Source organism: Hyperoodon ampullatus (assembly GCF_949752795.1).
Source record: "Hyperoodon ampullatus genome assembly, chromosome: 7".
In the NCBI taxonomy this organism is placed as follows: domain Eukaryota; kingdom Metazoa; phylum Chordata; class Mammalia; order Artiodactyla; family Ziphiidae; genus Hyperoodon; species Hyperoodon ampullatus.
In genome coordinates, this window is record NC_136920.1 from 13628478 (window position 1) to 13699899 (window position 71422).

Below are 71422 nucleotides of genomic sequence, written 5' to 3' on the forward strand. Positions count from 1 at the left end.
GTAAATGTTAAGACAGTGATGAGTCCTTCGCTTTTTTCTAACGTCTTGCGGGAGAGAAGGGGGCTAGAGACGCGGCGTAATGTAGTGAATTGTAAGGAACCAACTTACCATATGAACCCAGGCTTTCTCAGCATGGTACTTCGCGGAGAGAACTCCCCGCCCTGCCACCCTCATCTCCGGAGAGACCCCAGAAAGCACGCGAGAAGGGACCCGCACACACCAGGCCGGAACCCAGGTTCCGAGGCTCCGGTTTCTTCCGCTTCCACCCGCCCTCACTGCAGGGGGGACCGGTGTGAACGCAACTTCCGGCCCGACCAGGTCGGGGCCGGAGCCGGTTCCGGCGTGGCTCGAGAGTGCCGCGTTCCCTTCCCGCGTCGAAGTGTTCGCTGCGGTCGCCGTGGGGAGCCCGACGCGACCGCACGCGCGTGACCATGTGGCGGCTGCTGGCTCGCGCCCGCGCGCCCGTCCTGCGGGCGCCTTTGTTAGGTCAGAAGTCCCCTGTTCCCTCCAGGCCTTGCCTTTCTCCACACCCCTACCCCGCATCGGGTATCTCGCACAGTCCCAAGACTCTGCGCACGGTTGCGGAAGCACGGGGGAGGGGCTGCGCTTTGCTGCCGCCCCTCCCGCCATAAGATTCGTGCAAAAGGGTCAACAGCGTTCGTGCAACCTGGGGATCGGCGCCCAGAGTCCCCGGCTTGTCATTTGGGGGCGGGGGGCAGTGCCTGTGAGCCCCTTTAGTGGAACCCATGTCCCAAACCCACAGGACACCTCTGTCAGGAGCATATTTGGCCCAAAGTATACCAAGCCCTGGCCTTCTGGCCTTCGTCGTTTAACTTGATCTGTCTTTGTAGATTCTTGGTCAGCGCCGCCCGCCAGCGCTGGCCTAAAGACGCTGCTCCCCGTGCCAGCTTTTGAAGGTGAGAGCTTATCCGTTTTCCTGTTTGTAAGCCTTTTCTGTGATGGAACCCAGCAGAGGATAGGTAAAGAGTAGGAGTGTTCTTGTGCTCCCTGTCCCCACTCACCCATTCAGTAAATATGTGTTGAAGGCATACTGTATGTCAGGCAGTGTTCTAAACGCTAGAGAAAAATCGAAGAACAAGAGACTCAAAAAGGCTCCTGCTTTTAGGAAGCCAACCTGTCATGGAATATCTCCCCTATGGCCTACCACGGGTGCGTGGCCCACAGCTACCCACTCAGCTAAACCTAACTGGCCTCAATTTAGACTTTTGATGTTTTCTCCAAATGAGGTTACGCATGTGCAGTCAGTACCAATATTATGTGAAAAGCATTAATTTGTTAATATAAACAATTACGGTAAGCCACAATTTGGTATATCTAACTTACCTTTTTTTAAAAATATATTGGAAATCTCAAAAAAATGAAAGGGGCCTTGACTTCTGAAGGCCTTATCTTCTACACATAATTGTGAAACTACTACATGCACTGGAGTACATATGGCCATGGAGGCAAGAGAAAGCATTACTAAGTTTCTCTGTAGCTACATACAGAAATGGCAGGGGGCAGTTTCTGTAGCCCTTAAAGTCTCCTGTTTTATATTGGACTCCATCACAGAGCCATGCTTGTTTTACTATAGAAATACTTTAGATGACTTACACGTTAATTTTTTTTTCCATATTGTCAAAACGTCAGACGTGGTAAAGACGTAGTATGTCTGGCCCTCACCCAGCAACCACATTGCAGTACAGGCCTCAGCATGAAAAGCCCCTGTATATATAAAGGAAAGAGCACTGATCAAAGGAGTACTAGGTTGTAAGTTTCCCAACAAGCATGTGGCAGAGCAGGAGAACTTAGGTATTTTGATGTACAATGTAGTATCCCTTCCACTACCTCTGTTATCAGAGAGGCAGTGTGGTATTTTTTCTTAAGTGACATAGTGTCTAGCTTTGCTGTTTTGACTGGATGACCCGAACCAAATTATAAAATGTCTCTGGGCCTGAAGTTCCTCTTCTATAAAATGGAGATTAAAAATACTACCTGCCTAATGTTCTGTTTCTTGATGTGGATGATAGTTACGTGGGTATGTTTGTGGGTTCACTTTGTGATAATTCACATTTTTTTATGGGGCCCTTTGATAGTGTGTTAAACTTTTAAAGGTTTAAAAATATTAAAAAGGAAGCCCTAAAAGATACCAAGGCTATCAAGTTGTTTTAAAGATTAAATGAGATAATGCATGTAAAGCATTCAGCTCAATTCCAGCACTTAGTAAACATTCACACACACACAAAAATGTTACCTCGTGTTATTTTGTGACATTCTCCTAGCTTTATACCTTTTCTAACAGTCCCTTTTTCAGTGTTAGGTACAGAGTCGGCATTTTAAAAAAGCATTTGGGTTTGAATGTTAAAACTCTGCTCTCTTAAAAGGTTCAAAAACATTTGCATCAACCACTGTTGTAATCAGAAGATTCCAGTGTCAGTGAAAGCATCCACAAGATAAACCTAACACACTTTTGGAATTGTTGTTGAGTGGTAACTTTAAGACTTTGACCTGATTGTTATAAATCTTTCTAGGAAGAAAATGAGTCCTTTGAGATGTGTGGTTTGACTTATTCTTGGTTGTCTGTGCTCCTTTTAGATGTTTCCATTCCTGAAAGGCCCAAGCTTAGATTTGTTGAAAGGGTACCACTTGTGCCAAAAGTGAGAAGAGAGCCTAAAAATCTGAGTGACATAAGGGGACCTTCCACTGAAGCCACTGAGTTCACTGAAGGCAGTTTTGCGATCTTGGTGAGTCCAGCGTCAAGCGGCTACAGGATGGAAGCCAGGGATTAAAATAGACTCCTTGAGTGCATTCTCGTCTCTTCCTCCACAGATTTTACTAGAACTGCCACTAGTTGCTCTTTAAACTGATGAGCAGGACCCAGTAAGCATTAAGTCATAAATGTTTTTTGTTTTACGTAGAGTGAAAATAATGTAAAAGCAGAAGGAAGAGGGTACCTAATTTACCCCTTAATTAGACCATGAGATTTTCTCAAGCCTCTGGTCAAAATAAAACTATCCATGTTTTAGTACATGGGACAGACGTTTCCTTACTCATCAAGTAGCTTCCGTGAAGACGACGTCAGTACCTACACAAATGGCTATGGACAAGGATTTAGTTCCCATCAGGCAGCCAGAGTGATGTTTTAACGTCCGATTCCCACAGCCTGCATGATCAGCCCCTGCCAGCCTTTCAGAACTCAGTCTGTTCCTCATTCCTCTCTCTACCCCGGCCACACTGGCTTCTGCCCAGACTCACCAAGCCATTTGCTGCGCCAAAGCCTTCGCCTGTGCCATTCCTCTGCCTGGAACACTCATCTGTTTCCCCTTGGCTGGTTCGTTCCATTCTGGCCTCAGCTATAAAGGTCACCTCCTCAAAGAGGTCTTCCCTGGTTATCCATTGAAGAGGGTCCACCCTTGTTCCCATTTATTACTGTACCCTAGGCTTTTCCTCCATGGTACTTACTAGAACTTATATTTTTACTTTCATGTGTATCATTGAAGCCACAGTTAACATAAAAGAAGAGACATAATAGATCCCATGAAGGATATCTAAATCCCCATATGTTTCTAATTCTTCCATTTACTTTTAGGCACTGGGTGGCGGTTACCTCCATTGGGGGCATTTTGAAATGATGCGCCTCACAATCAACCGGTCTATGGACCCCAAGAACATGTTTGCCTTATGGCGGGTGCCAGCCCCTTTCAAGCCCATCACCCGCAAGGGTATGGGACAGCGCATGGGGGGCGGCAAAGGTGCCATCGATCACTATGTGACCCCCGTGAAGGCTGGCCGCCTTATAGTAGAGATGGGCGGGCGTTGCGAATTCCAAGAGGTACAGGGTTTCCTCGACCAGGTTGCCCACAAGTTGCCCTTCCCCGCAAAGGCCGTGAGCCGTGAGACTCTAGAGAAGATGTGGAAAGATCAAGAAGAACGAGAACGGAACAACCAAAACCCCTGGACCTTTGAGCGCATTGTCACTGCCAACATGCTGGGGATACTGAAGGTGCTGAGCCCCTACGACCTGACCCATAAGGGGCGATACTGGGGCAAGTTCTACCTGCCCGAGCGTGTGTAGTGAGGATTGTCAGCAGGAAACGGACACAGGCCGTTTATTCCCCTCAGCCAGTCCTTCAAGTCTTTGGGTAGCTCCGATGTCATAACCAAGGAGCAGCATATGAGTAGATGCTTTCTGAAAAGCTGTGCATTATCTGTCACATTTTTTTAAGTGCATTATATTTATATTAAATAAAGTTTGAGCATCACCTCAAGATGATGTAACTTCTCATTGGTCGCTAATTCCCTTAAATGATTAAGAACCAGACCTGATTGACTGTTTGTTTGGAGCTCTGATTCTCCCAGGCTATAAGATAAATGTCTTCAAGGCTGAAGCAAATGTTTGCATCTCCGACCTCTGATTCAAGTCAGACTTAATGTCTGTACTGCCTTTTATATATATGTACACTTAAGGAGCTAGTTTCTATGACATTTTACTAGTTACAGACTTTTAATGTTTTTGGAAAAGCAAAGAAAACAACAGTACATAGGTTAATTGATTCAACATATTTATTTATGCCCAGCTACCCATCTTCTCTCAATCTTAGAAGGGGGGATATTGGACAATACGGCAACAGACATACCCTCGCCTTTTACCAAAAGGAACTGATAGAAACAAAACCTGAATTGTGTGGTCTTTCCTAGGCCTGAAACCCTCTGGGGATGGTGGGTATTTGGCTCTATATCTGTGTCCCTACAGGCCCTAGCACAGTGCAGGGTGCCACACAGCACTCAAATCATTACTGTTGAATGAACAAGGGCCCTGGGTGATTCAAAGCCACATGGTTCCAGCTCCCTGTTTGCCTTTAACAAAATTGATCTATTTTTTCAGAGCTAGCCAGCAATGGTTTCTATCCTGTATTCAAACCAAAGGAAATACAGATTGATAGGAAAAATATTAAACCATTTGCTTTGAAAGTGGGCAGAAAACAGCACACTGACTAAAATGTCAATTTTTTAAATCCCACTTTCTTAAAAAGTAAGACCTCCGGCAAATAATTTACTTTGAAAAGTACAAATTTAAGCAGTTGTGTGGTCCTCGAGAATTGTATACCGTGATTTTTTAATATATTTTTAGTGAACCTCTTGTACTATAACTAATCACTAAATTGCATTAGAACACACCTGAACCTTGAATTGGGGACAGTGTTTGGAACAGTTTCTTGTACACAAGTTGCTGGCCAACAAAGCCAGTTTCAGCTGGCAACGTGAGTCAGTGACAAGGGGTGTGAGTGACAGCCTCGTTTTTCTGACCTTTGTCACCTCTTCTTTGTTAGGGTTCACAGCATGGTATTCGTGACTGTTAGGCGTTCAATCACAGCATAACGTGTTTCTTTTGGGGTCCACATTTAATTACTGAACCACAATCCTGGGGCCAGCCATCTCTGCAAAGAGGCTGTTGACAACTCTCTCACCACCTCCCATAAAAAAAAGGACTTTAAAGTGTATGTTGTGAAAGTGGGGCCTGCTGTGCTTCTGCGTGGGTGGATCGACCATTCCCAGGCATTTCTACACAGCCTGTGACAGAGACCATTTCCCACTGATGCCTTAAAGCGTTTAAGAGGCAAGTCCAAGGACTGGGCCATAGCAGAAATCAGAGCTTAATATCAGATAAAGTCAACAGACTCGAGCAGCTATAAGCGGCAGGCACTGTGCTAAGCACTGGGGACACACAGCAGTGAGGGAGATGTGCCTGGGGCCTACCATTAGACAATCACCTTGGAGAATGTTGGACCCTGAAGAAGGAAGGAGACAGAGCGTTGGTCAAAGGTGAGACCTAGAACTGGAAGAGCAGAAGTAACAAGTGCCCTGATCCTGACTGACTCCCAGCAGTTAAAATCAGATCCTGATGAGGGGGTGTGCTTCAGCCATAACGTCAGCGTGGGCTCTGGCTCCAAGTTTATTTCCTAAACAGGTACGTATGCTTTCTCCTCTACCCTGCAGTCTCCTCCTTTAACCATCCTCCTAACCTGCTACACAGTGCTGTACTCCCTGTTCCGAATTCACCCCTGCCTGCCACCCAAGTCCATATTTTTGTAAATCTCCCTTTGCGTAACTTTTAACTGGTAGGTGGTTGAGGTCCTGTGTCCTAAGAGGTTTCATAATGGAAAGAAGAGCTTTTGAGGAATCTGCAGCGGAGAAGGGATGGCACCACAGAGGTGGAAGAAGAATCGAAAATGCCAAGTGAGCATCCATCTGTGAGGACTGAAGGGGATAACAAAAACGGAGAGAAAAAAATCATAGATTATACAGCAAAACGTGTGGGGCTAGGATCACCAAGCCTGTCTACAGGGGTAAGGAACTACTCACAAGGCTGCAAAACCTGTCCTAACCTCATAAGGGGAAAATTTTATTGATATTTACTTTGGGCTCCCTGTGTGGCCCTCTTCCAAAGAGTTCAGGGTGCTTCTAATGTAATAATGAATTCTTTCTCCTCTGCCGTTCCCACATGCCAATGCCCAGATTTCACGACAGGAAATCAACACCCTTATGCAAAGCATTCTGAACAAAACACTCTGCTACCAGACCTGCTTACGGGACAGACTGCCACCTTCTGTCTCCCCGTCTACCTATTCCCTACCAACTCCCTCTTCACTCGTTTTTCTTGGTTTTCTCCAACCTTTATTCCAGCACCCAATCCCACACAGATTAAGGCACCTGGTGACAACCAAAGCCCTCAGGACACAAGCATCTCGAGCGAAAACAGGCCTGACCCTCCCCACAGATGGCTCACCTGTTTTGTTTTGGGTTTTTTTTTTCAGGCAAATATGCCCCCAATAGTAGAAGCTAAGATGATCGCAAGGATAACACAGCAGATCATGATCATTATCTTCTTCTGCTCATCCAGACAAGGAAAGAAAGAGCACGTGAGAAACAGTGTCACTGCAGAGGGGGTTCCAGAGGAAGGGAGACAAGGGTGGGTCTGGGCATGGAAGCAGATGTGAAGGTAAAGGGAGATGGATCTGGCTTCTAGAACCCAGGGTACTAAGAGAAATGTTACTTCTCGGTGAGAGACGCAAAAATCAGGTCAACAGCAAGCTCAGAGGATGTTTCGTATGTTGTTCTGCCTTCCAGCTGCCATCATATCAGATTTACCCCACTTCCCCCCAGAGCCAGATACTCTCAGTGAGTCAGCTGAAGTCTTCTGGGGGGGGGGGAATTCCTTGAAATCTAAGACTCAAATACAGTTACACTGCACTCTATGAGAGTTAAACCATTTTCAAAAATTAGAACTTCTGATCCATCTGATCTAGCACATGGTTAAAAAAAATTTAACCCCTTTCCGAAACCTAAATGAAAGTCACCACATGGTGGCAGCCACCAAGTGTTTTACAGGGACATCGAGCCAGAACTGTTTCACAATCAAAGTAATTTATTTTTAAATTAGCAATAAAATAATCAAGTTTACATTTTTTTTAAAAAAGTACAAAGAAAGAACAAAAATCCCTTCACTTGTATTCCAAACTATAAGCCCCAGGCCTCAATCTCAGGAGAGCAAAGATCTGTCTGTGATTGAAGCTTGTCTGCCTCGTTGCGGGGGCCAGGCCTGTTGGACATCACAGCCATAGGCAAGAGGGCGTTCCCTTGGCTCTGTCCAAGTGCTGGGCAATGATTAGGAGTAATCATTCCTTTGCAGAGGAAGCCAATGGACCATGCCTGGGTTAGGGTGCTTACCCTGTCCTAGAAGGCATTAAAGTCAAAGCTGAAATATCAATCCGGGAGGCTGGCAGAGACCAGCAGGGAATCTAAGGGGCTCACACTGGCTCAGCACGGTCACTACACTTAAAAATTTCCTGGCTTCTGTTTGCTCCATGACAAGTGGGGGCGACAAAGCATCTATGAAGCTCATTAATGTGGGAGCAGGAACAGCTGCTGAGTAGACCCTGGCCTCCCCGAGCTGACTCCGCCCTGGAGACAGGACGTCCCAAAAGTCACATGAACGGTACCAAATTGCTGTGGGACGTTCTCAGGACAAGCCTAGCCCAGGCAGCAAGTGGGGAGAGGTGTCGAGCTTGTCCCACCTTCTGTCTGCTAAAAACCTAATGGGGATCAAGTTAGTCCTCACCCCAACCATCTGTGATTCTCCGAGCGCTTGTGAAGAAAACAGCAGGTTTCCCGATGATGTGGGAAGATCACATTTCTACTATGATTCATTTGCAGGTAAGCAAATGTCTCTTACCTAATTTTTAGCCTAGCTCAAGTTATTTTTTTGAGGTTATAATATTCTCATTTCCAGTTTCCTACTTCCTGAGAGACACATACATATATGTACATACATCTCACACACACGATTATAAAAATACACTTGGAACACATGAAATGACTGAATACTCATACTCGCCCCAGTCTGAAACATTCCCAGAGCCTGAGACTCAAGCACCTCGTCCCTGGCCTAATTTTAGTGCCTGGTTATTCTGGGCCTCAAGGCAATGGCTTCACAAAGCATCAGTCTAACAGTAAACAGCCAGTTCCCAAGACTGAGACACGGAAACAGTTACTCCATACCCCCAGCCTTTACAGACGGTAACCTCAGACGACTGTCTCATGGCAGCGCCTCCTTGAGTCAACATGAGGGAGTACAACATAGACAGAGATCGAGTTGGCCATCGAGCTGAACACACTAAGAGCTTAATTTGAGGCTGAATTTCAAACAAGAAGTCAGCTTCCAAGACCAGAACGACCTCTGCCCAGTCTCTCCTACTTTCAGGACAGGGACAACGAGCCATGAGGACTGGGATCCTGCCAGGTAGAAGACTCGAGTCCAAGCCTTATTGTTGCCAAACTTGGAAGAATCCCCTTGCTTTGTTAAAGATAGCCCCCACCACCACCACCAAAAAAAATACACCGCGACTCTGGGGAGGAGAACACTCCATGAGGTAGGAAATACAGCACCTTGGGGAGGTCTCAGGTAGGCTCTCCAAGGCGCGGGGCATAATGTGACACATCAGAGGGGAGAAGGAGAAGCTGGGGCAGTTCCTACGGTCCAGGGGGAGGTGCTTCAGAGTTGGTGGGGCAGGAGAAGGTTCTGAGGGCTGCATCAGTAGTTTAGATTTCTCCTGGGCTAGATTGCTTGCTGGGTCAGGTCCAAGGTTGGTTACATGAAAACAAGGGAACAGGTCCCACTCTCTCAGGAAGGCCATTCACACTCCGTTCCCATCTGAAGACAAGGGCGGCCACACCAGGCTGGGGTGAAATGGGCTCTACAAGAGGCAGGGGGAGGAGGAGCTGGTCAGCGCCCAGGGTGGCGGCGAAGAGCAACAGTAAGGCTCGGCCACAAGCCACACACCTAGAAGGTGGAGAGGAGAGATCAGAAACAGCTGCAGAAAGAGAACAATGGAAAACTCAGCACAAACCCAAGAAGTCCAACAAGCATACCCACGACAGGGCCTGGAATTAAATACTCCCCCGTACAAGAAACAAAAAGCCCTGTTACGAGAGGCAAAAAAATAGGAAAATCCCTGGGCCTTTTACAGCCCTTCCCAGGGGCTGTTGCGTTACTGTGGAAGGACTTATGGGAAGAGAGGCACCATTGCTGGTGGAAAACACCTGTTCTGCCTGTGGGGCTCCCATCAGCACCTTTCGAATACAAGTTTCAGAAGCTTGCTGGCACTAGAATCATCTTCTCCTTAGTCCCCCTATCCCCCACTAACCTTAGAAGGCAGAAAGGCACAGTGAAAAAAGATGCAGAAAAGTTCAGGCGTCACACCTGCTCTGCCTTGCAAGCTGTGTAGGCTTTGGGCAAGTTCCTAATTTCACTGAGCTTCACAAAGCTTCCCCAATGAAGATGGGGTGATGATGTTATCCTAGAACACAACTGGGGAGCATAAACATATTCAGAAAAATAATACTTAAGAAGTCAAGGAAGTCTTCACAGTGCCAATAACTAGATGATTCTTGTCATGCTGCTGCTGTACACATGAAACCCTGATTCAGTGGTCAGCTCTATTCTTTTTACCAGATTTTAAAGAAATTAATATCCTGAATTTTAAAGTTGCTATTGGGACTTCCCTGGTGATCCAGTGGTTAAGAATCCACCTTCCAATGCAGGGGACATGGGTTCAATCCCTGGTCAGGGAACTAAGATCCCACATGCCACAGGGCGACTAAGCCCACACACTCTAGAGCCCATGCGCCGCAACTACTGAGCCCGCGCGCCACAACGGAAGTTCCCACATGCCACAACAAAGATCCCACATGCCACAACTAAGACCTGACACAGCCAAATAAATATTTTTTTTTAAGTTGCTATCCTCTAAGGTTCTCTAGGCTTTGTAGATGATGATAAATGGCCACCTTGTTTTACAAAGAGAAGCTAGGTCCACTATTAGCTATGTGTTCAAACATGCCCCTGTTACCTAACTTCCCTAAGCCTGAGCATCTTCATCTGTAAAATAGGGATGATAATAGCACCTGTCTCATGCGGGTGACGTGAGGACTCAGTGATGCATATGTAAGGTGTTTAGTACATTGTCTGATACAACCCCGCCCTCAAAAATGTTAGCTACTCTGGGCCTCCCTGGTGGCGCAGTGGTTGAGAGTCCGCCTGCCGATGCAGGGGATACGGGTTCGTGCCCCGGTCTGGGAGGATCCCATATGCCGCGGAGCGGCTGGGCCCGTGAGCCATGGCTGCTGAGCCTGCGCATCCGGAGCCTGTGCTCCGCAACGGGAGAGGCCACAACAGTGAGAGGCCCGCGTACCACAAAAAAAAAAAAAAAAAAAAAAAATGTTAGCTACTCTTATCATTCGAGATCCAACCAGTCAACCACAAACAAAACCCTACAGACCCAAATCCCGATTCAAAGCTTCATTTACACTGAAAAGGATACGGAAGGCAAAGCCCAAGATACCTGAAAGCCAGTAGTAACTCACAAGACAAACCCCAGATCCCAGACATAGACTGCACCGAACTGAGAGGAACAGGCTTGCTGGGGAAGGGGAGTGAAAATGAGGTGCTCGGAAAATGAGGGACGGTGTTGAAACAGGACAAGAGCGGGGACAGAACCCACAGAATAGGAACAAACAGGAAACCCAACCCCTGTATGCAGCCAGGACCCAAGAATAGGAAGTTACATAGATGAAAGAACACACAGGTACTGAAGTCTTAGAGCGCTCGGCATGTCCAAGGACAACCTCAGGGGGAAGAAGCAGAATTTTAAATCACAGGCTCATTTCTCAAGAGGGAGCCAATCCAGAGTCCCCGAGTACCTTCCATTTACTTACATTTCAGGGCAGCAGCCTCCCGGGCCACCCTTACTTCAGCCCAACGGAAAGTCCAATAACCAACGCTAAAATGCCCAGCAACACAACCACTACCACAATGATAATTATCAATTTCTGGAGAGAGGGATAAGAGAAATAAAAACAAGTCATTATTACAAACAACCAGAAAGCCACAGTAAGTCATCCAAAACCCAACCCCTCTGCCTCTACATAGGAGGCATCTTATCAATCCAAATAAATGAAATAAAAAGCCAACATCTCTACATAAAGACACTCTATTAAGATATTTTGTTTCTTAAATTACTTCTGCACTAGCAATGCCAGCAGATGGAAATAAGGAGTTTCCATCAGCTCTCAGCTCACACGGCAGCCTTCCTATGTGCACAGATATAAGGGCAACCATCATGGGTCTCCAAGCAGCAACAGGCCAAGATATAAGTGACTAATTTGTTCCTTTTCAAGAAGGAGTATAAAGACATTTTTGACACAGTCCTAATTACAAACGTCTGTCCATCTCTCCCCCAAAGTACATTCCCACCTGTCAAACCCAGTACAGTGACTGGGGATCAGGAAGTATGGTTACGGTCCTGTTGCAAACCAGCCTGGATTCATCATGTAAAATAACTTCCCAGCTTCCCAGATACCTGCCCAAGCAGTAGGTAAAGTTGGAAGAAAAAGAAAGAATTGAAGAACAAACATATCAGAGCCCAAGAGAAATAGAAAAGAGCAGGCTAAAAAGCAAAAACCACCGGAGCTAGCCACCACAGTCACTAGGTAGAGAAGCTTAGAAGTCCTCAGGTGACAGGGGCACCAGAACTAGAGGTGGGGGGCGGGCAGTGGAGACAGGATGGAAAGAGCTTGATTGAAAGCTGAATTTGAATCCTGGTTCCTATGCTTCCTAGGTGGCCCGAAGCCAATTACTTAACCTCTGATTCTCAACTGTTTCATCTATAAAGGAGAAATAACAGGTGCTCCCAAGATACAAGGTAATGTTCACATAGCCATCAGCACACCACTGGGTTCATGACAGAGAAAAAGAGACCAAGTGGGGCAGGGCTTGGGCTACCGGTGTGGAAGGCAATGAAGGGAAGGTTTCTGAAGAGCAGGAGTCAAGTGTAACAGCTGAAGGGACCGTGAGCTCTGTCCAGGGGATTAGCAACACCTGGGCAGTGATACAGAGCTGCCTGCAAATGTGGGTTCTGGGTAGAGAGCACGTGAGCCAGATCCATGCAAGGCACACCTGGCAAGGAGGGGCAGCTATTCTCTAGGGAAAGCTGAGGTAGGCTTTTGGATGGGGCCAAGACGGAGGGAAGGCACGGGCTCAAGGACACGGGTGGGGGCAGCCAGAGAGAGGAGAAGCCGGTCGGTCCAGCTGGGACTAAGGGCTCACCCTCCGAGCTTCACTCTGATACTTGACAGCCTTTTTGGTATCTGCCACGGCCCGCTCCACGAAGCCCACTGACTGGTCCATGTTGTTCTCAATACGATCAATCATGGCTCCCTTTCCGCGGATGCAAGAGGTGGGTCCAGCAGAAAGAGGGACGGGGAGAGGGAGGAGAGAAAGAGCGAGAGACGGCGCGCACGGTGGACTCTCTTCTCCGAAGGCAGCAGGAGAGGCTCACCTTCCGGGCCTGACCCTGGTACTTCACGGCTCTTTTTGTTTCCTCCCGAGCCTTCTCCACATGGTCCACCGTGTGCATGACATTCAACTCTATGTTATCTAACATCTCACCCTGCAAAGGACAGACACTAGTCACACCCAGGAAACCCACCCCAGGACAGTCCTAGCTCACATGAGAAAGGGGTTCTCTTTCTTTTCAGCACCAAGAAGAGCATCTGGAAACTTTAACATGCAGCCTTCTGTGGGGCAAACTTGCACAACTTCCCCGTGATTACCTGTGGTTCCCCAGGCCTTGGTGGCTGTCACTCATTCCAGAAACATTCACTCAGTTACTCCTCTGTGACAAGCACTGCACTGGGCACCTGGAGCACACTGTCTAGATGGCTGGAATATTCTGAAGGATCCTGCCACTTTTTTTTTTTAAGTATGTGAAGAGAGAAGCCAAGGTATTGGGTTGGCCAAAGAGTTCATTTGGGTTTTTCTATAACATCTCACGGAAAAACCCAAACCAACTTTTTGGCCAACCCAATACATCTATCTCATGTTCTTAGGGCATTGCCAGGATGCTGGCTTCTTCCTGGTGATTCAGACATGAACCAAGTTCATTCGGCCTGAACTGAGTTCATTCACTACTATAGAACAGTGCCCAGCACACAGCAGGTGCTCAATAAACAGCTGAGGTGGGAACAGTTGCTTTCTCTAAGGCACTCCCAGGTCCCATAAGTGACAGACATTGGTTTTACCTGAGTTATCTGGTTAAGAGACAGCAGCCTCTTAATAAGATTCCCAACCTTTGCCCAACTATTACTTCCTGACCAGAAGTTTGGTCTCTCCAATTGATTTCTGTGCATCTTAGGACAGGAATCCCCTTCACCCACCTAGACCTTCCTCAACCCAACCCATGGCGTTACGGCAGTCTCTACACAGAGAACAGAACTTACCATCACTTGAATCTCAAACCAGTTCCTCGGCAAGGCAGTGTGGGGAGAAAAAAGAAGAGTAGGGATGGAGGGGCAGGAGAAATGGTCTCAAAGGCCGCCAAGGGGGTGGAAGAAAGGCACCCGAGCCCAGAGCAGGGAACTGATGTCAAAACCAGCCAAGTGGTGCTCGGGCTTCAGTTAGGTTTCCTTCTACAAAGGAAGCAGTTTTCAATCCTCTCCAGGTGGCAGAGCCACTGGGAGTTCATGGTAATAGTGGCACCAAACCATGACACAGTGGGGAATTTAACTGCATCATAAGAACCAGGAGACATGTGACTATGTGACACTGATACCATATGCTGGGAACAGAGCCATCCATCCCTGAGCAGGCTTACCCGGGACAAAACAGACTGTCAAGCTAAGCACTGTGAGAGTTTCAAGTTTTTCTGTAAATATCACTTTGCTGTCCCTTCAATCCTCTTGTTGTCTGCTCTTGTTCCTTAGCAAAAACTGTCACCATTTGTGGAAAAACACACATACAGAAGAAAAATACAAAAACCTCTGTTAAATCTAACTTTTCACCATAAACTGGGGAAAAGGCCCCATGTTTTCAATGTCACCAGTGAAACAGTTCCTATCAGGAGATGGTTTTAAGGCATCACCATTAAGAACCCATATCTCTAATTTTAAAAAGACAACGATCCTGAGGCTGGAGGGAACCAGGTACTTGACAGAGCACATCAAGCCCCATATTAATTAGAAATGACTTCCAGGCCAAAGTAACAGGCATGAATGATGAGGCTGCAATTGCCCAAAACGTCAGCATCTACTACGCAAGTTCCCAGTGATTCTCCCACCCCACCCGGCTTTCCAGGAGTCCAGTCTCGCCCTTCTCAGGAAGCCCCGGGCTTCCTCTCCTCCCTGCCCACGCGGTACCCACTGTTACCTGGTTCTCCACCAGCATGGCGATGTCCACGAACATGTCATGAAGCTCCTTGATGCTGCTCTCCAGCCTCACGATGTCCTTGTGCCGTCCCTCGATCTCACTGAGGGCTTGCTTGGAAATCTGAGAGTCGATGATCTAGGCCAGGCCGCACAGAGACCAACCATGTGCCATCACGCCCGCCGCAGCCTCACCACACCCCGCCCGCCGCCCCGCCCTCCCTGCCTCTGCAGCCCAGCCCGCCCCCACCAGCACTCACCCCCGAGGTGAAGATGGCAGGGTTCCCACTCTCCAGCATCTCTTCCAGCTCCTCATCTGTTGTCTTTCTGCCGGCTTTATAACAAAAGGAGGAGAGCATCAAAGGTAAGACCAAAGCTCACCATTTCAAAAGTTCCCTGAAAATGGGAATACAGTAAGTCTACTCTAAAGACCATGGCCTTACGAGCCTCCTGACTCTCCTTTCTCTGCATTTCTCCCCTAATCCAGTCCATCCTCAACATTATCAGCAGTTACCTTCCTGAAGCCCACGTCTGATTACATTCCTTTCCAGCTCAGAATGTCTCCTGGCCCCCTTCACTGCACCAGGGAGTCCAAGGTCCTCAGGACGAGGGGCCGGTTCCCGGGTGAGCCCTCCATCTGCCTTAACCTCGCCCTGCTCCACCCAAACGCGCCCTGTTCCCAGGCCCTGGGCGGCCTCTCCCCGCTGAACACGAGTGCTTTGTTCCGCCTGTGCCCTTGTTCATTCGGTTCCTGCACTCAAAGCACTTTCCGCCCTGTGGGGCCCTGCAGTCCGGTTTCTGATTCCTAAAGGGCGTGGCTGTAGTAACTTCTTTATTCCTCATGGCAACTAGCACCATTCTCTGCTGTCAAACAGGCAGCAAAAGATGTCCTGAGCCCCAAGGAGTGCAGCTGTGTAGCAAGTGCTTCCTTCCATGGATGCAGAAATGCTGGTTCCCACGGCAATCAAACGACTCGGGCCTGGTAACTCCGAGCCATCTTTCAGCCTAAGACGCAACGTCCAGGATGCACCAGTGCTGTGAGGCCTGTCCTCAGCTTGGGCACCGAAGAGAAGGCAGAAGCCACCAGCGGGGCTGCTGCTCCCTCTCCCCGGGCCTCACGACGGGGGACGGACAAGCCCGTGGCAGGAAGGGTGAAGGGGCACAGGCCAAACTTCAAACACGCACTGATCTCGAGCTGCCGCTGGATTCGCCCTTTGCTGCGTTCACGGAAGTCCACCTGAGCCTCGTTGTATTTGGTCATCACCTCCACAAACTTCCGGGAGAGGACGGAGTGCTGTGGGAGCAAGGTCAGATGCTGTGAGCCCCCAGGAGGCGAGGGAGGGGAAGGTCCACAACTCTCATAGAACCCCAGCCCCGATGCAGCCTCATCTACAGCAGCACTGGTCCTGGAACAGAAGACCAGGGACAGCTCATGGTGGGAATGTAAACGGGTGCAGTCACTGGAAAACAGGATGGAGGTTTCTCAAAAAACTAAAAACAGAACTACCATATGACCCAACAATTCCACTCCTGGGTATATGTCAAAAAACTCCAAAACATTAATTTGCAAAGATACATGCACCCCAATGTTCACAGCAGCATTATTTACAACTGCCAAGCAACCTAAGTGTCCATCAACAGATGAATAGATAAAGAAAATGTGGTATAGATATCTTCAATGGAATACTACTCAGACATTAAAAAAAAGAATGAAATTTTGCCATTTGTAGCAACATGGATGGACTTAGGAGGCATAAGTGAAATAAGTCAGAGAAAGACAAATACTGTATGATATCACTTATATGTGGAATCTAAAAAATACAGCAAACTAGTGAATATAACAGAAAAGCAGCAGGCTCACAGATAAGGAGAATGAACTAGTGGTTACCAGTGGGGTGGGGAGGGCAATATAGGGGTGAGGGAGTGAGAAGTACAAACTATTGGGTGTAAGGCAGGCTCAAGGATGTACTGTACAACACGGGGAATACAGCCAACATTTGGTCATAACTGTAAATGGAAAGTAACCTTTCAAAATTGTATAAAAACGAAAACAGAACAAAACAAAAAACAAAGACCAGGTACAAGACTAGTTTTTTGGTTTCCTAACTTTACACCGTTGGAAAAGTCGGCTGACCTTTCCAAAGCATGTTTTCAGTACCTATTAACCTGTCTTGCTGAACTCCTATAGTAATTGTGAGGCCAAAGGAGATACCTTGTGAATCTCAGAGACCCTGTTTTCTAAAGCTGCCAGACTCCCTCCTACATCCAAAGATCCTAGGGTTGTTACTCAAACTGACCTCCCCAACTTTTCTTGCTTCTAACTCAGTGCCTTCAGTCAATGGCCCTGGTGCCTAAACTCCAATCTTTATCATTTGTTTTCCTTACCCACCTCTCAGCATCAAGCCCTACTGGTTTTTCCTTTGCAAAATTACCAATATCTATGCTTTTTTCAAACCAACTACCACCAGGCAAATTCAGACCGAAATCATTGCAAAACCCAACTAGAGACCCACCTGCCTCTTGCCTCTTTCCCACTCTGATCCAGTTTTCAAATGGTTCCCATATTATCCTCCTAACAAACTGCAACCCAAAGTAAATGCATACAGGCTACTCAGTCAGATCCAAACTCCCTGGACTGTAGCCAAAGGCCTCTGGAATATGGTGCTATGTTCTCTACCAAAAACTCAACGTCCACTATCCCATGACAAACTTTTTTCTCTAGACAGGCTGCTCTCTTCACGTCTGCCCCCTCACACCCACACCCACCCCCGCTGCTACCAACCCACCCAGGCACACACACACACCACTCCTGCCCCCATGCCTCTAAGGAGAACCTCTCCCCGAGCCTGTCCATGCTGGCATCTTGCCCACCAAGGCCCAGCCTCCTCTGGCCACCCCAGTTTTTCCCGAGATCGTCTGATGCTGGGAGCACATGCATTTGATCCGGTCTTCATACACGTTCTCCCATGGGTCTTATATCATAGTTTCCTTGTGCTACTTGAACATCGTGCCAGTTCAAGGACAAGGATCATATCTTTGATGACCACCAAACAGCCTGACTCCAAACTGGACAACTAATGACCAACAGTCTTCAGAGAGAAGACTTCAGTTTCCTCACCTATAAACCAAGGAGGCTCACTAAACCCTCAGCAGTGCGCTGGGAGCCTCAGGCACCTCCTTAGAGGACAGCGTGAGAGGGGCCACCAGTTGGACTCGGCCCTGTCCCCCACCTCAACCTGAGCAGCTCCCCTCCATCAGTTCCTCAAATTGAGTTCCAATCAGTGGTTGTTGGTTTTTTGTTTGTTTTTTGTTTTAAAGGCTCCACAGCTAGAAAAGGGAACCCCCCTACACTGTTGGTGGGAATGTATAAATTGGTGCAGCCACTATGGAGAACAGTATGAAGGTTCCTTAAAAAACTAAAAATAGGGTTACCATATGATCCAGCAATCCCACTCCCCAGCATATATCTGGAAAAGACAAAAACTCTAATTCGAAAAGATACATGCACCCCAACATTCATAGCAGCACTATTTACAATAGCCCAAGACATGGAAGCACCCTAAATGCCCATCAACAGAGGAATTGATAAAGAAGATGTGGTACATATATACAATGGAATACTACTCAGCCATAAAAAAGAATGAAATAATGCCATTTGCAGCAACATGGATGGACCTAGAGATTATCATACTAAGTGAAGTAAGTCAGACAGAGAAAGACAAACGTATCACTTATATGTGGAATCTAAAAAATAATACAAATGAATTTATTTACAAAACAGAAGCACAGACATGACTCACAGACATAGAAAACAAACTATGGTTACCAAAGGGGGAAGGGGGGAGAATAAATGAGGAATATGGGATTAACAGATACACACTACTATATATAAAATAGATAAACAACAAGGATTTACTGTATCACACAGGGAACTATATTCGATATCTTATAATAACCTATAATGCAAAAGAATCTGAAAAAGCAGCATATATATATATATATATATATATATATATATATATATATATGCAAAACCGAATTACTTTGCTGTACACCTAAAACCAACACAGTATTGTAAATCAACTATACTTCAGTAAAAATATTAAAAAGGGACTTCTCCGGTGGCACAGTGGTTAAGAATCCGCCTGCCAATGCGGGGGACATGGGTTCAAGCCCTGGTCCAGGAAGATCCCACACTCCGCAGAGCAACTAAGCCCGTGGGCCACAACTACTGAAGCCCGCGCACCTAGAGCCCGTGTTCCATAACAAGAGAAGCCACTGCAATGAGAAGCCCGTGCACCACAACGAAGAGTAGCCCCCGCTCGCCACAGCTAGAGAAAGCCCACATGCAGCAACAAAGACCCAACGCAGCTAAAAATAAATAAATTTATTAAAAAAAAATTTTTTTTAATTAAGAAGGCTCCACAGCTAAGAAAAAAAAATTAAAAGATTGGACTAGATGGTTGTTAGACCAGGGAAGATCTCACCTGGGATTTCCGAATCCGAAGGTCTGCTGACGACCGGACCTCGTCTTCTTCAATATGCCTCTCCATGCCTGGATGGGAGAGGAGGTTATTCTAGCAACGCATATGCTGCTCTCCTCCAAGAAACACACTGTGCAGTGCGGCCTCCTCTCTCTTTCTCACACACCCGGCCCAGGAGACATAACAGCAGGCAGGTCCAGTCTCAAAAGGTCAGCTCACACCTGAGCCACGTGACCTGCATTCCACGACCTTTACTACTGCCGGGTCTTCTTCCTTGGACACCTCTCAGCACAGTGGTTAACACCATGAGTCTCTGTCACTAAGAGACTCGGACTCAAATCCTTGCCCCTTAGTAGCCATGTAACTTTGGAAAAGCCACTTAACCTCTCGTAGTGTTCCTGTTCTCTCATCTGTAAAATGGAATGAACAGCAGTGCCCCCCTAGCAACACCAACGTGAAAATTAAATGAGAATGCACACAGAGGCCTTGGCACACGATCACGGCTACGACTGGAAGCTGCCACTAACGACTTCCACCTCCACCCGCATGAAAACAGGCAGTACAGTCTGTTTGGGGGGAAGAAATGATAAATGAGGCTGAGCAATGCTGCTTTCACTCTCAGACCAACAGCATGCACTCGTCACCAAGTACAGTGGGGCAAGAATGCAGATGATAGCCATGGAACTAAGGAACCTTCTGGGCGCCCAGAGGAACTGAATCTACGACAGTGGCTTCACTGAACAATGCCCGAAATTGAGGGGTGGGCATGGGGGTGATGGGAGGGTGATACCTGGTCCCCAAGAAATGTCTCCAGAGTCTATAATCCATCTGGCATCCATACATCACTAACATCACTGCTCAAATGTACGTAGGTGCTGGGGAAGGAAATGGGACCAGGAAGAGAAAAGTTGAGGGACTAAGCTAAAGGACCAAGTCACCCAAATATCCAATAGCTGAAAGCACACTTTCATTCCCATCTCCGAACTTCAATTCTGGACCCTCTCAACCACAGTCATGACCCGAGAGCAGGTAAACTGTCTGGGGCTATAATAGGTCATTCCAGGGACAGTGCCCAGACCACAAGCAGAGACGGCAAGGGTGGTGTCACTCCCGTCAGGAAGAGTTCCGGTCCAGAAGAGCTGGACCCCGGATGTGAGATGGATGGTGGGAGTGCTGCCCGCTCCCTTTGTTCCTTTCTTACTCTTCAGTTTGTTCCGGACGTTGTTGGCCCTTTTCTTGATCTCAGTCGTGAGCTGTTCCAGGTCATCCTTGGTTTCTGGGTAAACAAATGCAGGCAGAGTCAGTTAGAAGAGACTGAAAGCTTAGTCAGCTACAACAATCAACAGAGGAGGTGGGGAGCTTTCTCAGGTACCCACGGCCCAGAGCAGTATGTATCCTGGTGGGCTCTCAAGACATCTGTCATTAGAATCACAGAAAGCTTATTTTTAAAAGGCATTTTTTTCCTGGCATCCTACCCCAGAACTACAGAATAAAAACACCTCGTGGAAAAATAGAGGGTTACTGGGGAAGCATTTCAGGCAGAGGAAATAGCACAGGGGCAGTGGTGGGTGGGACAGAGATGAGGTATCTCAGCAGCTGTAAGAGCCATTGCCAGCCATGAGAGGGTCTAGCTGGGAAGGAGAGGAGAGTTTGGCTAAATGGGTTGGACCATGAAGAGAAGAGGTAACAGTAGCAGGGCAATGACCAGGAGAGGGTAGAGGAGGACGGGAGATGACACGGCGCATATGTTAGTGTAAGGTAATACACCACCACCCCCGCCCCGCTGCTCACAGAGGGAGGAAACCAGGGCCCAGCCCCAGTGGCCAAGGGTCACTGTTGGGTGATTCAGCCCCGAGTCAACACTCACTTGGCTCTGGAATGGGTGCAGACAGAATGATACTGTAGAGCTTCTTAGCTTCCTCCACGTGCTCTGAGATCTTGTCAATGTTGAGTCGAGTTTCCTCGATCTATAGTTAGAAAGATGATAGCCTCTGTCATCAAGAGGAAGAATATAGCCATGACTGAGATGAAAACAGAGCTCCCTGCCCACCTTCTGGGTTGGTGGAAGCAGATGGTGACAGGAAATGTCTTCTGAGGACCAGTGAGCCCAGTGAGTACCCTTCCCATAGTCAGAGAAACGAACGTAAACAGAGCAGTCATTGAAGACCCGTCCTCATCGCTCCCTGAGAGGAAGTACGTTTACTCACCTTGGATGGGAAGACCCCAGCCAGAGTTAGGAAGAGCCAGGACAACCCATGAGGAATAATCAGAGCGAAGGGTCAAGAAACCTTACCAGGCAGATCCCCAGCTCCTCCAAAAGTGGAGCAGCAGAACGTGAGGACAGGAGCGAGGGAAAAAGGAAAGAAAAAAAGGGAAAGGGAGAGAACAAACCTGGAGAGTGAGAAACACAGAGAGAAGAATGAGAGGAAGAGAAAGACAGAAACAGAGATGAAGAAGAGAGAAAGAGAGAGAGAGACGAAGCAATGACCATCTCAGGAGATGCTGAACTTCTCTTGGACATGTGTTCTGGGGAAACGCCTCTAACTAGCTGATTGCCTTAGACGATCAAGACCCAGGAGCTCAAGCCGTGGACCATTTCTGCCCATTTCTGAGGTTCCTAACTGTACAAGGTGTGTTATCAGAAAGTACTTCTAGCTGCGCCTCATTCCCAGATGGAACACCGTCCCAGGACGCTGCTGCCTGAGCATTTAAGTTCAGTCTTGGCTCCCTCTTCAAAGGCACCGGCTGTCCTGGCACCACGGCCTCTGCTGCGGTGCCAGTGCATATGCAGGGAGCAGCACATGCCAAAGAGACCTCAAAACCCACCACATCTACCTGCCTCACTTCCACAAAGAGGGGCACATCAACACGGCCACAGTCAACAAACAGAAATCTTGTAAAATGCCAAAGAGTAGGATCTTAACACCTGAGATACAACGAAAATACAACTCAATATGCAGCTTCCGGCAGCCCTTTCTTCTGGTGAATAATTCACTTAAAAAAAAAAAAAACCCTGATCACATCTCTCCAAACTACAAAGAAATAGCACTTGAGTTCTCTACCCCTCAAATTAGTATTTTTGACAGTGGAGCGGGGATTTGACCCTCTACAAATATGGGTTAGCCAAAAAGTTCCTTTGGGTTTTTCCCATAAGATGTTACAGAAAACTCGAATGAACTTTTTGGCCAACCCAATATATTGGCTTTGATGCATCATAGTTTGAGAATGGAATTACTTGCTTAAAGATACAGAATACACAAAACAAAACAAAAAACAAACAAACAGAAAAACCAAAAAGAAAGATACAGAATAAATTTTCAGTCTAATAATATATCAGAGTGTAAATACAAATACAAGTAGCTACCCAAACATTTGTGAAGCATTTTCACAGCTGGCAAAACAATCCATAGCATTCCATTCAGACCATTATTGAAATGAGGAAACTAAGGTTAAAGAGGTCAGAGGTCACAGGGTTGGTGGTAGGGACAGCACTCAAATGGTGCTCTCCAGGGTCCGACTGGGGTGCTTTTTCCATTAGAGCTAAGACAATGTTTCTGGCTTCTTCATACTGCTTCACTTTCAGCAGCATCCCAAGCCTACCCAGTTATCAAAAAGGCCTGTGTTATCACCTGTGAACGCTGGTGGCTCTAGGGGTGTAACCACCTCAGGCTCAGGGCCTCGGGGGACCCAGAAATTGCCACCTTACCCTTCCCTCTCTCTTCATCTCTCCCATCAAACACTGACTCCTCTTCCAACTCCTAAAGTGTCAGTGCATCACACCACATTTCCATGTCCATCACGTGACTGTCTTGCCAGAGCAATTACATTGTATAAAACAGGACTGAGAAAAAAGACTTTCTAGAATAACATGTCCTCGCCATTTTAAAATGAATTTTAACAACGGAACTAATCACCCTATTTTTAAGAAGCCAGAGGCCTAAGGTTTTGCATGTTCAACGGATTGGATGTCTTAGAAAATAGCTCCTGGAATATTATTTCATCAAGTGAAGAGCATCCTGACCCAAAGCTGGGTCAGTGGTAGGGAGACGAGGTAGGAAGTTTTTAGGATGAGACTGTTGGACCCCAAGCTTAGAGTCACTCCAGGCACTTGGAGACCAGATGGTAAACGGCTTATCTGGCCCGACAGACGGGAGCACTGGGCCTCGGGCTCCATCCTCAACCTGCCCGCAGAACTTTCCAGGTCAGGGTCCTCCACCCCCACCTCCAGTCATCCTCCACCCATGGCAGCTGCTCTCTTCCCTCTGTCCTCAACCACCTCACCATTTGGAGGTATTTCAGGGACTCTGATTTAGTAATCTAGTAATTTAGTCAGGTCACCAAATAACCTCAGAATCCCTTCAGGACTTTAGGATGGGCAACTGGCCGATCACAGAGCTTTTTTTTTTTTAAACTTTGTGTCTGTGTTTTTTCTTGGAAGTGTTAGTTTTTCTTGAAGGTGACTTTCTGAGTATTTCATGGTAGCAAGTAGACATGCAATTAATTTCCTTTTGTGCATTTGCCAGACAACCAAATATCGGGTCAGTGGGAACAGGGCTAGCAGGAAATCTGCCAGTGCTGATCTAAAAGCTCAAGTGCTATTTGTCTGTGTGTTTGTTTGGGGTTGTTTTAAATAGACTGACATTACCCTGCACAATAATATATTAAGAACTAAACCCGATTTAACATATACCTGTCCCAGAAACAAGGCCCTTCACTGGATGTCTGTGAAGTCACCCTCACTATCTCCTTTTTATGCACGAGAGCACTGCAGCTCAAAGAAATTGAGGAAGTCAGTCAAGCCCGTAACTGCAGAAAGAGGCAAAACCGAGGTTTGAACCAAGGCAACTGTTAAATCCAAACCCTGTCTCCTGAACCAGGTGAAGGTGCAAGAATCACCTACGGGAAGCTCTCTCTCTTCTCTCCCAGGTCCCGTGTGTATTCAGCCTGTGTCAGGTGAATGTGTGAGATCCACTCACCAGTTCTGTGAGACTGGCTCAATGGCCTTTGACTCACATCATGTGCCTTATTTCTTTGTTCTCCAACCAAGGCTCCCTGTAGAGAGCTTTTTACACAAGGAGTGCTCAAGCAACTCAGTCAAGTTGCTGACTGAGGGAACCAATCTGCAAGTTTTGTTTTTTTTTTTATCGCCATGCTAAATTTGCAGCTAATACATCCCCAATGCCCACTTACTGTTTGTTACTTTTTAAAATATATTTTTCAATGATTTATCAGTAATGGGGCAATCTAGAAAGCACAGCTTAAGAAAATAAGTTAGAATCATACCAGGTTCACATTCTGGCTCCACCCCTTAGCAGTTTTTTTGACCTTGAACAAGCCACTTACCCTCTCTGAGCCCCAGTTCTCTCATCTGTGAAATGAGGATTATCATATTTCCCACTTCCTAGAGTTTGTGTGGGCATTAAATGAGATAAGATATGTCAAAGGCTTAACACAAAGTACACGCTCAATAAACGTCAGATGGTGATAAAGACAAAAACAGCCAGCAACAACTGCACATTTATTGTGTGCCAGGTACTACACTGAGCCTTTACAAGCAATGTCTCATTTAATCCTCACAGCAGTGCTAATGTTAACAAAATGTTCTGTGATGTCAGTAGCCACCCAAGGAAATCCAGTAAGGACAGCAAGTCAACCACTCTTCACATTGGGTGTCTGCATCATGGAACCAACTACAATTACCACAGTATATAGGCTGCCCTCTGTATCCTCAAGTTCTGCATCCATGGATTCAACCAACCCCGGATCGAAAATACTCAGGGAAAAAAAAAAATTCCAGAATGTTCGAAAAAGCAAAACTCAAATTTACCACACTAGCAACTATTTAACATAGCATTTACATTGTATTTATAACTATTTACATAGCACTTACATTGTATTAGGTATCATAAGTAATCTAGAGATGATTTAAAGTATACAGGTGTGTGTAGATTATATGCAAATACTATACCATTTTATATGAGACTTGAGCATCCAGAGACTTGGTATCCATGGGGGTCCTGGAACCAATTCCCCCCACCCCCGCAGATACCGAGGAAGGACTGTACTAATCACCATCATCTAACTAAAAGGAGGGAGTTATTTTCAAGGCATGGATGGCGTCTTCCCTCTGGACCTAATTAGCCAGTGGAATCTAATCCAATGTAATGTAATGTAATCTAATCTAATCTAAAAGCAGAGAAAGTGCTACTTTGGAGACCGGCAGGTGCCGTGGGGTAAGGTATAAGGCTTTGTCTCTTCTACCTAAAATGTCTCTGCCTCCCCTAAATTCCCATGTGCCTTGTACCTCTAAGTTAGGCATTAAATCTTACATATTTATTTATTGAAAACTTATTATATGTCACCTTTTTAAGGTGACAAAAGTAATGGGGTTGTAAGGGTCAAATAAATGATTCCTGCTTTGCACAATTCATATACCTTTACTTTTCTCCAAAAATAGCAAAATCCAAAACAGTCCTTGTATTAGAAGTTCTCAGTGAAGTCCTCTTTGATTTGTTTGCTTCTTTGCTTTGGAAAACAAACATTGACAAGAAGGGACAGAGAAAGGTCTCAGTCAGCCAAGCAACAGAAATCAAGTCCCTCAAGGGGTTTTATCAAGACTGAGAGTAGTATTTCAACTCTCCTTTTATGAATGAAAAGAAACATATGATCTCAGAGTTATACTGACTGGTGAAAAGTAGTAGTCTTGGACAATCACCTCAAATCAATTAAGTGTATCTGGGCTTTGCATCACTCAAAGTAGGGTCAGGAAAATAAAAACCTATCTAGTTATTTTAACCGAAGTAATTGGGTGGTTTGGGTAGTTTTCCTCCCTCATAAAAGGACTCCTGAGCTTTTATAGCTGCCTACTAGAAAATACAGGGAATTCTTGACACAGAGATCCAAGAGCTGAGAAGCCAAACAGAGGATGGTGAGGCACTCTGGAAATGAGCAACAGCAGGTTGGAGGGACGAAGAAGGAAGGCAGGGTCACCAGGGCCCCTCTGATGGCAGCCAGACGATGGTGGAGTCAACCGGCAGAACAGGACCATGGAGGAGGGTCTATGGAGTGAAAGTTGAGGCCGTAGAGGAAATGCGTCTGGGAGGAAAACCGTAGCTTCATCCCCCGACCTTGACTTTTCCGCGGTGCCTCCCCTGGGTCAAACACCCCAAAAGCCAGTTGGCAAGGGAACCTGGGCAATGAGTACCTTGCAATACAGAGCAGAGTACAGGGAGGGCAGGGAACAGACCTGAAGGTAAACAGGCAAATGACCGGCAAGGGCTTCCTGCCTGCCTATGGAAAGAGCCCAGAAACGCAGAACCTACCAGCTCATCTAGTCATCCAAAGATGCTACTTCAAGAACGAGTTGGAGAGTACTTAACCTGCTAGATTCAACTTAATGCCTAGATTTCCAAGGTACATCCACTTTGAGGATCTTCGTTTTAACAGACATCACAAGATTGCTCATCTCTCAGTTCCGCTAACCAGCCACTGCTCCACCCGTCTTGTTCCCCTCAGACGCCTGGATCCCCATCACTATGCCAAGCACATGGTGTCCCTCAGTAGAAGTTTGTTCAATGGATAAATGAATGTAAGTAACTCCAGGGGTAAGCTTGCTTCATACACCACTGCCAGATTGCCTCATATACCTTTCTTAAGCACATCCAAGAAAGAAAACTTTATAATAGCATTTTCTGAAATCTATTCATTCATTTTGCTAACCGAAGTTACATGTCAGAAAGGGTTCTATGAAAAAAATAAGTGTTGAGATCGGTAAGTTAACCAGGTTTCTTTATTATAGGACTTCTTAGAATCTTTAATAAGTTCATGTGCATTTTCAATCTGCATGGGAGGAAAAGGGTATGAAGTGTTTCTCAAACATGTTTGATCACAGAAATCTTTCTGCATCTCATACTGCCATCCAAATAGCCATCCCCACCTGCCCCTGCCCTTTCTTGTTAACAGAACTCTGATTTTGTTTGGGCAGCAATGTTGCCAGCCCCAGAGGATGAATCATGATCGGTTCTATGGCAATCCTGACAATCCTGCCCCTTTGCTAAGTTCTCACTTTCCTGGTCTCCATTCTAGAAAAGAGTGGCCATGACCATGTGATCCACTGCTGGCCAAAGAGCCACAGGGGAAGTCAGTGTGGAGGATTTGGGTAGTTTTCCTCCCTGATCAAAGGATTTCTGAACTTTTCTAGCTGCCTGCTCTCTCACTACCTGTGATGCTGGTGTAGGATGATGGCATATGGAGCTGTGACTCTGGCGGTTTTAAAACATGGCACAAATTCTTCAATCTCCTCATTGAGAGGTGGTATCTATGTACTGCTCTCTTGAATCTGGCGGGCTTGTGACTGCTTTGACAACAGAGTACGATACAAGTGATGGGCTGTATGACTTCGGCAGCTACAATGCTTGTCTTGGAGGCCTAAGCCTCCTCCACCAAACCGATGACCCTGAGCTGGTCATGCTGAGGAGCCCGTGCCACAGAAAGAGGTCAAGTACAGGTGCTCCTTTGACTCACCCTACTTCAGGCACCAGATGCTTGAATTAAGAAGTCTCTGAGATTCCAGGGACTTCCCTGGTGGTCCAGTGGCTAAGACTCTGTGCTCCCAGTGCAGGGGGCCCGGGTGTGATCCCTGGTCAGGGAACTAGATCCCACATGCCGCAACTAAGAGCTGGCATGTTGCAACTAAGAGTCTGCAACCTGCAACTAAAAGATCCCACATGCTGCAACTAAGACTCAGCACAGCCAAATAAATAGATAAACAAATATTTAAAAAAAAAAAAAAGAAGTCTCTGAGATTCCAGACTCTAGCTATTCAAGGCCCCAGAAACTATGCAGCAAAAATAACCCACCTCCGAGAGCTCCCTGGTGGCGGAGTGGTTAAGAGACTCGGCACTTTCACTGCTGGGGCCCGTGTTCAATCTCTGGATGGGGAACTGAGAGATCCCACAAGTCACGAGGGCACAGCCCCCGCCCCACCCCCCAAAAAAAAACACCTTCACTGGGCCCTGTCTGAATTCCTAATCCACAGAATCCATCAGTATTACAGAGCAGTTGCTTTACCCCACTAACTGGTAAGGTGATTTGTTACATAGCAGGCAGACTCCATCTCTCAATCCTGCCCTCTCAGGCAGGTTCTGTTTCCTCTAAAACTCTGCACTCCCTGCCGACTGAACAAAGAGACCAAGGAAAATACAGACAACTGCAAATTGGACAAAAAAAATCTAAGGTTTATCATTTACTAGACCCTGGCTTTTTAACAGCCAAGGAGGCCTCAACACCCAAGGGTCAACTCTTTTCTATAATAACTGGGAGGCTGGAGAAACCATTTGAGTTTTACGGGGCAAAGCACATTTTGAAAACATCCTGATCTTGTGACTTCATCTGTACCTTGCAAATGCCTCTCTGACCAAGCTGTGATTCACACCATCAGTCCTCAGCAAATAACCAGGGGTGACCTACTTGATGCAAGCAGTCCAGAAGGTACCTTTTGTCACAAGAGTGCATTCCCAAGAAATCTACACAGCTGTCAATGTATCCTGCAGGATGTACCGGGTGTATTCCTTAGACACATATAGAGGGAAACCTTTTCATTTCCCCAAATCTTTATTATCTGGAATGCACTTTAACCCACCTTCAAGGATATTTCCAGACCACATTCTCTAAAGTAAACTTTGTGGTCTATTTATTCACAAATACACTGGGGAACAGAATGGTGATGAGAACTAAAATTTACTGAAGACATACTTACTGTAGGTCAGGCACTGTGCGGGTACATCCGTATACTTTCTCATTTTATGTTTATAACAAGCAGCAGGTAATACCGCTAGGCCTGTTTTAGAGGAAACTGGGGTTTAGAGCAGTTAAACAACTTTTCCAAAGCTATACCACTGTAACGGGCAGAGCTGAAATTTAGACCGGGATCCGTGGGGTGCCAGAGCTGCACAATCTCTTCCCATGATGGGCTCCCTCCTGCCTCTGCCCCACTCCAACACTGATCCTCTCTGTGCTCTATCTACATGAGTACAGAGGAAAGTAACATTTACCTAAGCCCCCTCTAAGCACTTTCTGAGTGCTGGCTCCTTTCATCCCCAACAAATCTGTCTGGTGAATATTTTTCTCCCCATTTCACAGCTAAACCCACAGAGACTTAGAGAAAAGTTAAGGCGTGTGCCCAGATCACACAGTTAGTGGCAGGTAGGGAACTATGTCCAAAAAATCATGCTCTTTCCACCCCACCATGCTGTCCCCTTCTCCACCCCAAATATGATAGGGCTTTTTTATTTCCTAAATGATAGAAAAGCATTTAACTAAGAGAAAGCAATAAGAAAAGCAGCAGCCCTCGAGACCTTGTTAAGTCCCCCAAAATAACTACCATCCATCTGGCACTGTTCTGTTCAGATGACGCTTTCCAGATGTACAACCTTCACGTGATCTCATGTGATCCTCACAACAGCCTTGAAAGGTAAGTACTGCCATTCCCAGTTTCCAGAGCAGGAATCAAAACCCAGCTGGGTTAAGGAACCTGACCAAGGTTAACTGCTATTAAAGGCCTGAGGACAGACTCAGACCAGGTCTTGGAGGCCAAGGCCCACCACCATCTTCCCACCTCACAAGGAGTACTGCCTCTCGGGGCCCCTCTTACGGGTTCAGAAAAGAGGTAGGACACCGCTAATGGAGAAGAATCCTTATCCTAGGAAAGAAGTTAATGTAACTGGTTCTCTAAGGCAAGATCAGAGGGACGAGCTACAATGATGTCATGCATCTCCTTAAGTCCACCCCCAGCACTGAACAGAAAGACCAGGGTCCACACCTAGAACAATACTGGACTCACAAAACTCAAGCATTGTTTGATCTCACTATGACTCCTCCACCAAAGAGATGGACCCACCCATGGAGAGGGTGGGGATCTGTGCAGTATTCACAGCCAACTTCCCAATCCGGTCAGCACACACTCAAGTTTGCTCTGAAACCCGCTTGTGACTCTCACAGATGAAGTGGCATAAGCCATCAAGTCCTAAAAGAACTAGAGGGTGGCTAGAGGGTGGCTCTTCCACACTCACAATCCAGATGACAGGAAGCACCCACATCTCCCCTGCAAAAAGAATATGACGCCTTTTTATATATGCAATAAAAAGCCTAAATAAAGAAACCATAATATGGTGGCAGAAACTTCAGTGCTGGAACTTCTTGTGGCTTGGTTTGGTTTTATTGAAACACATGTACGTCAGATGCCACATGGAATGTTTTACAAACACTAATCCATTTAATCCTCCTAATAGCCCTATGGGGAATTACATTATCAATCCCAAAGTACAGATAAGGAAACCAAGCCTGTTAAGGAAACTTTCACAAGATCAACAGCTGTCAGAAGCAGGGCTAAGATTTGAACCCAAATTTCCCTGGCTTCAAAGGCTGTGTTTCTGTCCATGATACACAACGTCCCCCACCCCCCCCCCCAAGCTTCCCATCACTCACTGTCTACCACAGCACCTTCCAACAGTACCCTCTACATCAAAGACTATGTGAATCTGTACACACGGGACACCCATGTTTGCCTCTGCTGAATTTCGAAAAAAATAAACTGGTGGTTTCTTGGTTTCTCAGTTATCACCAGAAAAGTCAAAGGGATTGAATTTTTGGAAACAACAATTCTGATCTACCCGAATCACAGGCCTAAAAATGCAATGCAATGCAATTTTTTTTCCCCCACACTTGTGGCTGGACCCCCAGGGTTGGTTCTGTATTTAAACTATGTAATTCAGGCAAGAAAGGATATCATTAAAATGTTGTCATGTAGCATAAGACTTTAAAAGCATCTCTTTAATATATGTAATTTACCTTCTCCTGACTTTCTCGATAAGATTAAAAATCCTCCCAAGTACTGAAGAAACTCTCCTTGTAACTTCTTGGTGTGTCCATTCCACCCCAGCAAAAGACTGACTTTCCTCTGCTACCCTTGAAAGATCTGGGGGTTTTTATTCTTTATTAAGGAAGTTGTGTTTCCTTATGTCCATTCAGAAAAAAAATACAGGAAGGACACCTACCTCAGAAAAGAACTCATCCATGAAAGCTGTGTTGTCAATAGCAATTTCGACCTCATCTGCATCGTCATCCTGTGTCAGCTGCTTCTGTGAGAGACAAAAAGGAGGGTGAGACCAAAAGCACTGGAAATAACGCACAGCACTGAATGCTCACTAAAGACCAGGAGCTATATCTGCAGTGAACATTTTACATACATATCTCCTTTAAAACTCAGAACAGCTCTGTGATGTATCAAACTCCGACGTCACACTGTCTGAGTTTAAATCCTAGCTCCACACTTACTGATATTTTACAGGGGGATGAGGGGAAGAAGGGAGCAAGTTACTAAACTCGCTGTGCCTAGGTTTCCTTATCTGTAAAGTGCTAATAAGAACACCACTTATGTCATAGGTTCGTTTACAAAATAAATGAGGTAATGAATATAAAACACTTTGGCACAGTGCCTGGCATAGTGTAACTACTCAATAAATATTATGTTTTGGTGGTGGTGGTGGTGGTGGTATTGGTGATGTTACTATAACTCACTCCAGTTGGAGAACGTAAAACAGAGAGGTTAAGTAACTTGGCCGAAGTCACACAGCTAAAGTGTTGGAGACAGGCAGATTCTAGCCCATCCTTTGGATTTGGACCATATGTTCCTAAACTCTTCTCCACAATGTACAGATGCATGACCTACCCTACCGGGGATCTGTATTAAAACAGTCCCAATTCCTCCAAAGTACTAGCTTCAAATCATCACAGTAGGAGCAAACATTTTCCTGTTTTCAGAAACCACCTACTGCGAAGGAAACAGCACTGTGTGCTGTTCCCTGTCAGAGCTCATGTTTATGGGGAAAAGGAAGCTCTCTCGGCAGCCCCCAGGAACCCCCGGGGACCCCGGCTTTCTTAATCTCATTCAGCTACCTCTACAAAAGCACAAAATGGCTATCTAAAGGAAGTGCTTCCATTCCCACCCAGCTAAAGGGCCTCAGCGGCTTCTGCATTCTTCCCAGATGCTCCTCCCAGACGACTGCTGCATTACACACAGCCCACCTCTAAGCAAGGAAGAACTGGTTGTTGGGAGTGGAGGTGGGGAGGGGGTGAACCCCTCGACACCTGCTTCTCCACACCCTTCAGTGGCCTTTGGCCTCCTAAGCCAAGACGTGTCACTCTCAACATGGGAACTCCACCAGCAAGGAAAGCCACCAAGGGCCTCTTTCCTTCCCCTGCTACCATCCCCCAGACCTGCTACAGCAGATGGAGTTACCGGGAATTCCCACTGAAATTTGGGACTCTCCAGCCATCCGGGGAGCCTCTTCTGACTGGATCCTCTGTAATCTCATTCTCTGGCTTGTCTGCAACCATCAGCAACCCAAGCTTAATAGCCACATTCAAAGGAACTGAATCTGAGGACACTGCTACAGCCCCTAACAATCACCTTCCTAAAACTTAGGACTGATCCCGCCCTTTTGCCACTTGAAGTCGTTCAGTGATAGTTCATCTCCCAGGATTGAAAGTTCCAAAGCCTAACAGAGCACATGGGGCCCTTTAAGATCCAGTCCCACCCACGTTTCTCCCTCTGTGATGCATCTCTGGACCAGGCGCTTGGAAACTCCTAGCACTTCCTGGACACACCATTCTTTCATATTGCTGAACTGTCACACAAGGACTTCTTCCTGAAATGCATTTGTCCAGCTGGCAAAATTTTATTGAGCCTTTAAAACTCAATCTCGAACAAACTTCTCCCTGATCTGACACTCCCCGACCCCCCATGCAAACTTGAAAACCTCCCTGAGCTCCCAGTGCATTTTGTGCCAACCTTCCATAGCATCAATCCCAGCCCTCTATTAATTATCCCTTCACTTATCTATCCTTCCCCACTGACTGTAAACTCCTGGAGGGTCAGGGTTGCCTTCGGTATCCACTGGAGAAGATACTTTGAGTGTGTGCCTGCCCAGAACACCTCCCTTTGTGAAGATAACCCCGACCTTCCCCACATGATTCTGGGAAGGTTATCAATCACCACCCAAGCTCTCTGAGGATTCTGAATTGTGAAATGAACAGAGCCAAGTCAACCTATAGCAGCACCCAACAGAGATACCTGCTTGGTGCCCAGGGCTACCCTTGTTTCTGTCCTCCTGAACCCACCCCTTGGCTTAGAGCTAGTTCTACAGATCTTCCTCAGTATTCTTTCAATGAGCCCAACAGTATTCTTGTAATGCTGTTTTTTATTCATTTAGCCAGAACCGGCTTCTGTCACTTGTAATTAAAATTACTTGTACTTGGGAATTCCCTGGCGGTCCAGTGGTTAGGACTCGGCTCTTTCACTGCCGAGGGCCTGGGTTTGATCCCTGGTCGGGGAACTAAGATCCCACAAGCCATGGGAAGCGGCCAAAAAAAAATAAATAAGTAAAATAAAATTACTTGTACTTGTCTTTCATTAACTTATTCCGCATGTATACTGAGCACTTACCATACGCTATACATGTAACAGAAACTTAATCAATTCTAGTTGAATAAATAACCCCTACCAGAGACCGGCAGCCTGGATCTACCCAGCAGTTTCTAAAGTGTGAGACAAAATGCTCGTTTTATCAACTATCATCAATACTTGGGCCTCTCAGCAGCCTCCAGAGAGCTCCATCTCCCAAAAAGGATCTCGGAGATCCTCACTAGAAAATAGGAACCTGGTCTCCCCCCAGGAAGGTGAGTTAACAAGCATTTGTTGAGTTTCCTCTCTCTGGAGGTCTTGTAGAGACCCCCACTGAGGGGATATATCCCATGTATGTGTGTCTGTAGACACACATGAGGGTGTCAACTCAGTTTTCTTCAAATAGGTACACGTGCTATGGAAATGGGATGAGGCTGCCATCATGGGATGGACTAAGGGAAGGTTTTGGAAGCTGGGAACACCTGTGCCCTGAAGCATGGGACACAGGCCCCCTAGCCCTCCATCATAACATGCATTTTTGAGACCCCTGGAATTTGTACAGGGATTCCCCACCCAAGACGGCCACATGTTGGCTTTGAACAGGCTCTAACAGGGCAGCCTGGGCCACCTCCAGGGAGAGGACACGTGAACTGGGAAAAAAGAAGTCTTGGGTCACCCACAACCGAAGTCCAAAACCTGTTATTACCAATAACTGGCTGTGAGACCTCTGTCAAGTCCCTTACTGACCTGAGTTTACCTGTAAATGGTAATAACACCACATACTTTATGACTTTACGAGGCTTGGAAGAGTTCACACGTGGAAAGCTTCTAGCACAACACGGGGCACACAGCAGTGCCTAACAAGTGTCAGTTTCCCCATCACCTAGTTGTAAAGACGCGATGTCTAAAAGTGTGTGTTCTCCTCCGCGGAAAGTGCTCACACAAAGGCTTAGTCAAGAAGATCGATTCTGCAGCATCAGGACCACCAGGGTTCTGTAACTGGCTTCACCTCATGCTGGTCACTGAGCCTTAAATACTGGGCTCAACAACTCTGAGCTTCAATTTCCTTATCTACAAAACAGGAACAAAAGTGTCCACCAGGGCTTTTGTGAGGATTAAATAAGATAATAATTTTAAGTTCCTTACACAACGAATAGCACATGATAACATCTCAGTAAAACAACCATACAGATCCAGCAAAGTCATCTTCTCTATAGCTTTAATCTGGATCTAAGTACCCTTAAACAGGAAAGAAAAAAAAAAAAGATATAGAACTTTTAGAGCTGAATGCAACCCTACAGATTCGATCATCAAATTCTCTCACTTAAGAGATGGGTAAACCAAGGCCCAAGACCAAATAATGAGCTACTGGAGCAGCCAGGAATAGAACCCAGGTTTCTTTTTTTTTTTTTTCTTTTTTTTCTTTTTTTTTGCGGTACACGGGCCTCTCACTGTTGTGGCCTCTCCCGTTGCGGAGCACAGGCTCCGGATGCGCAGGCTCAGCAGCCATGGCTCACGGGCCCAGCCACTCTGCGGCATGTGGGATCTTCCCGGACCGGGACACGAACCCGTGTCCCCTGCATCAGCAGGCAGACTCTCAACCACTGAGCCACCAGGGAAGCCCAAACCCAGGTTTCTTGATTCCCATCTTCCCGTGAAGAGTTTTTCCCACTGTAGTGTGCTGCCTCCAAAATATAAAATAACAATGGCAACAAAAGCAACAAAGTTTAGTCCAGATCAGAAAATTCCAGAAAGAGGCCATCATCCCAGGTGATCTGAGTCACGTGATGCTGGAACCAGGCTTCTCTGTAAGGGGATCTACCAGATCCCAGGGCAAGGGTCCTTCCCCTCTGACACGTCCGTGCTCGTGCTCTTACAGACCAAGAGGCCTCAGGGACCCCAAGGGCAAGGAAATCACATGATGCACTTTATCTTCAGCCCACGTGGCTGGCGTATCAAAGCATCAAGGCATGTGATAATAGGACCGTCAGAGTAGCTGCAACATCAGCTGCAGTAAAAAATGTACATGAGAACCACAGGCCCCACCATCCACTTCCTCTCCCCCGACCTCCTGCTGCCTCTCCTGCCAAGAGATGGGAGATACCACCAGTGACTCAGGGAGCACTGAGCTCAAATCTGGACTCCATCCCCCGCCCCCCACCACTCACATGCACCCCAAAACTCAGTGAGGACAGCCAGGGCTATGACTCCCTCTCTGGACACAGTGGAAAGAGTTCAGGGGCCCAGGACTCAACTCAACCTGCAATTCCTTTCACCCAACATCACTGCCTTTCTCTCAGCTGCCTTCTCTGTCATCCTTAGTCTGTTGGCTGTGGGTCCCGCTTCATCAGCTCCTTTAATAAAAATAGTTGCTACCTGCAGAGCCCCTAGGAGGTGCTGGGTGGCCGGCACACTCTGGCTGCTTCACGTACGCTGTGTCAATGAACCCCTCCTAAATTCCGTCATTGAGAACCTGCAGGGCAGAGAAGTTCTCATCTATTCATGGCCTCCCAGCTACTGATGTGCAGAGTTGGGGCTCACGCTTCGGTTGTTGGTACTGAGCCCTTGTTAAATGCACTGCACCCCACTCACAGCAGCCCAGCCCTGCAGAAAGCGGGGCTGAGAGAAAGGCGCTGGGGGCCTTGGGGACAGCACTTGTCTCCACTAAGCCTTGGTTTTCTCACCAAGTAAGGAGCTTAGCTTTCCAATGAGGCTTTGTGGAACCCCAGGAGACCTCCAGGGTGCCTCAGAAACCACGTCGGGGGTGGGGGGGACTTGCCTGGTGGCACAGTAGTTAAGAATCTGCCTGCCAGTGGAGGGGACACGGGTTCGAGCCCTGGTCCGGGAAGATCCCACATGCCGCGGAGCAACTAAGCCGTGCGCCACAACTACTGAGCCTGCACTCTTAGCCCGCGAGCCACAGCTACTGGAGCCCATGTGCTGCAACTACTGAAGCCCGTGCACCTAGAGCCCGTGCTCTGCAACAAGAGAAGCCACCGCAATGAGAAGTCCGTGCACCGCAATGAAGAGTAGCCCCTGCTCGCCGCAACTAGAGAAAGCCCGCGCACAGCAAAGAAGACCCAATGCATGGGCTTCCCTGGTGGCGCAGTGGTTGAGAGTCCGCCTGCCGATGCAGGGGACACGGGTTCGTGCCCCGGTCCGGGAGGATCCCACATGCTGCGGAGCGGCTGGGCCCGTGAGCCATGGCCGCTGAGCCTGCGCATCCGGAGCCTGTGCTCCGCAGCGGGAGAGGCCACAGCAGTGAGAGGCCCGCGTACCGCAAAAAAAAAAAAAAAAAAAAAAAAGAAGACCCAATGCAGCTATAAATAAATAAATAAATAGATAGATAGATAAATAGATAGATAGATAGATAAATAAATAGATAGATAGATAAATAAATGTATTAAAAAAAAAAGAAGAAGAAACCACTGGGGGAAGTCAAGCAGGTTGGCCCGCACCCCCTCTTCAATCTGCACAGCTTCATTTTCATCTGCTTTTCACACTGAGGTTGAACATAAGATTTCATTTTCAGAATGAGGCCTCTTACCAAGAGAGAAACAGGAAAAGAAGGGAGGGAGGAAAACAGGAAGGGAGAAAGAAAGAAGCAAGCGTAGCTAGCTGGGAAACCACCGAAGTAAAGGAACGGATGCCTTCTAAAGAAAAGGGAAAGAAGAGGGGCTCCCCTCTCTCCTTTACAAGTTAGAACATGGCTGCAACGTACGTTTAAATCACCAGCAATTCCTTAAGGCTCATTACAAATCAGAGCGGCAAGACAGAAGGAACAAAGAAAGAGACAAAAAAAAAAAAAAAAAAAATTCCCAAATGAAGAGGTCACCGCTTGCTGGCTCTCCGATGCCCTCCCTGCCTCAGGTATCAGACCCCAGAAAGATGAGAGGGTCCCTGGACAAGAGGGGAGACTCAGGAGCCCTCGGGAAAGGGGCGAAGGAAATACTAACAGAAAGGATGGGACCAGCAGTCTGGACTAGGAAGGAGCATCTGGTCCTGATTGCCCCTTGTGGGGTACTGAAGGACTGTGGCCGGTGGGAACAGGTGAGCACAGATTCCCGCACCTCCTTCTCTGAACATGTAAATAGCTCTTTGCTCGGGGCTATAAACTCTTCTTTATAAACCCAGATCTTCACCCAATAAATCCGATTCAAAGAGACAAGGACGCATGATTTTTCTTGTCCCTGCAGCCTACTTCGCCCACCAGCCTCCTTCCAGGATGAGGGGCTGTGGATTCCCAAAGACAAATACCACCACGTCCAAGGATTCCAAACACACACTCATGCCTGTGCACCCTCGGCCCAACATCTGGTTTTTCCAGTCTCTCTTCTCTAATTAAAAGAGCCAGGGGCTTCCCTGGTGGCGCAGTGGTTGAGAGTCCGCCTGCCGATGCAGGGGACACGGGTTCGTGCACCGGTCTGGGAAGATCCCACGTGCTGCGGAGTTGCTGGGCCCGTGAGCCATGGCCGCTGAGCCTGCGCGTCCAGAGACTGTGCTCTGCAACGGGAGAGGCCACAACAGTGAGAGGACCGCATACCGCAAAAAAAAAAGAGCCAGAAATTCTGAGGAAGTGCCAGCTCTGAATAGGCACTCAGGGTTCTCTGTCCCCCATTTGAGAGTCAGAGGGACCTTCTCTATGCCCCTTCTCCCTCCTACACTGTGGTCTCTTTCAGCAAAACCCTCCCAGAGGGAACGCTTCCCCTTTCCACTGACTGCCTCTTCCCGTAACACCTGCGGTAGAGGAAATCAAGCGATAACGGTACCCCGGGTGAGCCTCGCACTTTTACTTTCAAGATGTTGTTCTGGCTGAACAGTCTGAGGCAAGGAGTGGCCCCATTTGGAAATGAAGACACTGAGGAATAAACCCAAGGCCAGTGAGTCGCTGGACAACTGAACAAGAGGCAAAGTCCCTGACGGCCCTGCTCCATGCGTTCTGCCATAACAACGATACCACCAGATAACACGTGTATTTTGTTGCAGGCACTCTTGTGGTTTCACACATATTATTTAATTCTCACGGCAACCTTATGAGGGACAAACAGGACTTTCCCCATTGACAGCGGAGATAACTACTTAATTAGAGGAAATAACTTGTCCCAGGTGATTCAGCTAATAAGTGGCAGAGTTAGGACTCAAAAGCAGGTCTGTGGGCGCCAAGAGCCCCAGTTCTTACCCTCTACACTCTATTTGAAGATGCCCTTCCCATGCTGGATCAGAAACACGCCCTCACTTATTTCAGGGGACGCTGCAATGTCAGTACAACGAAAATGATCTTATCTATAAGCATGAATGAAAAAGATAGCAGTGCATATAATCCCATGAATGTGCAGGTATGTGGAGCTATACCTGACTGCCTGAGTTGAAAACCCAGCTCTGCCACGTAAATAGCTGTGTGACCTTAAACAAGTGACTTAACCTCTCTGAGACTCGGTTTCCTTGTTTGTTGCATGAATAATCTGCTCATAGAACTGTTGTGAGGATTAAATTAGTGAATGCATGTGAAGTGTTTAGAGCAATGCTGGGTACATATTAAACTCCCAAGACCATGCCACGCAGACAGTTTTCTCTAAAAAGTTTCTGCAAAAGATGCAACTGTAATGCCAATACTCAGAAGGTGGCAGCAGGACCCTTAGAATGAGCTAAATTGTAGTTCATTTATTTGAATGAAGTCATTTCTCTACTATGTGGATTTAAAGAAATAAACCTCCTCCTGAATTTTGCTTCTGCGACATTCTCACCAATTTTGACCTTTACTACTCTCATTATCATTCATTTCTAAATAGTTTGTCATTTCCATTTTGGTTTCTTTTGAACCCAAGTGTTATTTTAAAAGGTGGTTTTAAATTTCCAAAGTGGGTAAACCTGGGGAGGACTATGATTGTATTGTTAATTTCTAATTTTATTATATCAACCTCAGGGAGCATGGCCTATATGACTTAACATTTTGTGGAATTTGACATCTTATTTATGTCTTAATACATGGTATTTTTTAATCTTCTATGTGTGCTTGAAAAGATCGTGCATTCCATTTGTTGGGTACAAAAATCATCAAAGTTTCATCCCCACATGTCATGTTAATTCCTCTGCTTTTGTTTCTCAGGACCTGAGCTAGGTGTAGAGAAGGAGCAGTGAAAAGGGATGGAAGTTCATCTAAAGAGAGGAAGGAGGAAAAACAGAACAAAAATGCCCTGTGGGCAGATGTCGTCTATACTGATGAGTAATCTGTGGCTAGGGAGGTTAATTCATCCAGAATCACGCGGCTAGTAAGGAACAAACCCAGGGCTGGAACCCTGCTTGGTCCAACCCAGTGTTCACAGTGGATTATTTTAAAAGAAGGATCCTGGGGTCTCATAACCGACCACCTCGCCTACTACATTCTCCTTCTCACCCACTACAAGGTCCCATCCACAATAACAGATCCATCTGTCCATTGACTCAGCCAACAGTATTTACTGAACATCTATCATTTCCCAAGCAATAGTACAGAACGCTGGAGAAACACAGACCAAACTCAGCACCCCCTGCCCTTTGGGACCTCATGGTCTCAAATGGGAGGCAGACAGGCACACAGGTCATTGGAATGCCACGTGGTAAATGATGACAGCACTTAGCACAAGGAATTGTACACCCAGGAGAAGATGGGACACCCAACGTCACCTGAATTCAAGGCGGAGCCCAGGGAAGGGGGAGGTATTAGAAAATGGATGCAAAGGTGACTTCTAGGGGAAATTTTGAAGGTTGCATGGATTTACGCAAAGGATACCTACAGGAAGTCCATTTGGGGTGAGAAGACCACACCTTTTCCTGCTTTCCCTCTTGCCCCAGGAGCATTCAAGAAGATTCAAAGATTACCCTCTTCTTCTTCCTCCCCTACCATAGCCTTCTCCACTCTTTCCCGACTTCCTCCCTCTCCTCCCACCCCCCACTGCCCCCTCAGCACCCCACAGTATCCAGTTGCCAAGGATACAAAAAGGAGGAAGGAGCTCACAGTGTCTTCTCTAGTTCATCCTCAGCCTCCTCCTCAACTTCCTTTCAGCCTCTGTCCCACAAGCCCCTCCCCCTCATGATCCTCCCAGAGCACTTCACTAATAGTTATAATACCTAACAGTTACTGGGCACCACCCTGGGATGAGGATTCTAAGATATGTGCCTTATATTTATTTACTAAGGCATCTAATCTCTACAAGGATCTTCTGGGGACCCTCCCCACCTTACAGCTGAGAAAGCTGAAGCATAAAGATGCAAGCGACCTCCCCAAGACCACGCAGACAGTGAGTGCCAGAGCTGGGAGGAGAGCCCAGGCAGTTTGCTGCAGAGCCCTTGCTCTCCACCACCATGGAGTGATGCCTCTTAACAGCAAACCTCACCCCCAGCTGTAGCCTGCAGCCCGCCCCCCTCCACCCCCGCCCCCTCCGCAAACATCCAAAGCACTAAAACACAGATGCCGTACCAAAGAGGTCGTGATAAACAAGGAAAGACTGAGAAACTGTCACAGCTCAGAGGACGCTGAAGAAACATGACAGCTCAATGAAATGCATTACCTTGGGTGGGCTCCTAGATCAGAAAAAGGGACATCCATGGGAAAACAAGTGGAATCTAAATAAAGTCTAGAGCTTAGTGAATAGCAATGTACCAAGGTCAGTCTCTCAGTTTCGACAAATGTACCATCATAACTTGAGATATTAACAGTGGAGGAAACCCAGTAAACAAGAACTCTCTGTACTATCCTTGTAACCTTTCTGTAAATCTAAAACGTCTATTTCTAAAAAAAGCAATCTTGCTGCTGTACGGCGTTGCCCTGACCCAGGCAGCTAAACATACCCAGATAGTATATGCTCCACTAATCTCTTTGGGTGGGGACTGAACCTTACCCACGTCTCCAGATGGAGACAGGAGAACGTTGCCATGGACACGGCCCAATGTCAGAAAACAGGCTGACCTAACAGTGGAGACAGTGATGAGGGGAGGAAGCTACAAAGGGGCCTAATGTAAAAGGCTGGAGGTAAGGCCCCTCGGGACTACAGAATCTCCCAGCAAGTTCATTTGTAGAATATGCCCGTTCATCCACTGGATAGCAAGGTTTACAGCTTTCTGAGCTGCGGGCTGGGACGTGAAAACACAGGGGGAATGAGGCGGGTGTGGTCTGGGCTCTGAGAGAGGAGGATTTAACATAACGTTACGTGGCTGCTTTTACGTATCGACAAAAATAAAGATTTGTGGAAGCCCAGGGAAGGCCAGGTGAATGCCAGATCTAGAAGCTTCCTTGCAGCGATGACACTGGAACTGAGCCTTGAGGGACATAGAAGATTTTCCAGGGAAAGAACGAGGTTGCTAGATTTTCACCGTGGTATCCACATCTTCTCCTTCACGGTCTTTCTGAAAAGGGGCAACCCTCCGTGAGGTGTTGGGCTGGGGTACAGCTAGGAGCCTTGGAACTCATCCATCCTCATCCCGGAGGACAGAACAGTGACCTCTGGCTTCGTTAGCACATTCACAGGTTCCCTGAGTACACGCTGCACTTCAAGCAGGTAAAGTTGCACCAACCCAGAGGGGACGGAAAGTCCTAGTGATGAATCCGGGGGTGTGTAAGGGCCAAGGTGATGTTGATCAGTCAATGGACAAGTGTTTACTAGGGAACTACCATGCAGAGTGCTGGCCCTGGGACCCCAGAAGAATGTCCCATCAGCCACCACATCAAGGGCATACAGTGTAGTTAGGAAGATGATTATATACAGTGTAGGGTGATATAAATAAGCAAGACAGACTTGTTCAATTCTTGATCTCACCACTTCCCAGCTGGGGAATCTCAATCCAATCTGAGCCTCAATTCCTTTAGTTGTAAAATGGCAATAATATATAACACCATCTTGCCTGGTGGGGTTCAGAGGATTAGAGACAAGGTGTGTAAGGCACCGAACACAAGTCCTTTCCGACAGTAAGTAGCAGCTCAATAAATGATCATTGTTACTGCAGTTGATACGGTGACACCAACAAGTAATAGAGCCATCGATCTTAAAGACGATGGGACCTAGGAGGCAAAAGAGTCCAACCCATAAAAAACAGATGGGAGGTGGTCTCAAGCCCACTCCATGGTAAGAAAAAACCCTGCTGACTTAACAGAAGTATCAATATTTCACTGCAAAGCAACATGCAGCCCATGAGGGCTGCCGGCATGGAGGGGGCCTATTCTAGGCTGCGTTTAGGGAGCGTTACCTGTAAAGTGAGTTTTGGAAGATGGGCAGGAATTTTGACAAAAGGGGAAAGGAGCCCTGAAGGGAGAGAAAACAACATGAACAATCGTTTCTCCCCGGGCTCCTGCCAGCCCCCCACCCCCGGCCTCCCCGCCCCCCTCCCAGAAATAAAAATAACACTAATCCCCTGCTCTCAGCCAAGCATTTTCTCTCTGGCTTCTGGCTGATGGGTCTGTAATCCCTACTCAATCCCCATCACTGTCATCTCAGCCCTGCTCATGGCAGAACAGCTCTCCCAGGGGATGAATCCTGCCAGGGAGAGGGAGGAAGTGAGGAAGGAACCACCGACCAGTTACCAATCTTATCACCAAAGGATGGAATCTCAATGGGGAGAGTCTCCAGGCAGGGTGTTACAACCTGGCCGTGATCCAAAGCACCTGGCACGTAGTAGGGGCTCATTAAATAGTCTTGGAAGGGATTAAGCTCTAAAGGGGACGTACAGCTCCATGTTTCTGATGGTTATACTATAACCGTGCTCCTGAGGAACTCAAATGGGGGCACTTCAAAGGGGGAAGGAGGCCAAGGACAAGCCATTTAAGATGCAGCAGGACACAAGACAGAACAGAAAGAGTGAAAAAGTCAGTCTGGTCTTTAGGGCCTCCAGTGGTTGATTTCATTAGCGTGTCCTTATTGGCGCTGGCTGTGGAGGAACCAGTACACCCCAAGATGTTTCCAGTTCCCTACAGATCAATCTCCACAGGGATCCAAAGTCCTTGCCCTCCGTTCCATACATCACTGCTTCTCTATGAGCATTAATCTACCTTTGATGTTGGGGGTTCTCTTTTCATGGAATATACCCCTTTGTTTTCCCTATATGACCATGTATTCTTTCTGTATAAGAACTCTGCCTAGAATTCCCTGGCGGCCCAGTGGTTAGGACTCGGTGCTTTCACTGCCGTGGACCAGGTTCGATCCCTGGTCGGGGAGCTAAGATCCCACAAGCCACGCGGCGTGGCCAAAAGAAGTAAATAACTCTGCCTAACAGGATGCCCAGCAGTATGCTAGGCACGTAGAGGTCAAAAAGCACCGATCGTGTTGTCTGTGTGAAGCACTCGCCAGCGGGAGAATGGGTGAGAAAATCCAGGATCCTTGGCTTTCTTCTTAGGAGACTCCCCGTGCCTCTGAAGGAATTAGATTTCAGCCTTAACACGGACTTCAACAGGAGCATCACTTCTTCTGCGAAGAGCCCCCAGGCCCTAGTGCCCTGTCCCCAGGGGCTGGCCAACAGGGTCTTCCTGCGGTTGCTTCTGTCCCAAGGATGGGACACTGTGTCTGTTTCTTGTGTGTCTCCCTAGCTGACTGTGACCTCCCTAAGGCCCAGGAGTATGTGTTCACCAGCATTACCATCCCCATCCCCAGCACCTGTCAGAGGGCTTAGGACATAGTAGGCACTCGGTTTTTTTTTTTTTCTTTTTTGGCTGTGTTGGGTCTTCACTGCTGCACACCCGCTTTCTCAAGTCGCAGTGAGCGGGGGTCACTCCTTGTTGCGGTGCGCGGGCTTCTCATTGCGGTGGCTTCTCTTGTTGTGGAGCACGGGCTCTCGGTGCGCGGGCTTCAGTAGTTGCGGCACGTGGGCTTCAGTAGTTGCGGCACGTGGGCTCAGTAGTTGTGGCTCACAGGCTCTAGAGCACAGGCTCAGTAGTTGTGGCGCAGGGGCTTAGTTGCTCCGCAGCATGTGGGATCTTCCTGGACCAGGGCTCAAACCCATGTCCCCTGCACTGGCAGGCGGATTCTTAACCACTGCGCCACCAGGGAAGTCCCTCCGTAAACATTTGCTGAATGAAAAGAGGGCCAGGCAAGAGGTTCCTGGATGGGAATTATCTGGACTCAGCGGATCCAAAGTTCAGCTGGTGAGAAATCAGGAGGAACCGCCTGGTGAGACAGGCTGGGTGTAGGCACCGCATATTCCTGGCAGGCCAGTCTGATGTCCCTGAAAGGGCAGGCTGCTGGGATGGCCAGCCAGGAGGAGCCATGCAAGAGATAAAATGAGTCAGGGCTTGTGACTGTAGCCTCAGGAAGGTGTGCCCTTCAGTGTGGATGCTGCTCCCAGCAGGTCACGTTTGGGGAACTCGAATTTACTGTGGTGGGTGATTATCACGGATTATCTCGTTTCACCCTCAGTGACCCTATAGGGAGGGTACGATGATCCACTTTACAGGAGCGACTCTGAGACCTCAGTCCTATGGACGTCAGAGCCTCCCACTGCTTGGGACAGGCTCACAATGAAGCATTTCTAGAAACACACATTGTCAGAGTTGATGGAGGCCTTGAACCTCCTCATGTGCTTCCCCTCCCTCCAAGAACACTCAGATTCCTACAACATGCAACATCCCAACAAGCTTCTTGCCTCCCTCCCATGTCCTGCCAGCCCAGCCCAGCCCATCCTCAGGCAGCTCTGACTACCAAAAACGCTTTCTACAGAGCCCTCACGTCTGCCCATCAGCCTCGCTTCTTCACGTCTTCTCCTCCTATCTACTCGGAGCAGAGCTAATCCCCCGCATGTGACAGCTCTCCAGCTATCCGGAGGCAGTTAACGCCTCGCCTCCCCCAGAGTTTAGAAAGAGCCCCACAGACAGAGATTGCACCAGGCTCAGGGTAAAATTGGTTTCATGCAGTTAGCAAACGTTGATAAAAGGAATCAGAGAGACAAGATGGTTATCTTGTTGCTGGGGCGGGGTCGGGGTGCGGGGATGTCTCTCTCCCAGGGGAAGGAGGGGCTGGTTAGGGGAGGTGGGCCAGAAGCCAAAAGCCATCTAAACCTTAACAACAAACAGTCTTCAAGAAAAACGTTAATATTGCCAGAAGGGGCTTCTGAGATCAACCACACTCCTTGCTTTCCAAATGGGGATTGGAGGAGCAGAGAGGTAAAGTGACACCAAGGAACACAGCTCTTAAAGGGCAAAGCCACAACTGGAATCCTTTGAACCCACAGCCGGGGCCTCTTGCACAGTGTTACCACCCATCTCCCTGCTCCACAGGGCTGGAACAGCACCGGTGATGTCAGAACAGCACTGCCATCATAACGGCGCCGTCTACAATCTCACTTCCACCACATCCCCAGGAGGGAAAGGGAGAAACACAGCATTAGCTCCATTTTACAGAAGGTAACAGTGAGGCTCGGAGAAGCAAAGGGACTTGCTTGAGTTCCCCGGCAAAGTGAATTTATACTTGGAACTCAAAGCTCAGTTAAGGCTCTGTGCTGTTTGTTGGCAATGGCCGTTGAAAGGGCCGTGGGAGGGACTTCCCTGGCGGTCCCGTGGTTAGGACTCCACGCTCTCACTGCCGAGAGCACAGGTTCCATCCCTGGTTGGGGAACTAAGACCCCGCAAGCAGGACATGGAATGGACTTCCTAACGCAAGGAAGGGCGCCACCTCCGCCTGCTGTCCAGTTCTGCATTGTTCCGGGACTGCCGGCTGCGCGCTCCAGGAAGATCTTCAAAACCACGCTCTTCTTCCCTTTCTGCCGCCCCAGTCAGCGTGCTCCAGGGCGAGAGGGGTCAGCAGCCTGGGTTCCTCCCCCGGCTGAGCCCTCACCAGCTCTGTGACCTGGGGCGTCCCTCCTTCCCAGTCTGAGCTCTAGTTTCCTCACCTTTAAAAACAGAGGCAGTCAATTCTGCCCTGACAGTAAACGGGATGTTATGAGGCTCAGATGACAAAGAGCAAGTAAGAGGCTGGGAGGCTCACTGCCACCATCGGTGCCACCAAGGCTGCCCCTTGGCCTCTGTCACTTCCCCATCACCCCCACCTCCTCCACAGCCCTACTACCTAGAGCAGGTAAGAGGGTCAAGAAGGTCTCAGCCAAGACAACGGAGGAGAAAGAAAAATAACTGTGACATCAGCCCAGAAGCCCCTCACACTTGAACAAGGCTTTATTTTTCCGAAGAGCTTTCGCAGTGACGAGCATAAGATTTACCGTTGCTTAGTCCTGCATGTGCCAGGCACCATACAAAGGGCTCTGCATACTCTCTTGGGTTTAGTCCTCACAACTACCCATTTAACAGATGACAAAACTTCGGCTCCAAGGTTAAGTAAGGGATGGCTGGTACGTAGTGGAGCCAAGAGGCAAACCCAGTTCTATCCAGTCCCCTGTTCCCCAACCTTTAATGTGCTCATGATCACCCGGGGAGATTTATGAATAATCAGATTCTGATTCCATAGGTCCAGACTGAGGCCTAAGCTTCTGCGCTTCTGACAAGCTCCCAAGTAGATGGACTACTTTGTATCACGGGCTACATTTTAAATTCCGTTAAGACAGAGCCTGAGTCACCCAATTCCCGGGGCTTAGCACTGGGCCTGCCCCATAGAATACACTCAATAATTATTTGTTCACTGAATCAGTGAATGTTGGACTTAACCCATACTTTAACACTTCTCTATACGAAGCCCCATTATATCATTTGATCTCATAACAAATCTCTAAGGCATATCAATCTCCCTTTGACAGATAAGGAAACAGGCTCAAAAGAGTACAGTAGCCTAAGGTTTTACAGCTTCTGTGCAGCAGTGCCGGAAACGATCTACCTTCAGATCCTTGGCCCTGACCACAGCTGTCCCAAGGATGGGGGTGGGCGTGGGAGGGGGAATTAATAATTACAGACAGCTGGGTGGTGAGGAGCTGGCCCCCATCCAGGCACGTGACCAGCTCACAGCTCGGGAGGTCACCCACTAGAGCTGCTCTCCGGGGCGAGGGCAGTCGTCTCAGCGTCCCCCAGGAGAGAAACGAGGAGGAGCGTGGGAGGAGGCGGGTCCTGGGCACAGTGCCAGGCAGCACTGGGCAGGTGGTGAGTGCCCCTTGACCTCACAGAGAGCCCCGCTGGACCCAAGCACCCACCACCTCCCGCGGATCCCATCTCTAGACTGATGCTGTCCAGCTTGGGGGGCGGGGAGGAGACTAGAGGCATCCAGGGAAACTGCAGCCTAGCGATGAATCACCGGCACATGACCCCAGAGAGGAGGGGTGGGTGCGTCTGGGGCTTGGGGAGGACAGGCCTTGCGCCCGCCCCGCACTCCCCCCGCCCAGCCTCGATTTGGGGGAACGAGGGAAGCCCCTCTCCCGCGCAGCTCCACCCCCGCAGCCCCCGGCCCGCCCGGTTCCCGGGTGCGGCGGGACTCACGGCCTTCAGCTGCTCCAGCCGGTCCTTCATCCTGGTGCCCAGGCGCCCGGAGGCAGGTGAGCGCGTCCCAGGTGAGCGGCCGGAAGTGGCGGCCGGGCCCGGCCAGGACGGAGGAGCAGGCGGAGGCGGGCGGCGGCCGCGGGCGAGAAGGAGCGTCCGAGGCCACTGGAGACTCCGCCGCGCCGCCCCCTCCGGCCCAGCCGGCGCAGCGCGCTCCAAATCCGGCTTCCCGGCCGGCGCCGGCGCGCAGCGCTGATCCGCCCGGCGGACCCGCCCCTTACCTGGGCCGCGCCCCGCGCTCCTCCTTAAAGGGCCAGTGCCCCGCCGCCGCCCGGCCACCTTTCGCGCCTCTCACTCCACCTCCCCTAGCTCCAGGTGCCCCGATGGAGCAGCACTGGGAGATCCCGCCGCGAGTGGGTCTGTCTGACCTCAATTCCAGCCTTTCCATTCAACAGCCATTCACTACCTGTGCCGGGCTCTGTGCTAGGATCCAGCCCTCAACAGACTGATTCATTGCTAGGCGGCGCCAACATCCCGTAAACGAGGAACTCTGAGACAACGTGATTCGTGCTATAACAGGTGGGAGAGAGAGAGCGATTAATTCTGCCTGGAGGAAGGGCATTCCAAGTAAAGGAATGCGCACGGTCCGGGGGACTGCGTGCTGGAGCTGAAAGAGTGTGTTCCTCGTGGAAATAACTGGAGGTGAGGCGGGGTGGGGAAGGCTGGGACGAAGAATTTGGATTTTATGCTGTTGGCAATGGGGATCCTTAAGAGAAATGCAAGCAGTTCAAGGACGAAGTCAGAACACCTGCCACTAACAAAGTGTGTACCTTTGGAAAGTTATTGTTTCTCTAGGGGACTCCGTTTCTGTATCTATAAATCAGAGGTATTACCCACTTCCCAGTTTGCTGTGGGGCCTTGCTGACAGAGGAGGAATGACTGATTCGTCACCTGTGGAGCAGAGCTGTAAGAGAAGGATGTGTGTATTGGAAAGCTTAAGCTTTCCTACCTGATCCCCTAGGTGAGCAGTACCTGATCCCACTTTCTGAAAAGTGGGCGGTTTCTTCGCACTGCCCCTCCGTCTTTCTCCCCTCCCCGGCCCCACACCTCCACCCTCTCTTCCCTCTTCCCTATTTATCTTCCTTCTTGGGAACAGATGACATATCCAGCAGATACGGAGTGGAGCTCAATAAATAGGACTGACAGGCCTAAGATTCAATCCTCAAATCAGGGAAAGAATCTGAGCTATGCATCCAGATTAAAGGGCTGTAGGACTTTCTTGGTGGTGCCGTGGTTAAGAATCCGCCTGCCAGTGCAGGGGACACGGGTTCAAGCCCTGGTCTGGGAAGATCCCACATGCCACGGAGCAGCTAAGCCCGTGTGCCACAACTACTGAGCCTGCGCTCTAGAGCCCTCGCGCTACAACTACTTAAGCCCGCAACAAGGGAAGCAGCCACCGCAATGGGGAGCCCGTGCACCACAACGAAGAGTAGCCCCCGCTCACCGCAACTAGAGAAAGCCCGCGTGCAGCAACGAAGACCCAACGCAGCCAAAAATAAATAAATATATTTTTTTAAAGAGCTGTAAATATTTTCGTAATTCTAACAGAACTTTGCCCGGTTCTGCAATCTTAGCGCTTGCTCCGTGCTGACTTCATCCCCTCCCATGAAGATACGGTCTGTAATCCTCGCTCTAGTCCTGCACACTTCCTTCTACCCGAAGCGTTCGCTAGGTGAATTAATTTCCAGTCTTTGGTAAAGGGAAGGCTTCTGCGCCCCCTGGTGGTCATAAATGGAAACGGTAAGCTAATCAGAAATCGCATTCCACCTCCTTTCCTTAACGAATTTTTGTTAATGGGGATAGTTAAGTTTCCGTGCTTCAGGAAAAGAGAGTCTTCTGAGGAGACAGATATGTGAACAACTCTTTATATTAGACGTCTGAAAAGGACCACAGGAAATGATCAAGGGTGGCCATTCAGCCTCTGCCTGAATGCATTTTAATTTTTTCATTTTTTTCAAACACTCTCAAGCATCTTCTCTGGTTGAACAGTTCCAAGTGTTTAAGTGTTTTGTTATATGAAACAAAAATTTTCCTTCCTATAACTTCCACCACTGTTTCTTTCTCTTTGCCTTTGTCCAAACATTTAAGAAATTTAATCTGTCCTTCACAAGACGGGCTTTCCATGAAGGGACAGTAGCTATGGAACCACAGAACGATTGCTGACACATAGCCAGGAGGACTGAGTTCTAGACACAGTTTCTGCCACAAAACAGCTGTCACTTGACATCACACAATCTATTCTCTCATCTGTGAGGTAAGGAGGCTGATCAAAACTAGTGATTCTAGAACTTTTCAAGATCAAGAACATCATACATTCTTTTTTTTTTTTTACGGTACGCGGGCCTCTCACTGTTGTGGCCTCTCCCATTGTGGAGCACAGGCTCCGGATGCACAGGCTCAGCGGCCATGGCTCACGGGCTTAGCTGCTCTGCAGCATGTGGGATCTTCCCGGACCGGGGCACGAACCCGTGTCCCCTGCATCGGCAGGCGGACTCTCAACCACTGCGCCACCAGGGAAGCCCCATCATACATTCTTAATTTTCATTTGTGGATATCGCGTTTTGAATGATTCCATATCCCTTAGAAAATACATTTACTAGGTAATCAGAATTTGGTTTCCTCAAACTCATAGATACAGAGAACAGATGATTGCCGGAGATGGGGGGCGGGGAGCAAAATGGGTGAAGGGAGTCAAAAGGTACAAACTTCAAATTATAAAATATGTAAGTCCCGGGGATGTAATGTACAGCATGGTGACTCTAGTTAATAATACTGTACTGTATATTTGGAGTTGCTAACAGAATAGATCCTAAAAGGTCTTATCAAGGGTCCTCTCTGCTATTGTCAAACTTGTTTTTATAAACTCCTGTTTTATATTTTATTTTGGTATGTCAATCTTGAGTACTTTATTGTCAGGTCTTCATTGGTAACCCCCTTCCCTATGACAGTACAGTGTGTACTCAATTTTGGAGCATGGAAAATACGTGTACTTGTTTTGTACCTGTAGTTTGGATATATAATTGACATCTTTGTGCTTTGGTCTTTCAAAAATTTTAAGGCTGTAATGAGGAGTCACATTTACAATCATCAATATATTCTCTACAGTTCTCTAAAATGAATATGCTCCCTTAATTAAATCATGATGCTGGGGGAAAAAAAAGTTCTTATCAAAACAAAAACAAAGTTGTAACTATGTGAGGTGATGGATATATTGTGGTCATCATTTTGGGATTAACATATACACACTACTATATAGAAGATAGATAACCAACAAGAACCTACTGTATAGCACAGGGAACTCTATATTCAGTGGTAACCTATATGGGAAAAGAATCTGAAAAGGAATGGGCATATGTATATGTATAACTGAATTACTTTGCTGTACACCTGAAACTAAGACATTATAAATCAACTATACACGAATAAAATTTTTTTAAAAATCATTATGTTGCACACCTTAAACTAATGCAATGTTATATGTCAATATATATTTCAATAAAACTAGGAAACAAAAAAGAAATTTGGTTTCCTAGGATAGGATGTTTCCATGAAGGGAAAAAAAAAATGACATTTTGGTTAGCCTACGTGGCCATAACAGAAATGACCATTTGATTTTCCTTAACCTTTTTACACATTGAAAACAACATAAAGAGCACTCTCTTTTTGTTTTGTTTGCGGTACGCGGGCCTCTCACTGTTGTGGCCTCTTCCGTCGCGGAGCACAGGCTCCGGACGCGGAGGCTCAGAGGCCATGGCTCACGGGCCCAGCTGCTCCGTGGCATGTGGGATCTTCCCAGACCGGGGCACGAACCCATGTCCCCTGCATCGGCAGGCAGACTCTCAACCACTACGCCACCAGGGAAGCCCTAAAGAGCGCTCTTAACTGCACGTGGAGTCCAGGAACCCAGGAAGGGAAGCATCAGCAGAGTTCTCTTCTTATGACATTCTATTCGAAGGGAGTTGTCACAGACTTCAAGCCTTTTTAAAAAAACTCCTATTAGGTATGAACCCTATTTTGTTCATTTTCTATTAATATTTGCTCTTCCATGACAGGCAGAAGTCTGGGTTGCAGCAGCTAGTTGTGTAAAATAAACTGAAGAAAGTCAAGTTACTGAGGGACAAGGGACCTGGGTGAGGAGAGGCCATGGGCTGGTGAGGAAGACTCTGACATTGAGCCCAAGTGGACTGTAGGGTCTCCACGTAGATGGACAGTGACTTAAGGTTCCAGGCTTAGTAGGATCCCCTCCTCTCTGATGTATTTTTATTTTTCTGCTCTACCAGGGTGCTTGGTTTCCCACCATGTCTAGTGCATAGCTGTTTCCCCACTAAACAAATATAGCAAGATTAAATCAAGTGTTTGCATTTTGGCTATAGATAAGTCAGCCAACACTTAATTTCACCTTTACAAACAAACCAAAAAGAAGATCCTGGGGTCTGGGGCTCCGCTTCCCTCTCTCTCTCTTTCCTCTAAGCCTGTTTCTTTCCCACTGGAGAAAAGCAGTGAGCCTTACCCCACCTTGACCCTCAGGGCCTGCTGAGGAACAGGTGAGACCACTTTCTGGCTATTGTACCTGGAGGCAGTGTCCCCAGGGTGCGGTGTTCAATAGAAAGAGATAAAGGAGCTAGAAAATTGAACGGGAAGGTCCTTTCTTTTTTTTTTTTTTTCTTGGTACACGGGCCTCTCACTGTTGTGGCCTCTCCCGTTGCGGGGCACAGGCTCCGGACGCGCAGGCTCAGCGGCCATGGCTCACGGGCCCAGCCGCTCCGCGGCATGTGGGATCTTCCCGGACCGGGGCACGAACCCGTGTCCCCTGCAACAGCAAGCGGACTCTCAACCACTGCACCACCAGGGAAGCCCAGAGAAGATCTTTTCTGTTCCCCACAGCAGTTCTTCCCCACTGCAGGGAGGATGGAGAATACACTTCCTGACTTGTAGTTTTCACCCCCTTACAGTTTGTATTAGTTATCTATTGCCACATAACAAATTGCCTTAAAACAGCTTGAAACAACATTACCCTCTGGTTTCTGTGATTCAGGAATCCAGGTGCAGTTTAGCTGGGTGCCTCTGCCTCAAGGCTGCAATTAAGGTGTTGGCTGGAGGCTGCGTCTCATCTCATGGCTTGACTGGGAAAGGATCTGCTTCCAAAGTCACTCACATGGTTGCCAGCAAGATTCAGTTCTTCAAGGGCTGTACTTCACCCTGTGGGCCTCTTCACAGGGCAGCTCACAACATGGCAGCTGAATTCCATCAGCCCAAGCAGGTGAGAGGGATAGAGAAAGAGAGAGAAAAGCCAAAGTGTTTCTGTAACCTAATCTCGGCTGTGACATCACTTTTGCCATACTGTATCGATTAAAAGAGAAGCCCTAGGGCTTCCCTGGTGGCGCAGTGGTTGAGAGTCCGCCTGCCGATGCAGGGGACACGGGTTCGTGCCCCGGTCTGGGAAGATCCCACATGCCACGGAGCGGCTGGACCCGTGAGCCATGGCCGCTGAGCCTGCGCGTCTGGAGCCTGTGCTCCGCAACGGGAGAGGCCACAACGGTGAGAGGCCCACATACCGCAAAAAAAAAAAAAAAAAAAAGAGAGAAGCCCTAGGTTCAGCCCACACTCAAGGCCAGGAGATTACACAAGGGGATGAAGACGGGGAGCCACCTCAGCAGCTGCCTAGAACACAATTCAAATCCCAAGTTCACGCCAGAGTTATGCTCTTTCACCTCAGAGCTCTCTTCTCCCCTGTATCTGAACTGGACAACTCTGACCCATTCTAGGATTGTGTCCCTCACACATGCTTCCCTGACAGCCTGGACTTCAAGATAGCCCTACCACACTGTGTAACCTGGTCTACCTCCTGTACCTTCCATGAGCTCCGTGAGGTCAACAGCCTTGTCTTTCCTTTTCACTAATGCGAACCCAGACCCCAGCCTCGGCCCCAAAACGTCATTGTAGGCACTCAGTTAGGGTTTACCAAATTAATTAAATGAAGCTTCTTGTCATATGGCTCCATTATGTCTTTCTTCTGATTAAAACTCATCAGTGGCTCCTTATTACAAGATTAGGGAGTCCAGACTCTTCTTGGAATGGCATTCAAGCCCTTGCGCAGTCTGGCCCCAGCCCAAGGTACTGTCACTCCCTGACACACACAGCCCCACCTTCAGCCTCCTCAAACACCCTCCTCTTCTCTACATCTAACATGCCCAGGATTTCCCACCCATCTCTGCCTGATTTGTCCTTTTTCCATTGCATGTCTGACAAATCCCTACTCCTCCTTCAAGACCAAGGCCTTCTCCAGTTCATGTCTCCTTGGCCCTCTGCCCTCCCATCCCAAACAGTACTTGTTCAGATCTATTTTAAAAGCAGGGCTTCACTGGTGGCGCAGTGGTTGAGAGTCCGCCTGCTGCTGCAGGGGACACGGGTTCGTGCCCCGGTCCGGGAAGATCCCACATGCCGCAGAGCGGCTGGGCCCCTGAGCCATGGCCGCTGAGCCTGCCCGTCCGGAGCCTGTGCTCCACAACAGGAGAGGCCACAACAGTGAGAGGCCCGCATACCGCAAAAAAAAAAAAATGAAGCAAACCCTGGGTTGTCTTATACCTCGTTGCTTACATATCTGTTGAGAGCAACGACCAGGTATTATGTTATTCACCTTCCAGGGGTACTGTGAGGTAGGTGCACTGCAATTATTTGGAGGATAAATCAAGGAATAGTTGACTACTGTTCTTATGTAGTGTGTGACTACACATACACACACATACACACACATACACACACACACACACACACACTCCCTAGGGATTCTCCTCTCCTCTCCTTAAGGAGGAAAGAAGATCCTTCCTGGATCTTAAAACTAAATGCAATTGCAACTCCCTGTGTCACTGAACTGTGTGTTTAAAACAATGTATTTTAAAGACATAGAGGACAGACTTGTGGTTGCCAAGGACGAGGGGGATGGGTGGGGAAGGGATGAAGGGGGAGTTCGGAATTAGCAGATGCAAAATATTATATACAGAATGGATAAATAACAAGGTCCTACTGTAGAGCACAGGGAACTATATTCAATATCCTGTAATAAACCATAATGGAAAAGAATATGAAAGATGTATATATATATATAACTGAGTCACTTTGCTATACATTAGAAATTAATACCACATTGTAAATCAACTATACTTCAATAAAATAAATTTTTAAAAAATAATGTGCTTTGTTTATAAAGATGTTTTATATCATGTTGTTCAGATGTTTTCCTAACACGAATCTCCCTATACCACATACCTATGCTTATGATTTAACAATATAAATAATTTGCACCATATTCATTTGTTTTTATGTTTATACAAACTCCTCAATCCCTGGAGCCGTTAAGCACAGAGTTCTCGGAGGAGCCTGGTAAGGTAAGTGGGAAGACTCAGTGAGGAAGCCTCAAGCAGAGAAGCCTGCTGTTACTTCTGAGCTGCAGAAGACATGCTTGTTTCTTACAACACCTGTGAAACACCTATCACGAGTAACAGGATAAACATAGGGAAACCTTAGGTGAAAGGAATTGAACACTTATGTCTTTAAACTTTTGGTATTTAAAAAAATGAGCCATCTAGTGTATTTCTCCATGTCGATGTTTGAATAACCATGTGCATCTTTTATTATCCTTTTACAGTTTGGGTTTTTTTTTCCTTGGAGATCTCACAATAACTCGGGGAGACAGAGTAGATAGTATTGTCCCCATTTTATTATGCAACTGAATTGTTAGAAAAATGAAGCGATTTTCCCAAGCTCTTATTGGACAGTCATAGCATGTTGGGAGAGTGGTTTTGTGCCCAGGCTTTGGTGACCACGCTGCCCAGGTCAAATCTCAGTTTTATGTTTACTGGCTGTGTGACCTTGAACAAGTTACTTAGCCTCCCTGTGTCTCAGTTTCCTTATATGTAAGCAGAGATAATAATAACACGCATTTCATGGGTTACTATGATGATAAATGGGTTGGTATATGGCAATCATTAATTCCCTTATTCAATCACTGGAAAAGAAGCCTGCTAACTCATAACTACACTGTTTTCTCAAAGAGCGTGGGGAATTGAAAAGTGCCTGGAATATTTCAATCACTAGTGAAATCACCCTCTTTTTATCCAGTCAGCCTTAGCCACGGCAGCATTTTCCAAAGTAGATTCAACAAGATAAAATATTTCCTAAGAGATTCCAAGGAATAAAAGAGTTTGGTGGTGACAATTTAGAAAACATGCAACATGCATCCCTCATCTTTTTGTTTTTTTAAAATAAATTCATTTATTTATTTATTTTTGGCTGTGTTGTGTCTTCGTTGCTGTGCGCAGGCTTTCTCTAGTTGTGGTGAGCGGGGGCTACTCTTCGTTGCGGTGTGCGGGCTTCTCATTGTGGTGGCTTCTCCTGTTGCGGAGCACAGGCTCTAGGTGCGCAGGTTCAGTAGTTGTGGCACGTGGGCTCAGTAGTTGTGGCTTGCAGGCTCTAGAGTGCAGGCTCAGTAGTTGTGGCACACGGGCTTAGTTGCTCCACGGCATGTGGGATCTTCCCGGACCAGGGATTGAACCCGTGTCCCCTGCAATAGCAGGCGGATTCTTAACCACTGCGTCACCAGGGAAGTCCCCATCCCTCATCTTGGAGTGTCATGACTGCACGTTTGCACAGTGCAGGCACTGAATAAACCTGCAGTAAACCACTAGTTTTATTTTGATCAGCATAGTATTCTTCACATTTGTTTGACCGTATAATGTTTATTTCCCCCAAACACCTATTATTCAACAGGATTGGTGTCCTACAGGTAATAACACTGACCTAGTAGAACACTGCAGTAGAACATAGGAGGAGCAGCAAGCCTCTGTAAGTGCACCAAAGAAGATCCTTTTGGGTTCTCGTCTTTCAAAAGAGCAAGGTGACATTTCAGCTTCAGGTCATATGACTTCTGGTCATGGTTTCTGCCCTGTAGGCCTGAGATACACGTCAGAAAAAAATAAAAGAAAAATGTCATGGCACACGTGTTATGCTTTTCCAGGTAGGGAAACAGAGGCTGTGTCCCTACGTAGCTGATTCCCTTGTTTTTGTGCCCTCACAGTTCTCTCCTCCAGAAATGTCCTTCCTGCCCCTCTGTGTACATGCAGACCTGAAGACCTGGCATGGTGCCGCTCGTGTACCACCTTCCCCATCAAACTAACCTGGATTCCCTTCACGGACCCTCCTTTGGTGGCTCATAGCATTGTCTCACTTGGCCCTTGGTGTCATCGTGGTGTATGTTCTCATATACTGCTCGACTTTTAACTTCCTTCCAGGCAGGAGCTGCCTCTTCCTTACCTTTCCATTTCCTGTTCCACCTACCACAGGTGGGAGCATAGTACACAGCAGAGTTCAATAAATCATTGCTTACTGTCTCTTTCAATGTCGCTGAATAAATAAATCCCTCAGTAATCAACAGGTAGAAGAATGAGTGAGCTTCCTCTACCTTACAAAAAGATAGTAAAGCGTCTATGTTCTGCTGCCATTGCCTTGAGACAAATGGTCATCATCAGAATGATCATCATCCTACTCAGACTGCTCGGAACCGTATGAATGAGTTCTTTCACCTCCTCAGTGTATCCAGGCAGTGTCTGTCTTCACAGAATTAGCTGTTTTACCTGAATCCAGTTTTGAACCAACACTACCTCTCTTCCTCTACACCAAGGGGCTTAGTGAACAAAGCAATTTTTCCATATTATGCATACTTAGCATAATACATACACTAGTCTTAGTCCATTTGGGCTGCCGTAACACAATACCACAGACTGGGTGGCTTTATAAACAACAGAAATTTATTTCTCACAATTTTGGATGCTAGGAGTCTAAGATTAGGGTACCAGCATGGTTGGGTAAAGGCCCTTTTCCAGGTCACAGACTTCTCATTGTATCCTCACATGGCTGAAGGAGCTAGGGAGCTCTAAGGGGTCTCTTTTATAAGCGGACTAATCCCATTCATGAGGGCTCTACCCTCATGACCTAAGCACCTCCCAAAGGCCCCGTCTTTTAATGTCATCACACTGGGCATTAGTAGTTCAACATGTGAATTTGGAAGGAACACAAATATTCAGGCCATATCGACTAGGGGTAGGCAGAAAGGGAGAATATGAGATAAATGTGTGTGTGTGTGTGTGTGTGTGTGTGTGTGTGCAAGAGAGTGAGAATGAGAGAAGAAAGGGACAGAGAATGGGGAAGAGAACAAATAGATAAAGGGAGAGGGATTTGGAAGCAGACTAATAGAGTCAGAGATTGAGATGGAGACAGATTAGCTCCAGATATAAAGTTAAATAAAGAGAAACTAACAAAACTTTAAACTAACAAAACTGCATTCTGCTGGCCGTCATGGCCTATGACAGGTTCGTGGCCATCTGCCACCCTTTGCGTTACACCCTCGTGATGAGCTGGTGATTTTGTGCCCGCCTGGCCCTGGGCTCTCTGGTGTTGGGGTTCATCTTGGCCATGCAGCTGAAAACTTTAAAACTCTAGTGCTTTCCCTATCACTTTTCCCTGGAAGATAATTTAGGATGAAAGATAAATAATTCAAAGCGGCACAAACTCAGCGTTTACATAATGGGAATCATGACTGGGATGGTCCTGGTTTGATGTGCCTCTTATTCTTGGCCCTGCCCTTGCCCATACATGCAATGCTAAGAACCTGAAAACTACATCTGGAGAGACGTCCAAAGCAGAACACAGACTTTCCACTTGATGCTGAGGATAGTGATAATGATGTACACTGCTACATCTCTCTCTAAAAGTCACAAAGTAGGGACTTCCCTGGTGGTCCAGCGATTAAGACTCCATGCTTCCACTGCAGGGGGCACAGGTTCAATCCTTGGCTGGGGAAATAAGACCCCACATGCCCTGCGGCAAAATAATAATAATAATAATAAATGGAAGTCACAAAGTATTTCCACTCAATATATCTTTTGATCATCATAACTACCCCAGAATTTAGGTCTTGTGGGCATTTTAATCCCTATTTTAGAGATGAGGAGTCTAAGAATGAGAAAAGGAAAATGCCTTTGCAAAAATAATATAACCAGGAAGAAGTAACAGTGTAAAACCAATGACCTTTTAGCCCCTGTCTCCCATCTTTCAGAGGGCATACCCATTTGTCTCTACTCAGCAATGTTACAAAGGAACATCCAGGGGGTTTGTTGTGTTTCGGATGACAGGAACCTCATCAATGCTCTCTTCAAAGCATCCTTAAGCTCTCTGTTCTTCATGCTGTAGATCAAGGGGTTCAGCATAGTGGTGATGAATGTGTAAACCACAGACACTACCTTGCCCCTCTCTGGAGAGTAGCTGGAGCTGGGGCACAGGTGGATGAGGCTAGCACCCCCATACTGGAGCAGAACCATAGTCAGGTGGGAGAAGAAGGTTGAGAAGGCCATGTGCCTCCCCTCCACAGAGCGGATCTTCAGGATGGCAGCCACGATGAAGACATAGGACAGGGTGATAAGCAGGAAGGGGATGGTGAGGACAGTGACACCAATCACAAACAGAGTGGCCTCGTGGACCCGGGTATCTGCACAGGCCAATCTCCTAACAGGAAGGACATCACAATAGAACACACTGATTTCTTTGCTCCTACAGAAGGGGAGTTGGAAGATGAGCACAGTCAGCTGCATGGCCAAGATGAACCCCAACACCAGACAGCCCAGGGCCAGTCGGGCACAAAATCACCAGCTCATCACGAGGGTGTAACGCAAAGGGTGGCAGATGGCCACGAACCTGTCATAGGCCATGACAGCCAGCAGAAGGCAGTCAGCGCTGCCCAGGAATATGAAGAAGAACATCTGAGCACCACAGCCAGGCAGGGAGATGAGGGTTTTCTCCATGGACAGGGTGCTTGTCAGAGTCAGAGGGGCAAAGGTGGAAGAGTAGCAGATCTCCAGAGCTGCCAAGTTGGCCAGGAAGAAGTACATGGGGGCGTGGAGAGAACGGTCAATCCAGCTGATGAGAGAAATGGAGAGGTTGCCGCTGACGCGGACCAGGTACATAATCAGGAAGGTCACGAAAATCAGCATCTGTACCTCGGGGAGTTTGGAGAAGGGGTGGAAGTGGAAGTGAATCATTCCAGTCTGGTTTGCATCCTCCATGTATTCAATGCATCGGGCCTGCTGATGGCACAGGCGCTGCCCCCTGAGGATACATAAATGTCAGGGCACAGGGCTCCTGCTGGATGACCCATTCAGCTCCCGGCCTCTCCCTTCCTTCCTCAACTAAAACCATCTTTACCTCCAAATTCAGCAACTTACTTCTACAACAGCTTTTTTTGTTGTTGTAATCACCCAGAAGTAACTCCCCACTGAAATCTTTTTTTTTAATTGTGGTAAAATATACATTACATAATATTTATCATTTTAACCATGTGTAAGTGTACAATTCAGTGACATTAAATACATTCACAATGTTGTATAACCATCACCCCTATCTATACCCAAAACTTTTCTATCATCCCCAACAAAAACTCTACCCAATAAACTAATGATCTCCTCCACGATCTCCTCCTCCCAGCTCCTAGCTACCTCAATCCTACTTTGTCTCAGTGAATTTGCCTGTTCTACGTACCTCATGTAAGTGGAATCATATAGTATTTGTCCTTCGGTGTCCAGCTTATTTCACTAAGCATAATGTTTTCAAGGTCCATCCATGTGATAGCTTATATCAAAGTTATGTTTCTTTTCAGGCTTCCCTGGTGGCGCAGTAGTTGAGAGTCCGCCTGCTGATGCAGGGGACACGGGTTCGTGCCCCGGTCCAGGAAGATCCCACATGCCACGGAGCGGCTAGGCCCGTGAGCCACGGCCGCTGACCCTGCGCGTCCGGAGCCTGTGCTCCGCAATGGGAGAGGCCACAACAGTGAGAGGCCCGCGTACCGCAAAAAAAAAAAAAAAAAAAAAAAAAAATACAAGGCTCTCTGTGTGGAATATCTCTGGAACACTTAAAAACTACAGTGAATTCCACTGCAACAAACAATCACATTGTTTATACAATGGATGTTCAACATACCTGGGATAAAGGCTCACCTGACTTCTCAGTGCATTCCCTACACCCTCACCCAGACACATACATTTCTCTCTTAATGAACACATACAAGTCATCCTACTTGTCTGTGAGAGCTACCTAATTCGTTTCCCTTTTTGCCTTAGCTGCTAGGAAGGCCAAAACTAAGTTTTATATTCAATCACTTAGCATTTCTCAGCCCCAATACCTTCATTTCTATTTAACTTTTGTCTTTTATACTGCCTTTTATAAGTTGATCTTGATCTCATTGTAGCTAGGGTTTTACCGTAAGGCACTCTATTTTTAGGAGCATTCAAAGAATAATAAATATATTATACAAATAAAAAATTATTCTTGCCTTTTGTGTCTTCATCCAAGGCACTGAAGAGTCAGTGAGAAATCTCTCCCTTCTTTACTCCCAAGTTTACTCCTCCTCTGGGGTCTTCTCAATGGGATAAAAATAACAATACTGTGAGCTTTGGTTGTGGTTAAACGTTCTCTTCCACTGTCTGCTTTATCCTGCCTTTGCTATTGCACAGTTTCTTGCTACGTGAATCAGGAAATGCCAGACCTCTTCTTACCCAGGAACTATAAACCCTCAGTAACACTGCATCCTCTTTTTTTTTTTTTTTTTTTTTTTTTTTTTTGCGGTACACGGGCCTCTCACTGTTGTGGCCTCTCCCGTTGCGGAGCACAGGCTCTGGACGCGCAGGCTCAGCGGCCATGGCTCACGGGCCCAGCCGCTCTGCGGCATGTGGGATCTTCCCAGACCAGGGCACGAACCTGTGTCCCCTGCATCGGCAGGCGGACTCTCAACCACTGTGCCACCAGGGAAGCCCACATTGCATCCTCTTTGATGAGTCTCTTTTGTGGCACCAGCACTGCCTCCAAAGACATGGCATTCTTCACACAGAGCGCCCTTCCTTTTCCGTAAAGACCTTTGCATACTCATCTATCTTCTCCCCTCACTGAGTGTAATTAATAGGACTGTTCGTGCATTCACTTATTTGACAAGAATTTATCTAGAAGCTACTGTCAACTAGGCATTGGGTGTGTCACTTGAAAACTGAGCAGATTACACTATGTTTTCTGGGTGTCCCAACAAAGCATGTAGTCCTCTTTGAACAACTCTCTCATACTCGTCTCAGACAACCTAGGAAATGGGACACATTTCTGTCTCTCTTGGGAGAGACAGAGTTTCCTTCTCTCACCCTCAGCAGTGGAGTGTCTTTTGAAGACTTGTTTGTTGTTAGTATATTTGACATCAACAGTGTCACATCATTAGCTCCAGGAGGTTAAACTAATGTTCCAATTCATTTGTATCTCCACACGAGGAAGCCCCTCGCAGGATCAGGAAAGCCCAAGGTCAGTAGGGTTCATTGGTTCATTCCCCAGGGTCTAGACCACACAACAACTCAATCAGCCTGGTCTTCCCTTACCCCCCTTACCTTCTGCCTAGAGAGGTTGGCAGCCACATCCTTCCCTGAGGCTGAGTGAAGCCCAAGGTGGAATCCTCTTCTTAATACCTTGGGAACCAGTTGAGACTGAATCTCTGAGAAACTACCCAGAGAACTGAGGAAAGCACACATCTAGATACCATTAATCCCTCCCTGCTGCTACATCTCAAGGGAAGAACGTGGGACTTTGGGATTTGCAGAGTCAGAATTCTGGGTTCTTTATCAACTCTCACCCCTTCTCATCTCATTTCCAGAGAATTCCCTGCCTACTTTAGTTCAACCAAGCCCCAAGAGGCTATCTTAGCTTTTAACTTGACCATCCCCTGTAGGTCAATATTTGAACACAAACAGGAATTGTTTAGGGACATGATATTCTAAACTGGTCTAATTGCTGCTACAGTTAGCTATATTTTAATTATTGCCTAAATTTTTACTCTCCAAGTTTGAGGTAGTTTAGAAAGACATACAGTTTGTTTTTTAAATTTATTTATTTTTTCATTTTTGGCTGCATTGGGTCTTTGTTGCTGCACGTGGGCTTTCTCTAGTTGCGGTGAGCAGGGGCTACTCTTTGTGCGGTGTGTGGTCTTCTCATTGTGGTGGCCTCTCTTGTTGTGGAGCGTGGGCTCTAGGCACGTGGGCTTCAGTAGTTGTGGCACGCAGGCTCAGTAGCTGTGGCGCACGGGATTAGTTGCTCCGTGGCATGTGGGATCTTCCCGGACCAGGGCTCGAACCCGCGTCCCCTGCATTGATTGGCAGGCGGGTTCTTAACCACTGCGCCACCAGGGAAGTCCAAGACATACAGTTTTAAATTATTCAATTAGAGGTTAATTTTGTGTACCTATACAAATTCTACAGATCCTTCAAAACTCAGCCAAGTGTCACCTGTTACATGAAGCCTTATTCTGATACACACACCTTCCCCCACACTCCTCCAAAGACGAATTACTCCCTGCTCCATGCTCCATGGTGGCTTTGTGCCCACCCCAATTATAGCATTTATCACTCTGCATTGTGTTTATACACTCATTTTTCAACCTCTACTAGCATAGGTCCTCAAAGGGGGCGAATAGTTCAACTCAGTTCAATTGCATCTCATCACCTAGTATGGAGCTAAGCACCTAATGGATGTCTAGTATTCATCGATTGCAGAATGTTATAGCACTGGGCATTCCTTTATTTATTCACCAATATCATCCAAGACCCTATCACACTCCCTATAAATTATGTGTTTTATACCAGCGGCCACTAGTGATTTTGGTCAAGGCCATTATAAAATGTAGAAACAAAATTTTTTCAAAGTTTGGCCATTCACGAACAACCTTCATGATTTATGTTTTATCTAACTTATCGTATAATTTACTTAATGTTTTTCTTGACTTAAATTCAGCTCACTCACTTTTTAAAAAAAAATTTTGGCTGCATTGGGTCTTCATTGTGGTGTGCAGGCTTATCACTGCAGTGGCTTCTCTTGTTGCGGAGCATGGGCTCTAGGCGCGCGGGCTTCAGTAGTTGTGGCGCGTGGGCTCAGTAGCTGTGGCTCACGGGCTCTAGAGCGCAGGCTCACTGGTTGTGGCGTACAGGCTTAGTTGCTCTGCAGCATGTGGGATCTTCCCAGACCAGGGCTCGAACCCATGTCCCCTGCGTTGGCAGGCAGATTCCTAACCACTGTGACACCAGGGAAGTCCCTCACTCACTTTTTTTTTTTTTTTTAATGTAACAACATCATTGTACTGGCTATATTTTTTATCCCTCACTTTTATTATTATTTTTTTTTTGCGGTACGTGGGCCTCTCACTGTTGTGGCCTCTCCCGTTGCGGAGCACAGGCTCCGGACGTGCAGTCTCAGCGGCCATGGCTCACGGGCCCAGCCGCTCCGCGGCATGTGGGATCCTCCCAGACCGGGGCACGAACCCGTGTCCCCTGCATCGGCAGGCGGACTCCCAACCACTGCGCCACCAGGGAAGCCCTATCCCTCACTTTTAAATAAATACCAAAAAATGTTTAAATGCTCATGTATGTATCACCTAAAACTTTCATCTTAAGGACAAGTAGCTCTGAAAACTCTGGAAATATTGTTGAAATGAAGGCCTATAGGTGTATGTGTGCATGGGAGAGAGAGAGATTGAGAGAGAGAGAGGAGACAGAGAGAGAGAGAAGAGAGAGAGAGAGAACTTGGCAGGAGTTTGTCAAAGCAATCTTGAAAGAAAAATGCAAAACAATTCCAGAAGAAACAACCACCAGCCACTTGAAAGTCTAATTGTGTATATACTGAGCTGGGACATATTTTAGCAAGTACCAGTGGTCCACTCAGAGAAGAACAAACAAAGCCACTCTGTTGCTCTGGAGCAGAGGCTTCAAGCTGCTGACCCACACGCTACACATAGGCGGTGGATGGCTTTTCAGATGGTTTGTGTTCAGCAATTTTGTTACACTGCTCAACACTTCAGAATGCTATATAACAGAACAGCTGCCATGCTGGAGCTGGAACTCACTTTATTTGGAGTCTAGACCCTTTCCACTGCAGCCAGAGCCACAGTCATCTCTGAGTGACACCGCAGGCCGTATCTGGCAGTCTACTTTTTAATTCCAGCCACACAAAAAATGTTTAACCTTTCTTCTTTAAGTTCTCCATTTTTGCCTCCCAGTTCCATTTCTCCCTCTCTCCATTTCTTCTGGCTTTCTTTCTCTTCTTTTTTTCCTAGTCCCCTGTGATTTTCTATTTGCTGAATTTAATGTGCCTATACCTTACAGGTGCTAAGTAATTATTCATTTTTAAAAGGCTGTAGGGAGAAAAATCTACTGACTCTGAAACCACGCCCCATAGGGCTAACAGAAATTTGTGACTCACAGAAATTCTTGAACTTGTCTTAAAGCTTGCTAGAAACCCCTCTGCCTGGTGCCTGCCTTCACTGAGCAAATTCACCTTAATTATTTTGCTGCAAATTGCATACCCTCCAAGCTTCGCATAGCCTAAACAGTAAGATGTTTGCCCTAGGAACTTGGAGTCCGCTGTGTGTAGTTCTGCTTCTAGCTGGCTGAGACTGATTGGGACCACTGACCCTAAAACTGGGCCTGTGCAGGTGTCTAATGACCTTCTAACATCACAAGGCCAAAAACTCCACCCTCAGATCATGCTTAACTCCACCATTTTGAACACACATCCCACGAAGAAGCATGTAACTCAGATATGCCTGTGCAGAACACCAATTACCTCACCTTTTCCCTACCTCAAATAACCTTTCCCCATGTCTAAGACCACCTTGGTTCTTTTCTTTTTTCTTTTTTCTTTTTTTTTTTGGCTGTGTTGGGTCTTCATTGCTGCACGCGGGCTTTCTCTAGTTGCGGCGAGCAAGGGCTACTCCTCGATGTGGTGCGCGGGCTTCTCATTGCCGTGGCTTCTCTTGTTGTGGAGCATGGGCTCTAGGTGCTTGGGCTTCAGTAGTCGTGGCACGCGGGCTCAGTAGTTGTGGCTCGCGGGCCCTAGAGCGCAGGCTCAGTAGTTGTGGCACATGGGCTTAGTTGCTCCGCGGCATGTGGGATCTTCCCGGATCAGGGCTCGAACCCATGTCCCCTGCATTGGCAGCCAGATTCCTAACTACTGTGCTACCAGGGAAGTCTACCTTGGTTCTTTATCCCATAAATATCTCAGGCCCCTGGCCTTCAGGGAGATGGAGCTGAGACTGGTTTTTCTGTCTCATTTCCTTTCTTGGCTGTCTTGTGAATAAACCTTTTCTTTGCTGCAAATCTTGGCGTCTCAGTGTTTTGACTTGCTGCATGTCAAGCAAACAACCTGGTTCGGTAACAACTCCTTAGTGACACTAGCTTTTAGTCATCTTCTGATCCTTCTTCTAGAATCAGACTCCACGGAGTTTAGATGAGAAAATGACTGTACCCATTGAGGCCACGAAGCTATTTCTATGACCAATGCATCATGTTCTCCCAGGATGCTCTCTCCACGTTCCCCACTGGTTCACTGAGTCTTTCCAGCTGTTACCAAACCAAAACTTGGGTCCGCTTGCCCACACACAGTAAAGCCAATCTACTGACACCAGGTTGTGGTGAAGGAAAGTGCAAGGCTTATTGTAAGGTGCCATACAAGGAGTCCAGGACAGCTAATGCTCAAAAAGCCGAACTCCCCGATTGGTTTCAGCAAAGCCATTTTAAAGGCAAGGTGAGGGAGGGGAGTCCCAGGGTATGTGATCAGCTCGTGCACAATTCTCTGATTGGTTGATGGTGAGGTAACAAGGCAGTGTCACAGGGGTTAAACATTATCAGTCCACGAAGACATGAGGCTACGTGCTCATGGTCATCAAGTAGTTAATTTCTTCCATTTGGTGGTGGTTTTAGCATCTGTAAAAAACTCAGGAAGTGTGCATCAGATACCATTATCTAGGTACTTCAGAAAGGAGCTAAAGCAGACGATATGGGGGAGATGGTCTGCCCTGGGAAGGCCCCCTAGGGTCCTGCTCAGGTACACAGCTGACCCCAACATTCAACCTGGTTCTCCCAAACGCAATTGAAAACCACAGTGGACATAGTTGACAGGTATGTGCGGTGTCTCTGTGGGCTGAAGGGGGCCAGGGAACCTTGCTGTTTCTCAGTGAGGCCTTGACCTTTATCCTCACATCTCACCTCTCCAGGAAGAAGAAGCAGAGACATGCTCCAGCAAATGCTGTGTGGTCCCAAAGATCTTTTTTTTTTCCTAAGGGGAAAGATCAATAGTGGCGAGGTCTGAATGTCACGACAAAAAAATCGTTTCTTCTATTTGATCTTGAAGTTTTTTTAGTTCCCAGGTCAAACTTATCTGGGTAACAATCAAATCTTAAAATATATCTGAAAGGATTTGTGTTTGGTAATGCGAAGAGGGTATGGGTCTAACTGGCTGCATTTTCAGTTTGCTCACCTGTTTTACCTCCTCACAGCCTGGTTTCTGTTACAACAGACTCATTTCATCAAGACCCTGCTTGAGTAAAATAGTGTTTGCGAAAGCACTTCCTGAAAGACACGCTTGCCTATCAGGTTCTAATAGTTTTAGGTTTATTCCCTAAACTAAAATCAAGTGGGAACATCAGAGAGCTGTATTCTTTTGTTGACTGTGATCATTCCTTCCAGAACTGCATTAAGTTACTTGAACATCAGTGTCACTCCATCAGTTTACATTGAGAATTAGCCCTAGGAAATTCATTTCAAATTTACTATATGTTATACTGGCTAAGGTCACAGGCTCTGGAATGAAACTGTGCCAGCACTTACTGCCTGTGTGATCTTGGGAAGATGACTTAACCTCTCAGAACTTCAGTTTTTTATGTGTAAAATGGGGATAATAATGGTACCTATCTCCTAAGACTTTGTGGGATTCAAGTAAGTTACTGTGTACTAAGCACCTAAAACAATATCTGGCTCATACTTCAGGGCTCAATAAATGATAGCTAGTGTTATTATTATAATTGTTGGTATGTTGTTAAATGTGCTGTATTCTCTTTTGAAAAGCAGTAAGAAAAGATTCTTTTACATCTGAGATTTAACCCCAAAAAAGTGTTAAATTTCTCCCTATGTCTAGAAATTATACGACCTTTGAAGCTCTCAAATTTAATTGTATTTTATTTTTTACTTTGGCTACTAGGAAGCTAGATACCTGTAGGTGACCACTATTATAAACTGAAGAGAAGCACATGGTTTACATTTCTTTTTGTTTGTTTGTTTTTGTTTTTATTTTTGGCTGTGTTGGGTCTTCGTTGCTGTGTGCGGGCTTTCTCTAGTTGTGGCGAGCAGGGGCTACTCTTTGTTGCAGCGCGCGGACTTTTCATTGTCGTGGCTTCTAGGCGCGCAGCCTTCAGTAGTTGTGGTGCATGGGCTTAGCTGCTCCGCAGCATGCGGGATCCTCCCGGGCCAGGGCTCGAACCCGTGTCCCCTGCATTGGCAGGCGGACTCCCAACCACTGCACCACCAGGGAAGCCCATGGTTTACATTTCTGCATAGAAATCTTACTACTATATTCTTCCTGAATTTTGCCTTCACCCTGATCTTCTTGACTATGCGGGTTTTTTGGGTTTTTTTTTTTGTTTTTGGGGGGTTTTTTTTGGCTGTGCTGGGTCTTTGTAGCTGCACGTGGGCTTTCTCTAATTGAGACAAGCGGGAGCTACTCTTCGTTGCGGTGCACGGGCTTCTCATTGCGGTGGCTTCTCTTGCTGCAGAGCACGGGCTCTAGGCACTCCGGCTTCAGTAGTTGCAGCATGTCGGCTCAGTAGTTGTGGCACACTGGCTTAGTTGCTCCGCTGCATGTGGGATCTTCCTGGACCAGGGATCAAACCCGTATCCCCTGCATTGGCAGGTGGATTCTTAACCACTGGACCACTAGGGAAGTCCTGACAGTGTGTTTTTAACTTTTGTATTCAATGTATTTCTAAGCCGCTTCACATCTTTTGTATAAGGATATTGGGAATAGAATAAATTAAAAATAATTAGAGAAATAACTTAATTTCAACAAATATCATTGTTATCAATAAAATATTTATTGACTCTCCACACTAGCACTGTTCAAAATTCTGCATGCTCCCGTACTTCTTTTTTTTTTTTTTTTTTTTTTTTTTTTTGCGGTACACGGGCCTCTCACTGTTGTGGCCTCTCCCGTTGCGGAGCACAGGCTCCGGACACTCAGGCTCAGCGGCCATGGCTCACGGGCCCAGCCGCTCCGCAGCATGTGGGATCTTCTCAGACTGGGGCACGAACCCTCGTCCCCTGCATTGGCACGCAGACTCTCAACCACTGCGCCACCAGGGAAGCCCACTCCTGTACTTCTTAATGTTGCTGCCTGGCCAAGGGTCCCAAGAATTCTTGTCATCAGGTTTTCATACTGTTTTTCCCCTTTTTCCCCTTTCTTGTGTGTAGCACAATCAGATACGGAATAGGGTGGCTTTTATCATCTATTGCATTTGCAACGTCAAGAAAAGAATGGGCTTCTTTTCTTTTTCTCTTTAAGGATATGGTATCTTGGAAATATCTTTCCCTGCTCTCAATCCTCCTTCTGGTCCTCTCCACCAGTCTCCACGACAGCCCTGCTCATTGGCTATTGTTGTTTTGGGATTCTCCTGCAAGGATCACAGGAGCCAATCTCCTGCCATGAGAAGCAGATGACGCTACTGAGATAGGCTGGGACCTGGGACCCTTTACCAGAGTGCTTGCCCCTGGACAACATCTCCTTGAGCAACAGAATACAAAGAAACTATAAGGGACTAAAAATAACTGTAAGCATGCACAGTTGGGGCAATTATGAACCATAGGATACAAAAAGGCCACAAACCAACTGCCACTTCTGAGGTGCTGGGATCAAAAGCAGGGTATTGCGCATGATCCATGGGCACGGCACTGCCAAGTGGGTGGGCAGACCACCTAAGCTACACCTCCTGCCCAACCCACGGATCTGCCCCCCTTGTTACCGCATTTAAGGACCCAAGCAGCTCCTTTCTGGAGCAAGCAAGGGCAGCTGTTACTTATTTTCTCTCCCTCATGCTGCAGCACAAGCCCCAATAAAGACTTGCCTGAAATTCTCGTCTGGCCTCTTATCAATTTCTATTGATTAAAGAGCACAAGGGCCTGGGTCAGTAACACTACTGTTACAAAGAAGAACAAACCTGACTCCATATTGAATCTATTCCTTTAGCTCTAAACTTTGTGCTCTGTTGCCTGTGCTTAGTCATGCTGGCTCTGCACCTCTGTAAGAGAATGTTACCTATAGCCTGAAATGTGCATGATGGCCCATTCTCAAAACATCTGCTTTATCAACTGCTGTCATCATCTTATCCATCCATTCAATCATTCTCTCCTTCACTGACATTCCTGTGCTAGTCCTTATTCTAAGCACTATGGTGAGAGAGGAGGCTGGTTTTGTAGGCAATCTAGGGTTTCATCATTGGAATCTAATACAAAGTGGATGAATTAGTACTGATTAGCATTTCACAGGCGAGACAGCCATGGGACAGTCATCTCTCCACTCCCTCCTTTTTCCTTTTGAGCTTCCTGTCCTTCAGATCATGTCCCTACTTCTGATTTGAGGAATATTTTTTCTAAGAAGGAATATTTCTGGCTCCCTGATCAAGTACATTCTTGCCATAGTCTCCTCACTGCGTTAGTCACTTGTTGATTCCTTATGCTATAGACCAAGGGGTTCAGCACTGGTGAGAAAAAGTTGTAGACAACAGACACTGCCTGGCCCTCTTCTGGGGAGTAGCTGGAGCTGGGGCACAGGTAGATAAGGGTCCAACACCCATACTGCAGGAGAACCACCATGAGGTGGGAGGAACTAGTGGAGAAGGCCTGGCGTCTTCCCTGGGCTGAATCCATCCTCACGATGGTGGCCACAATGCAGCCATAGGAGAGGCAGATAAGGAGCAAGGGAATGGCCACAGCGGCCACACTGATGGCATAGAGAGCTGCCTCGTGCCTGTGGGTGTCTGCACAGGCCAGGCGCATAACGGCAGGCGTGTCACAGAAGTGATAGATTTCACTGTGGCCACAGAATGAAAGGTGGCAGATCAGAATGGTCAAAGGCAGCACCAACAGGAATCCCAGACCTAAAGAACCTAAAGTCATCTGCCCACAGAGCTGCCAACTCATGATGAGGTTGTAATGCAATGGATGACAGACTTCCACATACCTGTCATAGGCCATGACAGCAAGAAAGACACAGTCAGATTCCCCAAGAAGGATGGAGAAGAACATCTAGGTTCCACAGCCAGGGAGAGAGATAAGCATCCTCCCCACGGAAAGGATGCCAGCCAGAGTCAAGGGAGCAATGTTGGTGGAGTAGCCAATCACC

General features: G+C 47.2%; 2 protein-coding genes and 2 pseudogenes across 4 annotated transcripts in view; 1 reads left to right on the top strand and 3 right to left on the bottom strand.

The window, feature by feature from the left end:
* The first annotated feature begins 402 nt into the window (after positions 1-402).
* On the top strand, positions 403-4268 carry MRPL16 (mitochondrial ribosomal protein L16). The gene is made up of 4 exons (XM_079708134.1): positions 403-486; positions 852-917; positions 2596-2744; positions 3590-4268. Exons 1-4 carry the CDS (start codon positions 432-434, stop codon positions 4073-4075), a joined length of 756 nt encoding a protein of 251 aa, XP_079564260.1. The 5' UTR covers positions 403-431; the 3' UTR covers positions 4076-4268.
* Positions 4269-11304: 7036 nt separating this feature from the next.
* STX3 (syntaxin 3) lies at positions 11305-48166 on the bottom strand (the record flags this gene model as incomplete). Its single annotated transcript, XM_079709409.1, has 10 exons — positions 48074-48166; positions 31295-31378; positions 21109-21208; positions 20443-20517; positions 19245-19312; positions 15943-16051; positions 15018-15091; positions 14762-14896; positions 12897-13007; positions 11305-11388 (listed from the first exon to the last, which is right to left on the bottom strand). Exons 1-10 carry the CDS (start codon positions 48101-48103, stop codon positions 11305-11307), a joined length of 870 nt encoding a protein of 289 aa, XP_079565535.1. The 5' UTR covers positions 48104-48166.
* An 11096-nt stretch (positions 48167-59262) lies between these two features.
* On the bottom strand, positions 59263-60246 carry LOC307055506 (olfactory receptor 10V1-like; annotated as a pseudogene). Its single transcript has one exon. The product of its transcript is annotated as an olfactory receptor 10V1-like (transcript).
* A 10452-nt stretch (positions 60247-70698) lies between these two features.
* LOC307055507 (olfactory receptor 10V1-like) overlaps positions 70699-71422 on the bottom strand; it is a 930-nt pseudogene continuing 206 nt past the window's right edge. The window contains exon 1 of the transcript in view: positions 70699-71422. This exon is cut by the window's right edge and continues 206 nt beyond it. The product of the transcript in view is annotated as an olfactory receptor 10V1-like (transcript).

Excerpts from the sequence above, each read along its gene's own strand:
- MRPL16 (XM_079708134.1), top strand. The coding sequence starts at position 432 with ATGTGGCGGCTGCTGGCTCGCGCCCGCGCGCCCGTCCTGCGGGCGCCT. Across the intron at positions 487-851 it reads CCTGCGGGCGCCTTTGTTAG|ATTCTTGGTCAGCGCCGCCC; the intron begins GTCAGAAGTCCC and ends CTGTCTTTGTAG. Across the intron at positions 918-2,595 it reads CCCCGTGCCAGCTTTTGAAG|ATGTTTCCATTCCTGAAAGG; the intron begins GTGAGAGCTTAT and ends TGCTCCTTTTAG.